This window comes from Wolffia australiana, chromosome 10, assembly GCF_029677425.1.
Source record: "Wolffia australiana isolate 7733 chromosome 10, ASM2967742v1".
NCBI lineage: Eukaryota > Viridiplantae > Streptophyta > Magnoliopsida > Alismatales > Araceae > Wolffia > Wolffia australiana.
This window is the reverse complement of record NC_135844.1, coordinates 6336337-6397604: the sequence shown is the minus strand read 5'-3', so window position 1 is coordinate 6397604 and position 61268 is coordinate 6336337. Positions and strand designations below refer to the sequence as shown.

Sequence of the window (61268 nt, the reverse complement as noted above, 5' to 3'; positions counted from 1 at the left end):
AGAAGGATTGTCTCATAGAAGCTGTAGATTAACTATGATCATGATAGTGGCATGACAAAATTATAATATTAATGGCCCATAGCTTATAATTATCACGGGTACATTTACTGTCTGATGAATCATACGGTTCATTGTACTTTTACTCTCATTATAGTAACTCCAATTAAAAATAGCTAACAATTAGAGAAGGCGGAGATTGATTGGCTTCAAAAATAAAGAGTTAGTATACACGAATGAAAGGTAATGTTGGCTGGCCATGTTCATGTGATAGAGATTAATATAGAATATTTACGGCCCATATTTTAAGATGATTACGGGGGGCAGTGAAACTAAAGAAACCTATCGTTCATTATAATTAAAATATCATTGCAATAACGACAATTCAGAAAAATTTGCAAAAGAACCACAACTAGATATGGCAGAGATCGATAAGATTCCAAAATTAAGCAGACAACAAAAATACCCACAGTGACCGAGTATGATTGAGTCAGAAGAATAAAAAAAATAGAATACCCATAGTGTACGATAATCAATGGGCAGAATTAAGACGGAAAAGGGAACATCAACAACTAATCAAACTGATGGTTCATTATAATTAAAATCTCATAACAATAAATCCAATCCAAAAAAGCTCACAATAGACCCAAGACTCCGATAAATTCCCCAAACGATGGAGCGCAAACCAGAAGAAACATAATATATCGATGATGGTGATGGTGATGGCGGATTACGAAGATGATGATGATGATGATGATGATGATGACGATGATGATGATGACGATGATGATGATGACGATGATGATGATGACGATCAAGGGGCGAGAGGATCAGAGAGGGAGAGGCCGGAGAGCTGGTCGGTGGGGGGGTGTTGGGCGGCGACGTTGCGGAGAACGTCCATCGCCTCGGCGACCTTCGCCTTGAGGGCGTCGGGAGACTCGAGAAGATGAAGTACCTCAGTCTGGTCCATCTCCAGTAGCATTCCGGTCACCTTCGCCGCCGCCTCCGGCTCCAGCTGCTCCACCAGCGGGTACAGCGACTCTCCCAGCATCTGCTCCACCATTAATCAAACATACCCCCATCAGCCATCTCTCTCTCTAGAATCATTACTAATCCACATAGTAAGTGCATGAAAACTTTGACAAAACCCATCTTATTCTACAACTCCCTCAAGCCATCACACAAACAAAAGGCATAAATCACTTGCACAATAACAAAGCAACCATCTTTCTCTCTCTACACTAAAATGTTGAGCTCTTCCCACATGGACGAGTCACATTCTCTCTCTAACTATCACATAAACCCCCACTTGTCCACTTGCACAATAACAAAGCAACCATCTTTCTCTCTCTACACTAATATGTTGAGCTCTTCCCACATGGACGAGTCTCATTCTCTCTCTAACTATCACATAAACCCCCACTTGACCACTTGCACAATAACAAAGCAACCATCTTTCTCTCTCTCTACACTAATCTGTTGAGCTCTTCCCACATGGACGAGTCTCATTCTCTCTCTAACTATCACATAAACCCCCACTTGATCACTTGCACAATAACAAGACAACCATCTTTCTCTCTCTACACTAATATGTTGAGCTATTCCCACATGGATGAGTCTCATTCTCTCTCCAACTATCACATAAACCCCCACTTGATCCCCAACATCGCTAACAAAACAAAAACCCCATTCAAAATTACAAAACAACCATATTCCCTCGCAATAAACATTAACCAACTAGGCGTTGTCGTTCTGTTCTCTGTGCGAATTGTTCGTTCAGTTTGGTTTTCCGAACAGAATAAAAACGAATTCGAACAGATCATCACACAGACACAGGTAAGGTTCTTTGGTTCGCTTTTGAGAAAAAAAAAACAAAAGAACAAAGAACAAGGCCCTTTGCAGTTCTTCTGTGCGAATTTTTTGTTCGTTTCAAACGAACAGAACAGAACAACCATATCTGTAAACAACCCGCCCCTACTCTCTCCAAACATCATGAGCAGTATATTTCAGTCAATCCATCAGACTCTCATAGGTATTACAATCTAATAATCAATAATAACAAATTCTAGAACCAGCCCTTTCTCCCAGGATTAAACAATTGATTTCTTTAACACTAACTAAACAATATAAATACTCATTAAGCAAAGGTAATCAGAGACGAGAGAGAAGAAGCACATACCGTCCTTTGCTGATCAGGAGAGGCGTTAGTAAGAGCAGACGCGAGAGCGCTGATGGGAATGGGCTGAGGAACCATGCCCCCGGCACCGGCTCCGCCCATGTCGTAGGGGGCAGAGATCATGCCACCTCCCTGCATGGGAGGCATCTCACCCATGTTTCGGCCCGGAGGGTATCGGTACATGCGTCCCCTCGGCAGCATCTGCTGCTGGAGAAGGGGCATAGGCTGGTGAGCCGATGGAGGCGGGATCGGCCCGCGGCGGCCTCCGCCTCGTTGCGGCTGATGCTGCTGGGCTGCCTGCTGGACTAGGGGAACGAAGAAGTTCGGCATGGGCCCGCCACCCGGCCTCATCCCGGGGAGCAGCTGCTGCTGGTAGCCGAAACCAGGCTGAAACGAGAGAGTGCTCAAGTTAGAAAAGTTTGAATTGTTGTTTAAATCACAGATAAATTTAGTATGTTGCTAACTAGTCCATTGCATCTTACCTGGGATGAAAATAGATGAAAAAAAAATTTGAAACAGAACAACATAGTTGAGAAAAATGGATCGTTTGTATTCATTCGTACCATTTATAAACGAATATATCTAAGCATATAAATTATTTAATGATGCATCATTATTGCAAACTAACCGATTGTGATTGTCATAGGATAAATACTAAACGTAAAATGAAAACCTTTTTCACTCTAACCTCTTGATAAATAAGCAAGAGATATCAATTTTGCCGAGGTAATTGTACACAATTCATTTACAAGAAAGAAAAATAACTGATGAAATAATGGCAGACAGAAAATAAAATATTTAATATGTACCTAAATAGTACACCAACTAATAGCAACTTTTGTCGTGATTACTTATTGATCGATTACTACTTTAAGATGGAAAAGCAAGTTAAATGCAAAATATGCATTTAGCCGAGGTAATTTTTCAAAAGCAAAATGCAAAATATGCATCAGCAGTTTATTGAAGAAAAGTTGACGATTAAAGATCGCGTCTTCTACCTGAGGTGGAATAAGGGCAGGAGGACCTTGGCCATAGAAGATTTGCTGGCCAAGTCCGGGCCCACCAGGAGGGAACATCGGAACTCTGGGGCCCACTGCAGGAGGCATAGCCATCGGACGCATCTGGGCAAACTGCGCCTAAAGAGAAATGATATTGATACTCAACAAACTTAGCCCAAGTTTCAAACTCAGGACAAGATAATTACGTCTATAACGTGTAGAACAGCGAATAAAACCATTGATGTAAAGACCATGAAAGGGGAAAACGAAGAAAAATTTTTGCAAAAAATTACTTTCAAAATTACCTGGAGTCTAGCCCTACGTTCTTCCTTGCGCTGGGCAAGAGCCACAAACAGAGGCTTGTTTCCTATTATCTTCCCGTTCATTGACGTCATCTATCATAATAACAGCAACAGACACGATTACGATGACGATTGAAACATACACTAATCTTGCACATGATCAAATGAAGTTAACACTCACCGCTCTATTTGCCTCCTCGGGAGTGGAGAAAGCCACAAACCCAGATCCCCTGCTGATCCCATTAGGATCTCTCATCACCTAACAAAATAAAAGAGAAAATTCGTGAAGAACACGGCATGGAGACATCAGCAAGCTTCATTAAGGGAAAAGGATTTAACCTTGTAGGAAGTGATCTTTCCGAACTCGGCGAACAGCTCCCTCAGCTTCTCATCATCAAGATTATCTTCCAAGTTCTTGATGTAAAGATTCAGACCCTGGTACTTATCAACAGTCTCCTTCATATTCTGCTCAAACTTAGTCTTGAGCTCCAACTCCCTCTCAGCCTTCTTCTGGGCCTTCCCAACATACCACTCCTTTTCATCGTACTTGTACCCGTTAAGCCCTTCGACAGCCTGCGCAGCGTCGTCGGCGTTCTCAAAGTTGACGAACCCGAAGCACTTCGACTTCCCATCGCCATCTCTCATGACAACACAGCTAGTAATCGGCCCAAACTTTCCAAAAGTACTCCTAACTTCTTCCTCGGTTGTGTTCTCGGACAGATTCTTCACAAAAACGTTGTAGAATTTGGTCCTGCTCGTGGAGCTCTCTCTGTCTTGTTTTCGGACAAAAGGCCCAACAAAAACCTGTTTATCGTTAAGAAGCATGCCATTAAGCTTGCTAATGGCGTTCTGTGCAGCTTCATCGGTGTCAAATTGAACAAATCCGTATCCCTTAGACTGCCCTGATCCATCCATGGCAACCTTGCAGGAGAGGATGTTGCCAAAGACAGAAAACGTGTCGTGGAGCGCCTTGTTATCAATGGCCTTGTCCAAGTTCTGTCGCATTAATCGAAGTGTAAGAACTTCAAGAACTTTAAATAGATCGAGAAAATAAGGAATTCAAAGTTTTCAGTGGATATAACCCATTACCTTGATAAAAATGTTGGCAGCTCCACTCTTACGGATAGTGGGGTCACGGTTAGAATACATGATTCGGATGGCCTTTCCATTCAAGGGGGTAAAATTCAGCATATCAAGAGCCCGCGCCGCTGTCATTACGGAAATCAATAAAGGCACATAAGTAATCTTGATTGCATCAAAATTGTAAATATAACTAACAGTTTCATAAGTTATTTTGATTATTAAGAAAAATGCCGAAGACCCATAATATGTAGAATGACAGAAAAACTAGACCTTCTGATGAATCATCAAATTCGGATAGCTAAATAGGTAATTTCTAAATCCTATGTATTTAATTGTATACGAAAAGATCCGATGAATATTGGCCTTTAACTATTTAAAACCCAAATTCGGAGGAAGTTTCCATATAGTCAAACGTTTCTTCCTCAAAGAAATCTGAATTGTAAAAATATCAAATTAAGTTGATTGGCATCATCATGTTACAATTCCCAGGAACAAATTAAAAAAAATCTTGGTAAAATTCTGACAAAAAGCTTTCAATTCGATCAGAAAACAACAAATATATAAAGGCGCGAGATTTCCGCGAAGAAAATATGGACTAACCATCGACGGGGTTGCTGAAGTTGACGTAAGCATAACCGAGGGAACGCCGGGTGGTGACATCCCTGCACACGCGCACCGACATCACCTGCCCCAACTGGCTGAAGAGATCATACAACTGGGAATCGGTGACGTTGAACTCAAGATCCCCAACATATAGCGACGTCGATTGGAGCTGACTAGCAGGGCTACCGGCCGGAGAAGGCCCCCCGTTGGACGCACTCACACCGGACGCCGGAGCCGTCGGCTGAACCTGAACCTGCGCCATAGCCCGATTCCTCCGATTCGAACAGATCCGCGAATCCTTCTACGATTTTTTTGGCGTTTTTACCTGCACCTCCGTTATTGAAATCGAACAAGAACAGCAGAAATTCTAAGACGGATAAGCCTCGAAGATACGATATTGACGACGAGTCTTCCCCTCCAGGAAAAAAAAGAGATTAGGGATCGAAAAATAGGGTAAATCCGGCGCCGGGAGAGGGATTTTGGGGGTTTTTAGGGCGCGGGAGGGATTTTCTAGGGTTTTTTCAGGGATTTGGTAGGTAGATTGGGCAAGAACAAGCGAGAAAGCGAGGATTGGCAGGTTTTTTGGGGGAGGAGGAAGAGGGTTTGTTTTTGGGGGAGGGCAGCCCTAAACTGAACCGCGCCGCGTATCGGGGGTGGACCGAGTGGTTTTATACCTGCCGGAATCTTCGAAACCCTAGGCCCCCGGTCATTTTTGACCGTCCGATCATGAATGCTCGGCTGATTCTCTCTCTCTTCTCTCTCTCTACCACTGCTTTCTCGTCTCTTCTCTCTACCTCTCCTCTCTAGTCTCTCTCTCTCTTCTCACTACCTCTTCCCTCTACCTCTCCTCTCTAGTCTTTCTCTCTTCTCTCTACCTCTTCTCTCTAAGTCTCTCTCTCTTCTCACTACCTCTTCTCTCTAGTGTCTCTCTCTCTTCTCTCTACCTCTCCCCTCTAGTCTCTCTCTCTCTTCTCACTACCTCTTCTCTCTTAGTCTCTCTCTCTCTTCTCACTACCTCTTCTCTCTAGTCTCTCTCTTCTCACTACCTCTTCTCTCTTAGTCTCTCTCTCTCTTCTCCCTCCCTCTTCTCTCTAGTCTCTCTCTTCTCTCTACCTCTCCTCTCTAGTCTCTCTCTCTTCTCTCTACCTCTTCTCTCTAGTCTCTCTCTCTTCTCTCTACCTCTTCTCTCTAAGTCTCTCTCTCTTCTCGCTACCTCTTCTCTCTAGTGTCTCTCTCTCTTCTCTCTACCTCTCCTCTCTAGTCTCTCTCTCTTCTCTACCTCTTCTCTCTAAGTGTCTCTCTCTTCTCTCTACCTCTCCTCTCTAGTGTCTCTCTCTCTTCTCTCTACCTATCCTCTCTTGTCTCTCTTCTCTCTCCCTCTCCTCTCTTGTCTCTCTTCTCTCTACCTCTCCTCTCTAATCTCTCTCTACCTCTCCTCTCTGGCGTCTCTCTCTCTTCTCTCTGCCTCTTCTCTCTAGTGTCAGTACCTCTTCTCTCTAGAGTCTCTCTCTTCTCTCTAGTGTCAGTACCTCTTCTCTCTAGTGTCTCTCTCTCTTCTATCTAGTGTCTCTCTCTTCTCTCTAGTGTGTCTCTCTCTTCTCTCTACCTCTTCTCTCTAGTGTCACTCTCTTCTCTCTAGTGTCTCTCGTTCTCTCTACCTCTTCTCTCTAGTGTCTCTCTCTTCTCTCTACCTCTTCTCTCTGGTGTCTCTCTCTTTCTCCCTCCCTCTTCTCTCTTGTTTCTCTCGTCTCTCTCCCTCTTCTCTCTAGTCTCCCTATCTTCTCTATACTTCTTCTCTCTAGTCTCTCTCTCTTCTCTCTACTTATCTCTTGTTTCTCTCTTCTCCATACATCTACTCTCTAATCTCTCTCTCTCTTCTCTCTACTTATCTCTTGTTTCTCTCTTCTCCATACATCTACTCTCTAGTCTCTCTCTCTTCTCTATATCTCTCTATTTCTCTCTTGTTTCTCTTCTCTATACCTCTTCTATCTGGTCTCTCTTTCCTCTTTTCTCTCTCTTTCTCTACATCTTCTCTCTATTCTTTCTTTCTCTTCTCTCTACCTCTTCTCTCTATTCTTTCTTTATCTTCTCTCTACCTCTTCTCTCTTGTCTCTCTTCTCTACCTCATCTCTCTCATCTCTCTCGTCTCTCTCTTCTCTCTTTCCCTCTCCATCTCTTTCCATCTCTATCTCTCCCTCTCCATTTCTCTCTCCATCTCTCTCTTTCTGTCCCTTTTTTTCTCCCTCTCTCTCTCTTCCTTTCTCCCTCTTTTTCTCTCAATCTCTCTCTCTTTCTTTTTCCCTCTCTATCTCTCTCCCTCTCAACTTCTCTCCATCTCTCTATTTCTCTCTCCATACATCTCTCTTTTTCTCTCTCCGTCAATCTCTTTTTTCTCTCTCTTCTCTTTTTTCTCTCTCTTCTCTTTTTCTCTCTCCCTCTATCTCTCTCATCTCTTTCTCTCCTCTCTCTCGTCTTTCTCTCTCCTCTCTCCTCTCTCCGTTCTCTCTCCTTTTCTCTCTCTCTCTTGTCTTTCTCTCTCCTCTCTCCACTATCTCTCCAGGCTCGTCTCTCTCTCTCCTCTCTCTGGTCATTCTCTCTCTTCTATCCTCTCTCTCTCTCCCTCTTTCTCTCTCTGTGTGCGTGTGCGCCGGTTGTTACGATTATTGTATTCCTCTTAAAAGAAGAAAACTTGTACCCGCAAGTAAATCAACGGTCTTCTTTTTCCATGCCGTGTTTTTATTAATGAAAAGCTAAAATATTGGTCTGACATTACAATAAAGAGTCAAAATCTGTCTAGCCCAAGTTTTATTTACATTTTTATTCTCATATCATTTCAACCATGGTTTTTTTTTCTTAGTCAAAGCCTTCTCTGAATTATAAATGTCCAAGTGTGTAGAAGAAATATTATATATAATATGTAAGAGTTCCCATGAGCCAGGTGTTCATGTCCTTCTGGAAGCAAGTAAATAAAAGGAAAATTGGAAGTTTTGTACTATATGCAGTCACAGGAGGTATTGAATAATAGGATGCATAAATCATTGCACATGGGATTAAGCAGGCAAGTCTGGTATGTTTAGCAAATAATGTGACATTCATGACATGTTTGACCCCGTCAAATTAGTGGGTTAGTGGTCAGGTCAAAATTGAGTTTGGTGGGGTTAATGGGCACCCATAAAACAAAACCTATTTGCTGACAAAAATACGTTGATAGGATAATGTTCCAATTTGGAACTTGAGATGATATGTGTCTTTATATGTGTTGGGCCCTGATTAGAAGTAGATATTTTTGATGTTATAATGTTCATATGGATGCCTATCGGTTTGGGTTGTCCCAACCGACTAGTGGGTAGAGTATCTCAAACCACTCCAAATGGCAGGTTGGGATTGGGGTTGACTTTGGTCTTGGTTGACCAAAGTAGGCCATCCAACCATTGACCAGGCTCATGCCTAATTGATATGGTATTTTTTGTGTGTTTAATAGTTTATTTCAAATTAACAATATTGATCCTCATTATTCTATTCTCATAGGTGTGATTAAAATGATTATCCACGTCCCATAGAAATCTAGTTGACCATGGGAGATGATGCTGGTACACTGTGCCAATCTTAAAACAAAATGAATATTATATATTTCTGATAGAAAATCTGGATGAAAGTTATCATACAGATGTGCATACAGAAATGTTGAAATATATTTTATGTTTTTAGAGTCTTAAGAATAACATAAATCTTTCAAAATTTTATATCCTGTTTATTAAGTTTTTATAAGATGTTTGTGCTCTTCACATGTGAAAAAAGGCACTCAGAGAACTTAACTGTGTTTTTATTTGTACATACAACCAAAAGATAAATCACGCCCTTTATGACTCATTTGCTTAAAGGGATATGTCTGTCCATGCATCCATCAGCATTTTTTTGAATTATAAATCACAGATATATTTATCTATGTTATATTTAAAGTATATCTGCGATTTATAATAGAAAAATACTGATAACAAGATCTAAATGAAATATGCGAACAAATATATGTTTTTTTGGAAGACCTCTTATTTCATAATTTTGGAAGTGAAGTTAATTAACCAGGAATCATTTGGTTTTACTTGTATTTCTATGTACACTCTAAAGGTAGAAAATCACTTTGTGCCTCCTATGATGACTCACATATCGCTTTTTCAATTTAATCAAATACTTATATATAGACTTCAAATATTTTTATGATATATTTTTCGTCATTACTGCAAATAATTACTGTTGAGCTCTCCGAGTTATGTTTAAATAAAATTTTCTTTTGGAGTGTTTAAGTTTTCCTATTTTCAAACTCAAATAGTAACTTAAAATAAATTTACAAAAATATCCTTGCATATTGCCATTTCCAACCATGCAAAAATGAATTAAAGTTAACTGCTTATTTTTTTCTGACACTTGTATGTGTTTTTGCCTTCACCATTTCAAAGCAAAACTACATATCATCATGTGATCTAAATCATTATCTCATTGAATATTTTACTTAACATTTCAATTGAAAGCCATTAAAACACACATTTTTTAATCAGAATGCTATGCAAGTTCAGAATTAATACTAGTTCTCATGAAACAAAAATTATCTTGTGTTAACCAATTTGAGCTTATAGGTGCACAATTGAGAATTTACATGATCAATAACGAGCAGAATATTTGATCACTAACAATGTCTGGATCATTATCGACCCAAGAGTAATGTATTCAAACTGGCCATCCGATAAATAATCTTCAATCGATTTGACTGCATGGGTTGCCTATGCAAGTATGCTTGCTTGATGGACTAGGTCGGATCATTCAATCAATCGATGTCATGTGAAAAGTGTTGGGTTCTAGAGCCCTAGACGTGGAAGAAGATTACAAAATGATCCGCAATGGAAGACTTAAGAGAAATCGCATGGCATCGATAAAACCATTGAATGAAATACATGTGCACGGATTGCATCGCTGATTTCTTGGATCTCGGAGCCAGAATAATCGAGCTGCTCAAGTGTGCAGCTTCTAGACATATCCATGCGGTCCTCAGCACATGGGATCTCCTCCTCTTTGGCGACCCCCGTTCATTCTCCGTCTTTGTCGTTACGCCGTCCCGGTCACATCGAGAGTGACAAGGAGGTTTGGGGAGAAGGGATAAGAAGGGAAAGGCCCTTGAAAATTTTTGGCCTGGTTGAATTTCACTCAAGGTCTTCCCCTATTTATACTAAGTGGGTATTTTTTCACAAAAAAACACCAAAACTTAAATATATCTTCCAAGTCCAAAAGACCATTTGCATGTGACCCTCTAGGCCCTTGTATCAGTCTAGTCAATGACTCGAGCGGCCCAATAACCTTTTATTGGCCTTTCAAATTAATTACTTATATCATCATGCATATTAATTAACGTTGGCTCGATTTAACCCAATCATAGATTAAGTCTCCAACATGTGGAGTGCCAAGCTTCACCTCGTGCTCTAGAAGATACAAAGGAGTGTATATCGATCGACTCACTCACTGAACCTGTTCGCCATCATTAACCATGTATTTATAGTCCCTCATCCACTTGACACTCATAGGATGACTTGGGGCATGGTCAATTGTCAATCCCTAATCGGTCATCTGAGTTAGTACTAATGCATTTGGAAATTATCGAATAACTCTTCCCAGATATTTCATTGCCTTGGCCAAGGACTTCATCGCATCCTCTTCCTTGAGCTGTCACCTCTTATACCGAGGGTGGACGATCCCATCTTGACCACTCAATTGTCTTCGTGAACTTCTTGATGCCCCAAACTAAGACTATTTGGAATCACATGATTTACAGTTCGGTATAATACCATTCAGGGATTCGTACGGATCAATTCAGCGAACTCTTTCCACTAAACTGCACCCACTATTTATCCTTAGCGTCTCCATACTAATGTCTACGTGACCAACCATACTCATCATATGAGTGAGGCTATATAGTGTTATTCTATCCGGATACTTTGATGTCCTTCTCGAGTATCCTTCGAATAGGAATATTTGGAACCCGTGCATAATGACTAGTAATCTCCATATTACGATCTCATCATAATTTATTAAGTCAGATCATGTATTCGTGGACTTCGTTATAAGCATCGCACGTGCATTATAATGAAAATGTTCTTTTAATGAATAGAACAAGATATTGAATGTGTGATTGGCTTGCTGGCCTCATATATTTCCATCAAAAAAGTCCCCCTAAAAACCCAAGGCATGGAATGGTTGTGGCGTTGTCATGGAGCCTCTGGCATAAAGCTATACTTGGCTCCTGTTGAGATACTGATAAACCATAATCTACAAGTTTGTGATGTTCCTCAACAAGTGATACATCAGTCGCATAGTCCACATCCCCTACACCTCCCTTTTGGCCTCTAGCATGGGAATAACTCTACATCCCTGGAGCCCATTTTTTGAGAACTATTAACTTTTTTAAGGTGAAGGCTTAGTGCAGTTTAGTGAAATGGCCAAAGGATGTGCTATGATGAATGTTCAAAGTGGATTAGGCCAACTCAACCCCAAACATTGACTTTGACACTATATACATTACATGATTAATCATATTGTGAATCATGGAAACATATAGCACTTACCTTGTAGAGTTCAAACTATGGAACTTGCACAAGCATTAGATGACTCGTTTCATGTATACGTAGGCGTTTGACATTTGACCATGTGGTCAACCAGTCAAAACAAGTTACAACACAATATTTGTATGAAGTTGTTAACCATGTTATATGACATAGGTTGAATTATGTTGATCGAACAAAATTTGACTCATGAAATGTGATGACTAACATTTCATGGAATCATCTACCTAGATAATATAAAAAATTTCCATGATAATGGATTATTTTACATATCTTAAATATAGATGGATAAACTTAAGTCTCTGTAATATTTTGACGAAAAAACATTCAAATATATCTCAAAGTTTTTAAAAAATGGAGTTAAATTCGTGGAGGGACTTCATTATTTGATTTACATATTACGGATCATGAAATGAATGGCAAAGTTGTAACTATGCCCATTCTAAGTTAACTTAGTTACCTTATATTATTTTTCTCGCTCTTATTAAATGCATTTGACAACATAATGTTTAAAAATTTGGACTTCCCCTTTTCACTTTCGAAATCCAATAAGACAAAGCCCTAATATTAGATTACATGTTATGACTCTATCTATCTCGGTGAAAAAGTGCACTACAAAGAACGAGCAAAAGAATTTGCGTTCTAAAGAAATATGTAGTATTTATTGGAGACAATTTTTTAAACGACACATTTATTGCTAACATCATCCCATATACATTGTGCCCTAGAATTCGTGCCATTATAGTATGTTCCCTAAAAACAATGACGTGGAGACATTTACTTATTTATTTTTATTGGTTATTGAAGTTAGTAACATATATACAAAACTATAGCATCTTGAATTGTGCTAATTGATGCATGATTGAAGAAGTTATATGCGACCAAAGAAGATCATTATGAAATTAAAGAGAGAATAAATAGTTGATATGGGGGATAATTGAAGGGAGACTTAATAATCTCAAAATTAGGGTTTTAATTTATCATTAATATTTTGATATTATCCAATAAAAATCTAAACATATACTCACTTGGTAATATTAGCTTGTTGAGTATGGATTGTCTCCACATGGAGCGATGATTAAGGAAATATTCTTAATATGGTGAATATTGATATGAGAAGAGAATATTGATGAAATCAAATGACGAGAAAACTGATAGAAATATATGTGGCCGGCAAGCCAATCACACATTCCACATCTCGTTCCATGTTCATTAATAGAACATATTCATTATAGTGCACGTGTGATGCCTATAATGAAGTCCATGAATACATGATCAAACGTAGTGAATTATGATGAGATCGTAATATGGAGATCACTAGTCTTTAAGCATGTGTTCTAAACATTCATATTCAAAGGATACGCGAGAAGGACATCGAAGTATCCGGATAGAATAGCACTATCTAGCCTCACTCATATGATGAGTAGGCAGGTCCCGTAGCCATTAGTGTGGCGACACTAAGGATAGATAGTGGGTGCTCTTTAGTGGAAATAGTTCACTGAATTGATCCATACGAATCCCTGAATGGTATTATACCGAACTGTCAATCAAGTTGATTCACGTCACAGTTGTGTAAGTGGTCCTTAGACCTGAGACACCAAAGACGTCTTGTGGAGGGGCGATTGTACTTTGACTATGGCCAACGAGTCTCTAATCATGGGATTCTAAACGGTCTTAGTTCGAGTGCATCAAGAAGTACACGAAGGCGATTAAGTGGTCAAGATGGGATCGTCCACCCTCGGTATAAGAGGTGACAGCTCAAGGAAGATGATGCGATGAAGTCCTTGGCCAAGGCAGTGAAATATCGGGGAAGAGTTCTCAGATGATTTCCGAATGCATCAGTACTAACTCGGATGACAAATTAGGGTTTGACAGTTGACCATACCCTAAGTCGTCCAAGGAGCGTCAAATAGATGAGGGATTATACATACACGGTAACCGATAATGAATAGGTTCCATGAGTGAGTCGATACACACTCCTTTGTATCTTCTAGGACACGAGGTGTAGCTTCTCACCCCACGTGTCGGAGTCTCGACCTATCGATTGGGTTAAATCGATCTGACATTAATTAATCTATATGATGATATAGTTAATTAATTTGGAAGGCCAATAAAGGTTATTGGGCCGCTGGAGTCATTAACTAGACTGATACATGGGCCTAGAGGGTCACACGCAAATGGTCTTTTGGACGTTGGAAGATATACTTAAGTTTTTGGGGGTTTTTATGAAAAATACCCACTTAGTATAAATAGGGGAAGGCCCTGAACGAAATTCACCCAGGCCAGAATTGTTCAGGGGCCTTTCCCCTTCTTCTCCACTCTCCCCACACCCCTTCTCCATCCCTGATGTGATCATGATGACGTAATGACGTCGATGGAGAAAGAACGGGGCTCGCCAACGAGAAGGAGGAGATCCGACGCACCGAGGACCGCATGGATACATCTAGAGGCTGCACACTTGAGCGGCTCGACTCGTCTCGCTCCGGGATTGAAGAAATCACGAATGCGATTCGTGCAAAGGTACTTCATTTTAATGGTTTTCGTCGATGCCGTTCGATTCGCAAAAAAACTTCCGTTGCGCATCATTTTGTATTGTTCATCCATCTCAAGGCCCCTAGAACCCAACAAAAACAAGAGGCAAGATAGTGATATTAATTTGTGGAGAGTTGTTAGTAGATCGTGATAATTCAGATTTTAGAACATCTAGTGACTGCGAGAATGAAATGATGAATGATGATGTGAGGCATGACAGGAATGGGGTAGAGAACGAGTCGAACATGATAATTGACTAGTAAGTTAACGATACAACGATGATTCTAAAGTGGTAAGTGTCAGCAAGGGACCTCGTCAAGACTATATATTTTCTTTATGTGCCTTTTATTTTATCTTATTTGTATTTCTTTTTAAGTACTTTCTATATATAAGTGTCTCAGGCCCAGTAAATGGGGCCCACTGTGTACCCATAAGACCATGGGGACGAATTAAGGAAGTGAGTCTTTTTTCTCTCCAAAAACCCTAGCCGACGAATCTTTGATGAGGAAGCTTGACCGTGAGCGATCTGGACATTGTTTCACACATGATATCAGAGCTCCATGCGTAGGATGCCCAGAGGAGAAATATCTCTTCTGCTTGTCTCCTAGTTCCCGCAACGGTGAGGGAGCTCTTCAGCGGGATCGTCTTCATCTGTGGTTGATCTTCCAACACAGGAGAAGAGACAAACTACGACATAAGTAAAAAATGAAGCTCTGTCGAGTACTTGTGGTGAAATATTCCACAGCTGAGTGGCAGAAAGCCATTCAAGGCTCCACCGGCAATACGTGCTTCTGATTTAAGAGGCTAACCACATAAATTCGGCTTGGCTCAAGAAGATCTTGTCAACACAGGCGACTGGGTCTCAAATATGGCTGAGGTAGCAAACTAGGAGGTTATCGTTCAGACTACTGAAGTTGGACGAGAGATCTCGGACTAAGTAATCTTTCCTACTGTGCAAGAGAGAGTCAAATTCAATGGCTTCAATCTACTTGATTGGAGCGAATATGTTGAGATGATTCTTGAGAGCAGGGAACTCGATGATCACCTTATGCATGAGGTCGACTCAAGTAACCCAAGATATAAAGCCTGGAAACGTGAAGATGCAAATGTACAACAGTGGTTGCTGAGCAGTATGACTGGAGATCGATTCTGGGAGATATCTATATCTGAAGACGACAAAGAAAATTTGGGATCATCTTCAGAAGAGTAATGTGAGAAAGATCCGCACCTGGAGAATATTTGAGCTGGTGTAGGGTGAGATGCAAGTTGCAGAATATGCAGAAGAACTTCCAACTCCGCCGCTAGCAATTGACCACTTCAGACCAATCAAAAATCCTGAGGAGTGGCAATCAACCCCACAAGATCGTATGTTCAGATTCCTGATGGGACTGAACAAAGAATATGAGAGTTTACATAGTCAGATTCTCAATCGTGAACATGTACCCAACTTGGAAGAAACAATTCAGATTGTACTTAATGAAGAAAGCTGCAACAAGTCAATTCCAAGTGGTGGGAAAGATGAAGTTGGAGCAGGATTCTTGGTAAAGATGAAGCAAGCAAAGGGAGCATCGTCTGGACGTGAAGGTGCAAGTGACAAATATGACAAGAAACCAGGGGAAGATACTCAAAGTCAGAAGGGTCAAGGTGGCAAATGTAAGTCCAACCTTCGTTGCTCATATTGTAAGAGGAAAAATCATACAAGGGAACACTGTTGGATTTTAAATCCACATCTCAGGCCTCTCCATGCTCATGCTACAAATGCTAAAGAAGCATATTCAAGTGCTGGGGAAGGACAAACAGACGGTGTCAGAACGGTTCAGATTGAAGAATATGATAAATTGAAGGAGGAATTTGACAAGCTGAAGGCTTTGATCAGCTCTACATCTATGGCTCGTGTGGGTGAGACAACTTCTTACTCTAATATTTCTTCCGACTGGATTATTGATACAGGTGCCACAGATCATATGACTCCCTACTATAGGAAGTTTCACAATTATGCTCCTTATGAAGGGAGTAGACGGGTGTTTACTGCGGGAGGAGAGATGTTGCCGGTTACTTGGATAGGCGATGTTAAAATTGCTAATCTGGGTATTATTAAGCAAGTCTTACATGTCCCAGGACTTCAGGCACAACTCATATCTCCTCATAAACTTGTTAAAGATTTACGTATTACTTTTATAATGACGTCTGATGGATGTTTTATTTATGACAAGGTTAAGAACCTGAGGACTTCATCTTTTAAGGATAAGAATGGGCCGGTGTACCTGAACGACCGTGTTGAGGAAGCCTATACATCCAACTGTAATGCTTAGGAGCTAGAGTGTAGCATTCAGTTGGAGTATATTACGCTGATGCACTATCGTCTTGGACATCTGTCATTTGAACATTTGAAACTCATATTTACAGTGTTCTTTAAGAAAATAAATTATTCTCGTGTCTTGTGCAATACATGTCAATATGCTAAACATAAGCGCGTGCCCTTTCCTCGGAAAGGAGAACGAAGTACATAACCTTTTTATCTCGTTCATTGTGATGTTTGGGGGCCATCCTCAACTACAACTTTGACGGGAGCAAGGTGGTATCTTATATTTGTAGAAGATTGTACCAAGCTAACATGGGTTTATTTATTGAAATACAAATCTGAGGTTGCTGAAGTAATTGGCAATTTCTTTCGTATGGTGAAGAATCAATTTGGTATCTCTATCAAGTGACTAAGATCAAATAATGCCAAAAACTTTTTCAACAAGACCAGGTCATCTCTATTTGCTCAGGAGGGTGTAGTACATGAATTGTCCTGTGTGTATACTCCACAACAGAACGGGGTAGCAGAAAGGAGGATAGGTCATGTAACTACAATGGCTCGGTCATTGCTCTTACATTATGAAGTGCCCAAGAGTTTCTGGGGGAAGCTGTCCTGACAGCCGTGCATATAATTAATAGATTACCACTCTATTCATGTATATAAATAGCCAGTACCTCCTAATTATCTACAAAGGGTGACATGCGATTAAAATATTTTCAATAAATATTATAATGTTTGTATGAATCGAAGCAGAGAAAGCATAAATGAGGAAATTGAAAGTGAGCGGTGTAGTTGAAATTGAATAATTTTAATAACACAAACGAGGAAAGGAAAGTTGTGGGGTATTCAGAAGAAACAAGTGACTGCAACGTTATCGTGAGCCAGGTGTTATGATCCTTAATGTTTTGAGTTCTAAGTGTCATTTTCAATTTTGTATCCCATTGCAGAATCAATTTCAGAGAGTTGATCAAAGCCACATGTGGGGTATTCAATTTTTTACAAAACGTATTACCAATTCTTTGAATTCTAATAGGGGAAGTCAAAGGTGCTTAAAGGGGATGATGACATCCTTTTTGTCAACAAGCTAAGTTAGTGTATTCATAAAGATTTTACATAGAGATTCAAAGGTGGTGAGTGTATTTGAGTTTGGAATGGCTGAAAGTTCATGGGATCCATTTAACATTTTATATAGAGATTCTACGCGTAGAGAGCATGATAAGCTCGTTGACTTTGAAGGGGTTAAGTTCATTTCATACATGGCCACAAGAATTAATCAAATTTTATTTTAGTGTTAGGTTGTCTTATCTTATTTTTCTTACTCTGAAAGAATGGGGAAACATCAGATTAGGGTATTACAATTACTTTAAACTTCACTGTATCATTGTTTCCAAGTATTCAAGCACAAGACCAAACTGTAGCCTTTAAGCAAATTAATAAAAGACTTGTGTTTATATGTCTTTTGTTCGCCTACATCTCCAATACTGTGCATTACTGATTCACTATGAGACTGCTTTCAGATGCTTTTCAAAAAACTTTGACTGAAAGCAAATATATTCCACCATGCTGTGGGTTCTCTTAAATTGGCAGTAAGTGGAATTTTGTTAGAGTCCTGGAGAATCAATAAAAAAAAAATTGAACTTTAGGGTTGATGAGGTATTTAGTCTCTGAGGAATGTCTAGTCCATCCGTGCATTGGTGATAAAGAGAGAAGACTTGATTTGCCATTTTAAGGGATTAAATCTTTTGAAACGATGAGAAAGTGCATGCCAATGTTTCATCATAGTGATAGACCATGAAGTATTGTACACAAAATTTTATCCTTATCTAAAATATAAAATTAGATACCTCTCCGTGCTCAGTTAGATAATCATAAAATCAATAATTGAAATAAGTTCCCTTTTAAGATGAATTGACTTAACCAATTGTGTACTTCTAGATTGTATTCGTCCAGTTATATTAAAACCAAATATTAGAATTATGCGAAGGTTTTACGGTTTGCATGTGGCTATGTGCCAGGATCCTATATTACCCAAGAAAATAAGAAATTGATAAACAGTGTGGATGGTATTTAACAGGACCAGTAAAAATCATCAGACCTTGCTGAATAAAGGTAACAGATTAAAGGTACAGAACAAGAATGGTCTACATAATGAAAAAAAATGATAGGATGCAAGAACGAATTGAGAGAATGTTTTATTTCACTTTGCAAACATGTTTTTAGGAGAGAAAAAATCAGGGGTAGTTCACAACTTGAAAGACTGAGGCGCGCTATTCCCATGAGAAACCTCATCAATCCATGACTTCCATGCGTCCATGTAGTGAGTGAAAAGCTCACTCAAGGCTAAGTAACAAGACAAAGATTTCTCAAAAATTTTACAACGAAAAAAGTATATGCATAATGTATGAAGGAGCACTAATATTTACCCTGTTTTTCTTAAGGACTGAGTTTTCATCCCAACCTACATGAAAGATACTAGAGCAGTATTATCTTTAATCTTGTTGGGTTATGATTGGATATGGGCTTAAATGTTTATTTTTTCAAAAGAAAAGAGTTTAAAGGTTTATTATAAGAGTTCATGCAGGCGATCAAGAAATAACCATGTTTACAAAATAGAGTCAATGTCAAGAAGGTGAGAAATAATCACATCCCCAGCAATCATATAATTCGGAAAACGAGGAGAGCAAAATTATAAAGGTAAGGCTTAAAAGCTAGACCTAAGAAATAATCACATCCCCAGCAATCATAAAATTCGGAAAACGAGGAAAGCAAAATTATGAAGGTAAGGCTTAAAAGCTAGAGCTAAGAATAGAACAATCATGCACATTATTAAGAAAATTTGATTAAAAATAAAAAAAAAACATTACTTGATACTTTAGAACAAAAATGATAAGACACGCAGAATGGCAAAGAATACTACCTTGGTTATGATAACGAGGGTGCAAGGACTCTGTCAATGTCTCCCAATCACAGGCCTTTTTTGTGGGCACGGCTTCGACAAACTTTTTATCCACTTGAGAAGGAAAAAATGGCCCAAAAACAATACCTGCGGAGTTCTGAAGTTGTCTTTGTGCAGTGAGATTGCACTCTTTTAAATCATCACTTTTGGTTTGGTGGATTGTTTGCCTCTTCCGTTTCTTCAGATCTACATTTGTAATATCTGAGCCGAATGCTCTCTTGCTTAACTTCTCTATGCCCTCATTCTCCACACTTAAAGAATTGGTCAGCTTTCCGTTCAAACCAAGCCATCTAAAAGCCGGTTTTCTGCTCTCAGAATTCTGAATCTGAAATCATGAGGAACAATAAACGAATTAAGTCATAGTTGGAGGATAAACATAAAGTTTCCATAAGGCCATAGCTTTACCTTATCTATCAGCGTTAACGAGGAGAGAACGTTGGCAATGTCATAAAGGCGACGAACCTTGGCCGCATTGTCTGGGAAAATAAGGAAAAATACTATTATTTCTGGAAAAATAATAGTATTATAATGACGCAAAGGGTTTAAATTTGGGTCATGGTGGTGATGCCCATTAGTGTTTGCCATCATCAATGACAATGCCACGAAGACGATGATGAGATATTGTCATCTCCATCATTTGTCCTGGCCAGCATGACGGTGACAAGACAAAATTGCCACCGTCGCTTGTCACCATCTCTCCACTACTTTTGCTTAGATGATGATGAAGTCGTCATCGTCATTGTTTTTTATTGAAAACAATCATCGTCATTGTTGTTGTCGTCATTGTCTGCAGCTTGAGAGATGGTGACCATTTTGATCATTATCAGCATCTGTCTGTGGGATGAAGAATAAGATGATGACAAAATCATCATTGTCAATCAAGCCGCAGACAATGACAGGTTATTGATGGCCATGATGATTTTCATCACTGTCTGAAAATATACTAATGCCCGTAACTGATAAACAATAAATACCAGGAGAAAGAAAGTTTTAATATAGGTTACAAAGTCAATTAAATATCAGATTCGGAAGAAGAATGAGTTATCAAATCAAAGTAAAGAAAAGTGTAGAAATCAAAGAAAAAAGGTATGGAAGGAGAAGTGTTACTCACTTTTAGAATGGCAAGAATACCCATGACCGAGCAAGGATTTAGCAGCGTCATCTAGAGAGATTGTTTTTTCCTTAAAAAATGTAAGATTAACGATATTAAAAATACTGCTGATATTGGATAAAATAATTCGAGAAAACATAGCTTCTGGATGGTGATACTTACACCAGTAATGAAAAACAACTTCAGAAAATTGCGCGTGAAGAGGCCCAATGATTTCTCTCTCCTGTACTCCAATCCTACATAATTCATCAAGAGGATCATTAAGAAGGGATTCAAATCAATAATAGACCACTAATAATTTCGTATCGTTGCTTCTAAACAAGAATTTCAAACGGGACGTTTTAGAGCATAATCCAGAATCATCATTCCAGCTTTTAGATGTAAAAATCTCAGCTACAACACAGCTGATAAAAAGGAATATCGAATTAGAAGAGTTATAACCATAATCTAGTATCATAATCCCGTCAATTAAAAGATAAAAAACTATGCATTTAGACACAGTGATACCGGACTACCTGGAATATACATGGAGAAGAGAAAAAAACAAAAAAGGGACTTCACACCGAGCTCCTCAGGCCCTGTGTGTCCTTCTCTCTCCCTGCTGATATCTTCTCATGGAACACTATAGTTAATGTCTCTCTCTGACTCTTGAATCTTCTGGTGTTTTCTTAGAATATTAATATTCTTGGAAATTCTTGAATTCAAGAAATGGATTCACATCATTTCATATTCTCTCGGCAACTGCAGCAATATCTCTCCCAAGAGAATCGTATCACTCAGCTGCTATTGAGGAATATCAATCCATAATCCAGTATCATAATCCTATGTTTTAGAGATAAAAAACTATGAAACGAGGCCCTGATGCTCAACAACCATTTCTAGCTCGCATTTATGAATGCATAATCCAGTATCATAATCCTGTCTTTAAGAGGTTAAATTACACGCTCAAGACTAATCTGCTAGTCAAGAATATTAAACCAGAAGTTAAAAATCATAATCCACCATCGTATTTCCATCTTTTAGTGATGGAAATACCAAAAGGAGAGTGAATTAAATCAATAAAAGGCTCACCCCGTTCGCCATTGCAGTATACACTTCCAACTGTGACGGACAAATTCAAGCAGTTTTTTTCTTCTCCACAATCACTTCTCGGATGAGGTTCATTACTCTCTGATTCATCGTCTGGGTACTAGAAGAAATAGACAAAATAATTCTGAGAAATTAAAGCCAAAGGAATTGCTGAAATTGGATTCAATTCTCACTCACTTCAACTAATGAAACCGGCTTCAGAGTTTCATCTCCTTCTACTTCCCTCAATGCCTCTTCCTACATCATTCGAACATTTGATTTAGAAGAGAAGTGGAAGGAAAATACAAGAAAGATCTTGTTTTTCCACCTTTTTTGAATAATTTCTACCTTTAGACTATTCAGTGCCTGAGGAATGCCTGATAGACCTATCCATGCATACCGATTCTTGCCTTTCCTGGTGAGAACCTGGCGAAAATTCAGCAGTAAGTTTATTGAAAAAGAAGAAACACACAATTAATGCCTAAATAAGTGAAATTAAAGGAATAACCCACTCCGACACTCTCCAAAACATTAACGATATCGTAGATCCGTCGTCTCTCGACGCCTAATTTGCCGGCAGCATCATCCAACCATACCAACTTGATGCCACTATCCTTGTATAGATTTAAGAAACTGCACATCATAAATTTCAGTCATGAAATCCCATAAATCGACAAAGAAATGGGTCATAATAAAAAAAGATGGCTTTACTTGGAACAAAGTAATCCTAGAGATTTCTCTTTCCTAGAATACTTGTAGCTTCTGCCTTCCTTTTCAACTTCTCCTACCATTCTTGCAAGATTTCCCAACAGGGTAATGAAGATGAAGAGAAGAACAAGGGAATGACACCGAGTTCTTGACTGATTGAATGAGGATCAAGACATGGGATTAAAGGGAGAGAAGAAACCCACAGAACTAAGTTATTGATAGATTGAAAGAGAAGCAAGGCACAAGATTTCCCCACAGAAAACTAAGTTCTTGATGGATTGAATGATAAGCAAAGCACGGAAGCGTCAGAAAGGGAGAGCAGAAACCCAAAAGATACTAAATTGATGAGAGATTCAATGCGAAACAAGGCAGAAGACAAACTTTACGAAAGATTGAATGAAAAACAAGGCACAAGATTACAGAAAGAAACAATGGGTAAGATCTGCAGCAAGATTGAAGGGGTGGAGAGGTCCGCCTTTTAGAGAGAGAGACGCGCAATGGAGAGCCATGAATGCAAGATAGAGAGTGAAAGAAGAATGTAGAGAGAGAAAGATGAGTTGGGCGGGAGTATGGAGGAAGAGCGCGCGTTTTGGCAGATGGGTTTTTCAAAAGACGCGAAATTTTCTGCAATTTATCGGGAAATTTTCGTCGTTATTGGTAACTGAAGCCAACATCTCCCGCCAAAGTTCAACAATTTATATACGTTCTAATAAAAAGATTAAACATGACAGATTAAGTTACTGTGAATGATGGTTTCCACACAGTAATACAATGTGAATTAACAATTAAGTTAAGATTGAATTCATCGAAGGAACAAGTATTATTTCTACGTAGGGTGATAAAGTGAATAATTGTGAAGTTAAGATAGAGTTAAACTAACTAGGGAACAAGTATTATTTCTACGTGGGATGATAACGTGAACAATGATTTAGTTAAGATTGAGTTCAGCTAACTAAGGAACAAGTATTATTTCTACATAGGATGATAATGTGAATAATGATTAAGTTAAGATTGAGTTCATCTAACTAAGGAACAAGCATTATTTCTACATAGGATGATAATGTGAGTAATGATCAAGTTAAGATTGAATCCACCTATCTAAGGAACAAGTATTATTTCCACATAGGATGATAATTCAAATAATGATTAAGTTAAGATTGAGTTCATCTAACTAAGGAACAAGCATTATTTCTACATAGGATGATAATGTGAACAATGATTAAGTTAAGATCGAGTTCATCTAACTAAGAAACATGTATTATTTCTACATAGGATGATAATGTGAGTAATGATCAAGTTAAGATTGAATCCACCTATCTGAGGAACAATTATTATTTCCACATAGGATGATAATTCAAATAATGATTAAGTTAAGATTGAGTTCATCTAACTAAGGGACAAGTATTATTTCTACATAGGATGATAATGTAATAATGATTAAATTAAGAATGTAAAGTTAGCTTTTGTTGATTTATAAGGTGTTTTTTAAACCAAGCCCCTCAAGTTAGAGTAATTTTTTTTGAAAACCCTATATCTGAGAAATAGCTGAAGGAAGTTATTAGGGTAAACATATGTTTAACGTTTTACTCACAAGGAAACAAAGCATCGTGGAACTTTGCCAAAAATATTGCTCCTCTCTAGATTTATAATATAAGGTGAAAAATAGCTTACTGGCTATATAAATAACTTTTGAGATACTTTGAGAAACTATACCATTTATCAATTCATTTTTAAAAATAAAGTAAAATTTTAAATTTTCTTCTTTCCTCTTAAGTTGTGAGAATATTGCTGAACTGTGAATGTACATTGAAGTTCTTTCCAAGGTCAAAATTGAGATTATTGTTGAAGGTACTAATCAAAAGGTTGATGAAATTTGTGGAATTTCTCATCAAATCTTGGATTACACACAAACATTTTAAAAACCAATAAGTGAACTAATATAATACAATACAATACCTTTCTCAGAAAAAATGATCCAGATAACTAACCCCATAAATATAATTGATAAGGTAAATATTTTAAATAATAAATCTCTCATTACCTATGAAATTCATTAAAATACACTGATTTTAAGCACAAATACTGACAGAAAATGATTTTACTCCTTGAATAAAATACATCTGCATTTGTTTGTCTTATTTTTGTTACAAATTTGTCCATGGACTGATACTAGATTTAAGTTTTATAAATCTCTCCAATTAATCTTTGTATTTAATATTTATTTTTCCACTGCGTACATAGTTTTAAATTTTATTAAACAACTGTGAACACATAACAGTGCATTTTCTTACTTACAATTGTAATTCTCTCAATCAACATATTTTTTACTGAAATACATATTAAGTTAAAACGATAGAACAAAGTGTGCATTTAGAAAATTCTCTTTTATTTTCCTTAGAGGTTGTCATTAAAATAATATATATTTTTTGCATAGTGCATGTCAGAGATACTCCACTCGTTAAACAGACTGACGAGGGGAGACAACTCTATCTCTATTTATTAGGTTCTTTAGAATACTTACAATCGTTGATAAAGTTCCTTATCGATGGTCATAAATTTAAAAAACAGTACATCAAAATATTAAAATGTATATTTCATTTCATTTAAATAAATTAACTTTTAAAAAAAGAATTTATGTTTTTTTATGTTTATTTTCACTCACATGATCAGAATATAAATGGACAATAAAAAGTTCTATGAACATAAAAGTCCATATTTTGATCCAAATGAGGGGATAAGAAAATGCACATTATTTAACTGAAAAAATGGGCAATAAAAAATTTCTACGAACATAAAAGTCCATATTTTGACCAAAACGAGGGGATAAGGGCCATTGCCAAGATGGATTAGGTTTCTATGGTTGAGTAAAATGATCCCATATCTCAACGATCTGAGTTGAACTTGCATGTGGGTCTTTTCTGTAGATCTGAGTGAATTTTGGACTTGTATTTGAAGAGCAGAATGATTCATACGGCTATCCATTATTAGGATATTAAGTCATTTTTTAATGTCCTGATAATACTTAAATATTTTATCTGTACGGATCATTGACTAATACTTTCCCAGTTTATACAAGCTGCTTTTTAATCATCAACCTGTCATTTGATCAGCAAATGAAACAATTGTTTTCATGGCCCTTTTTCACTCTTGTATATACCAAAGTGTGAAGGGAAAGACGGGGTTCTCAATTTATCTAGATTATACTGAGTTTCAGGACCACCCAACCTAGGATTGTCACTTATTAGGGTCTGTGAACCTCCATTTAATGATAAATTAAAGGTTAACCACATCCATTAGTATTTTAGAAGCATTATCCATAATCAAAACCACCCTTCCACCCATAACTGCCACTGAAAACTTATCCTCACCATTGTTAGGTCTTCTCTTTGTTGCTCTGGACTACTACCACTCTGTTCACCGCTCATGTGTCTACATAATTCTCTCATGCGCCTACTGATGTGCCAAGGGATTTTGCCACCACTGTCATGCCACGCCACAACAATACTTGTTTATACCATTGTTTCTGCCACTACTATTGTGGACGTTGCCACTGTTGCCCCTATTGTGCTCAATATTGCTGCGGTTGGCATTGTGCTGTTTGTTGCCACTACCAACACTCACACTTGTGCCTATCACTTGTATCACCACTACAACACTTACCTCTACTACCATTTTTCTCGCCATTATTACTAATGCCATCATATGCAATGCATTGACAACCACTAGAAGAATGTCAAGTGTCACCAAATGATGGCCAAACAACACCGCACACCACACACCATACTAAGGTCTAATTTTCACTTATTTTACTTATATCAAATATAAAATAAAAAATGAGGGAAAAAAATTCCACTTCTCTTTTTGGATAATTATGAAAAAACTATACACTCATGAACATAAGTTCTAATCATAACTAAGGGTTATTTTCTCCAATAATTATTTATTTGAAGATATTTTTTCCTTTTAAGATTTGATAATTTACCACATATTAATTATGTAAATTATAAACCATTACTATATTTAACCAAAAAACTCGAGTTATTTGGTCTTTTCGTAGAGGTTGTAGAATGCCTGATGTAAAATGATTCGACAGTTTGACGGATCTGATTACACCACAGAGAACAGACATATACGATGTTGTGGATGAAATTATGCATGTTTTAAAACAACAACAAAAGTAGTTCAATTGCTGCCGACTAGATTGATGGAACAATGGCGACACGAGAAGTCTAGGGTCCGGGAAGCTCCTGATGACCCAATAGATCTGCACGAACACCGACGAGGAGAGAAAAACAATCACTGCCCGAAAGTGTTCCAACCTTCGTCGATGACGAGTCTAATCTGACACCAAGAATGGATAAGCATTACTCTCAACAAACAAGGTGGCTAGTTCTAAATACTCTCTCCAGCAGGGGAATGTTGAAATTAGCACTGAAGCAGGTAATTATGCTAAAAGTATAGGGGAGGTCTAGAGGGTGTAACCTGAAGGAGTCGTCCGAAAGGGTTGACTCCACAAGAACACCTCGGGGTAGGTCAATTGAGTCAAAGTCCAAGTCCGCCGCCCGGAAGTTTGATCCAGCACGAGCGCTTTGGCAGTAGATCTCCCAAGTCAACATTGACAATTGCAGATGTCGGCCAAGACATAGGCGGTGGCAGAGAACTCAAGTGGGTTCAGCGTAATCACTGTAGGCTTCAAAGTTTGTAGTATTGATAGTCACCGACAATTGTCACACGGGCGTCTGAGCAATGTCCGACGGCCTAGACGAAGGCTTCAAACGAGCAATATCTATCGTCGGCTGATGAGATCCGAGATAATTCTTGATGTGGCAACCTCAGGCTTCCACAAGGCTGCATGGGCCCGGTCAAAACATGCAGAAAACAGTGGGGGTTGACTGCGCTATCGGGTCCACAGGAGATCAACCGTCATGCAACACGATCTTACTCAAAACATGGTGTTGATGAAGTCCGTCGAGGCTGCAGTGGCATTGTTGATGCATCTATCCATTAGGGAGATAACGGGACTCCGACGTGAACAAAAGTAGATCTTCATGTCAAACAAAAAAATAAGAAGTCCAACTCCATTAGGGTAGGCCACCCCCTTTAAGTAGGGTTTGATGGTCCGGTCCGATCCGGTTTTCTGGCATGGACCTAAACCGTACTTGAAGTTCGGTCCGGTTCCGGTCTGGCCTTGTTCGGTCCCGGTCTGGTCCGGTACCAGGGTAGCAGAGGAGCACAGGGGCGACGGAGGCATTGTGTGTGTGGAGCAGCGACGATGAGTGCTTGGGCCGGGTGATGGGAAGGGCAACATGGAGGGGGATGGGTAGTGCGCAGGACAGGACCCAGTCCGGTCCGGTTTTTTGGCATTGCCCTAAACCTTACCTGAAGTTTGGTCTAGTTCCAGTCCGGTCTTGTTCGGTCCCGGTTAAGACCGGTCCCCGGTCCAAAATGTCAAAGCCTACCTTTAAGTAGGTGTGGTTGCCCTAATGAGCCCATTAGGGGAATTGCCCAAAGATGGCCATTCCCTAATGGCCCTAATAAACAAACATACAAAACAATAGGATAACAGAGCCCAAATACCAGGGCCTATAACAGTTCATAATGACAAAAAGCAGAAATAAAAGAATAGTTGGAGCCAGTTGTCAAGCTTACTTGAGAGTCGGGTCCTTCACATCGGCTCGGGCTCCACGACGCGGCTGCTAGTGAGTCTGACCTGTGTCTTCTCGATGGTCCTCCATCGATGCCATTTTGGGTGAAAAATGATATGACACCACAATAAAAATCATATTCTATTAGTCACTTCCTTCTGTTTGCATGTTGTGTTTTTCACAACACAACTTTATAGTATAAAATTTAAAGTCTTTATCACTATTTCACTAGTTGAATTTAGTGAAACAATCCATGTTATCATTTACTATATAGTAATTATATGATTCTTGCATAAACATGTTTATTATTATTATGATTTTAGACAGATAAATTTAAAATATTATAAATAAAATGAATTTTGTAATTATTATGGAAATTTCCCTAAGCTGTTATTATTAAAATTGATCTTTACGAAGTGTACTATGATTTTATACATTTATTTTATGAGGAAATCAATTATTTAAATTGGAATTAATATAGTAAATGATGCATTTCTATCTATTTTGAGAAGTTGGCGTTTATTTTATCCAAATATTAAGTTTTAGAGAGGGAAATAGGGAACGGATCACGAGTCAGAGTGTCGCGGGAGGGTGAGAAAGAGGCAATTGTAGAGTGGTACATCATGTAGTGGGCTGTCACAGGTGGACCATGGGTTAGGGGGACATGAAGGGGGCTTAATGGGCTGGAGGGATCATTTCAAATGCATTAGTTAAGTTTGAAAGGATGACCTAAGAAGGGGGGTGTGTGAATTAGTTCCTTTAAAATTTATCCAGTTTAATAGATTCATCCTAATAAAACACGATTTACCTGTATTGGGACTGAGTTATAGGATAGCAAAGACTCGCTTAAATTTTTTATACAGCTTAGGTAACTCCTTAATGCTATCCACGGTAGCCAGTTAGAGGGGATGAAAAGCCCTAACCAATTTTGTGAATCCCCCAAGAAAAACACTTGGAAAGAAGGCTTAACAAGGATGCCAATAAAATAAAATGTTGGTGAAGCTCTGTCATCCTTGTCCCCCAAAGTTTTCCAAGGAGTGACAGTTTTTGACATCCTATGACTTGTCCCCCAAAGTCTTGTTTTCTTCAGCTCCCAAATCATTCACCTAGTTGACCGCCAAAGTCAACTGGGAATCACAAATCTTCATTTGAAATATTTCTGGAGTACTTCTGGATGTTTCCTCATCGTGCATGTAACTTTCAAAACAATGCACATAAATAAAGTATTCACAGAATAATGATAACCTTAACAATAGGTGGGAGCTTATTTTGTGATGATTATTTTGTATGAATCTTCCATAAATTGCCCCATAAGTGGGCTATTTCATTTTTCCAAATGGCAATTCTACATGATATGGATTTTTATTAAATTTAAAAATAAGTTTATATTAAATAAAGATTAATAATTATTTATAAAATTTCCAAATGATGATCATTAGATGAAGATCAATGACAGGGTGAGTCCAGGGCACAATATGAATATTGATGATATGTATTTATAACTTCATAAAAAGTTCATGAAATAGCATGATTATATATGATATTATTTTAATGAATGTTATAAATAATAATAAAAATGATTAGCAGACCACACAAATTTAAGAAAGTTAAGAAATATCCAAAAGATGATTTTCAGGCCAAGCTCGTTGATGGCACAAATTAGAAGGCATACTATTATTCTCCTTGTAACTTCTTCAAACCTGCACCAAAAAATCTTTCAACACCATGTTTGTTTCTATGGATATGGGAGAAAGCAAGAAACAAACATGGTGTTGAAAGTTTTTTTTTTAAAAACTGTAAATTTATGCCGAAGACCAACTCTGATGAATGGAGAGCTGAAGTATTAGGGCTTGATCTGCCTATACGGATTTACATATTGGAAGGGGAAAGCTGTAATTTTGACATACCTGGAAGTCAAATGAATTTAATATGAGAGAGAAAAATTAGTCACCATAACTGCTTCGATATTTGAATGGGCTGAATTACAACTTTTCCATTTATTTCATAAGACATGAATGGTAAATCCAATAGTTGCATTTCCTCCATTAATTTAACTTTAAAAAATTAGTATAAAATTATTTTAAATATCTGAAATCATATACTTCAAAATAGTAACAAATATTGAATTTCATTCATTGATATTTGGGCTCATATAAAACAATCCATCACTTTAGATATAAATATCTAAGGTTGGTTGAGAAGTCCATGTTGGACATCATGTTTCACTGGTCAAATGGCGTAAGATTCACAAAAATATTTTTGATCAATGACTAAGGACAGGATTATCAGCATGTCATAAATATCTCGGGGCCTACTCTTTTATTGACCAGATAGTTAAACATCACATATATTTATACGCGTGAAGGTAGACGTCCACTACATGCAGAAGTATTTGTTTGAACCAAATAAAGTCAGTTATCTTCATATGCACAATTCATGATATGATTAAACATATCTGAACTAATGTGAACACATTTAATGAGGGTGGAATTTTCATAATCCACTTTGATCATTAATCAAAACAAATACTTCTACGTTTTGATAAAATGCACTGAGCCTTAATATTCAATATCCCAGTTTTTGATGACTTTCAAAATGTCAATAATACCTACAATTATCTCCCTTTTTAAAAATTATCAACAAAATTATTATGCCTCCCCTTAAATAATAGCTCCCCATAAATGTGACCATCCAATGTTCATACGGGTAGTACTCATCAAAGAGACTCAAACAAGGAAAGATCCAATATATTAATGGGAATGCGGGAGATAGGTATCAGGAAGAATTTACACTAAAATATAAATAAATCATCCATTGACACCAGAGGAAGCAAGAATACAACAAGCATGGGCATAAGTCCTAGAATAAATTTTATCTGAACTAAAAAGAGTATAAATGAATGAGTTTTTAACTTTGAACTTTAAAATACAAATAATCAATTCAAAATTCTAGACTACACTTCTAAAATTTTCTGGTAATTAAAATATTATTCAAGCCATGCATTTTCTTCATTAGATAAAAATTAGAAATTTTATCTTTTTAATAAAAAGGAGTCATATTGATTTCAAATATTTTAATGGAAAATATAGGCTACATTGATAAAAAAAAATCTTAAAACATGAAGATACATATAATTTAATTTAATTTTTTTTGGAAAATTTTGATGTAATTTAACATTAAACTTCTATTATTCAACTATAGGTAAAGAAACAAAATTTCTCAATATCAATTGCAGTAATCTGAAGACAAACTAATTTTTCTTGGGTACCCAAGCTACTTGACTCAAGTATCTAGGCACACATAAATACAAAGGAATCAAAATCTTCATCAAGATTATTTAACCTTGTGTCTACGAGTGTAATGCATCATGGGTCGAGGAGTCCCATAAACACATCCTTGCGTGTGGTTCTCATCCAATGATTTCTTTCACCTCTGTATGGTTGTCCATACCTAGTATGACTCCCTTTAACATACTGATGCATGTAGTATGATCTATCCATGATTGGGAATTGCCTATTCTTGAAGTCTATTCCTTGTGTTCTAATTACAGGCGAATTTGTTCTTTCTAAATGAAACTTTGTTCCCAAAGATGACACATTTTTGAGATGTCCTTATTTCGTCAGAAGCTTTTTGATTCTCCTTGAACTACTTTTGGTTCAGACTTCTTCCTCTTGGCAGATGTATCACTTATTAAACTTTAATAAAGTAGGATCTGTGAGATCCCAACATCATGCTAAAGATCTTATAACTGATAGCACAGGTCACTAACTTCATGAAGTAGGATCTTTCAGTTTTCTTCATGCTATGGGAAGTCTCAAGTCCTAGTTCTTCATTGATCTCCTTACCAAGTGATCCTACTTTTGATTTTAATTTTTTGTTCTCCTCTTGTAGTATAGTATTTTTCAGATTTAGTTCATTAATTCTAAGGTTTAATTCCTTTTTACTACTTTCTACTCTAGGGGATAGACATTCATCAAATTATTCCTTTATCCTTGCATTTATTTCTCTATAACTTCTATTTCACTAGAAAATGATCGGCACGGCTGAATCAGCCTGATCTGAAATAACATAGATTTCTAGCATCCAACAAGCTATATGATTAGTTCACAAGAAATCTAGGTCTTATGGTTATGATTAGTTGGCTGGATAATTTGGTACTTCTTTGAATGCCTTATCATTGTTTTATCTTAACCTGACAATGGATTTTGACATATTCAAGCCGTATCAAACATATATTCTGAGTCATAGAATGTGTTTGTATACTATGGAAAGCTGACATCAAGATCTTTATTTTGTATGTAAATTCACTTGAATTAGCACTCTTAGGAGGGGGAACTTAAGCTTGAATTAAGGGATCTATCACAGAGTCAAATCCAGTGGAAGTGGGGATGCAACATTGATCCTTTGGGGTTTTAGCGGCATACAAGTTAGTTTTCAACTCTATTATCACCAATTTAGAAACATGATATTGATTAAAATCCATTTGAATAGTGAAATTAATCTGATGTTTTCTCTTTTCATCATTCTGCACTCATTCTTCCTAACAATTAAAAAAATCCTTTGAGCTCTAGTCTTTCTCTCAATCTGTTGTTTGATTCTCTTCTACACTCATCCATGCTCATTACCCCTAAAACTCATATAAAAAAATATTTGAAGAAAAATTCATTGGATGATTTAGGTAATCATGGATTGGGACAAAGACCATCGTTGATGAAAGAAAACAATCTCATGGATGGGGATGAAGATGGTTGTGGAAGAGGACGATGACTACTGTGCGCGGGGATGATGACCATCATTGATGAGTATGAAGTTTTACGGCTATATGTTGTTTGATTCTCTATTGACGATCAGGATGACAATGCTCATCTATATGGATGAGAACTGTTTATGATGGGAATCGATGTAATATGAGAGTACCGGGATCGACGGCTCGTATTAGAGCACAGTTAGAACGATGGGATACTAAATGACAGTTATGTATTTGTGCAAGTATTTGTAAGAAAAACCCTCAATGAGCAACAAAGTATATCGTCAGACTAAGTGAACAATCCACTAAATTCTTGAAGGAGGGAATGAATCAAGATATACTCTCAATGACCCTCGAGAGCACTAGAACACCTATAACGTAAGGAGCATTTTACGGCCCGTGGTTGTCCGCACTTTAATATCAGAAAATTCAATCTTCTATCACAACGATTATCCTACCTCTCGACAAGATGTGGCTATCTTATTCAATCAGATGTCGAGTAAAGGCAGAGGAACTGATAGGGGAAGACGCACTGCAAAAACATAATAATACTGGATAAAAAGGGAGAAGACGAGGGAAAGACCTGGCAGAAGGCAACTGTTGGGTCTGTGATGATCAATGACGAGAAGATCGAGCACTATGCACATATGGCTGGAAGGGATGGCGCGTGGTAGGACGCGGTCAGCAGCAGGAGATGCATGGGCAGACCAGGATGGCGTGCTAGACAGGGGCAGCGTGCGGAGGGGTGCGGCATACGGTAGACGCACGATGCATGGCGGGGCGTAGCACGCAGCGCGGTGCGGTGCGCAACACGCGGATGACACAGCTAATCGCAGGCGCGGCACAAGAATGGGTGATGCAGGACGGCATCAGGGACGTCGTCCGGTAGGCACCGAATATGATTGTTCGGTGCCGATAAAGGATGTAGTATCGGAGAACGGCGGTGTCGTCGTCCGACGGTACCCTAATGGGTATGTAACTACGTAGCAAGATGAGGGTCCTACGTGTCGTACGTGCAGGCTCCGACTTGAGGGAGGCGCCGAGCTCCTAGCTTGGACGGGTTGCCGAGTTACGGCGATAGAGGCCTCTTGAACCTCGTCGAAGTGACGAAGGCGTCTACGGCCAAACAGACTCAATCCGTTGGGCTCGCATGTAACAGACGTACTCGTCCGAACCGGTAAGACACTCAAATACGTAGTTTCTCTCCTTTAACCTCACTGACCTACCTAGCCTGAGCGCGATGGAGACAACGAAAATACACTGCAAGGAATAAATAAACTAGCGACGGGAGTACGACGTACCTCGACGGCATAGCTCGTAGTGCGGTGATTCGTCGACGGTCAGCTGTCAGAGTGGGTTTGATGACGGGCGCCGGAGAGGTCACGGGCGCTTGACGTGCAACGGATGGTGTCGGAGCGCTTCGTAAAGATTGGTCGTAGAGGACTCGGACGTAGGGGGGGTTCCATGCGGCGTGACGGTGTCGCATGCACACGCTGAGAACGTCTTCGCGCGGCAACGGTAGGCGACGGCGTACCTCGACTGCGTGCGTCGCGGGAGCAGGTGAAGTGGCTGCACAGGCAACGGCGAGTTCGGGTGGTTGACGCGCGGGCGAAGCGCGCGGAGCGGCACGGCTGGTCGCAGGTGGCGCGGGCGATGCACGCGGTACGGCGTGGACGAACACCGGAGGCGCGTGCGGCGCAGTGTGGCGCGGGTAAGGGTGCGTGGCGCAGGCGGTGCGGCGGCAGCGATCGCGCGGCGTGGCGTGGGCGACGCGGTCGGCGCGCGCAGCGGCAGCGCGGCGCGGCGGTGCGGATGCTGCAGCGGCGAGCTCGGATAAGCGCGGCGCGGTGCGCGAGCGGCGGCATTTGCCGTGATCGGCGATGGTGCGGCAGCGCAAGCGCGCGAACAGCGGTGGTCAGCAGCGCGGCGATTGGCGACCAGCGGCGGCGACGGGCAGCCCAACGGCGACAGCGGTGGCTTCTCCTCTTCCTATCCTTCTTCCTCTTCCCTTCTCCTTCTTCTCCTCTTCTTCCTTATCTGTTCTTCTCAAACGAGGAAGGAGACCTGTAATCTGCTCGATAAAATGCCTCAATGAAAAAACAGCTCTAAGAACATTAGGGCGCCCACCCTTTATCTTATGGGGGGGGGAGGATGGGCCCCTAATGGGCCAAACGGGGTCCTTTGGGGAACCTTTATAAATGGGCTCCCCTTTACAAAACAAGACGAGAATGATGGGGAATAAGGGGAAATAAAGAAGAAGATAGGGGGAAGAACAAGGGGAAGAGGAGGAATAGAGAGGGACCCATCCCCCCTGACGGTAAATCAACGAAAAGACAAACGTCGCGGGTGCGTCGAAACATGACGAAACGGAAAATGAGAACGGGATAAAAGCAAAACACGAAAGAAAGATAGACAAAAAGCGAGAAAGATAACCGGAGCAAAATCACCCGGTCCTCAACGTCGCGGGCGCGGGGCACGGATGACGACGATGACGATCCTCGATGGCGTGCGCCATCACCAGGTGAGGCGCGCGGAGGGGCGCAGCACGCACTGGGTGCGGAGCATGGCAAGGCACGACACACGGTGGGGCGGGGCGAGCGGTGGCACGTGACGCGCGGCGGGTTGCGGTGCACGGAGCTCGGCTGGTACAGTGTGTGGCAGGCGCGGTGCACAGCGGAGGCAACGGTGGCGGCAGAGGTGACGACTATGGACAAGGGTAGGACACAACGCGCGACGACGGCGGTGTCGACCTGAATCCCTTCAAGACTTAGCCCGAAGGTGGATTCTTTATGATTCTTGGGCGAGTTACTGATACAACTTCAGGTTTCTTGAATCGTGATTCTTCCAAGAAAGTTGGGGCGTGGAGGAGACCGATTGGCTGTGAGACGAACCACGGAGTGATCTCAACGTGGGGCGAGACGTCAACGGCGATCCACAATCTCCACTCGCTAGATATCTAACCACTATCTAAATTCTCTCTAAGACAACAAGAACAGAACTTTCAATCTTTCAATTTTCAAAATCCTACCTCGCTTGGGCATGACATCCCCTTATATAGGGAGGATGAGTATCAAGCATACAATCTTAAGGGTCCCCCATCAGGGATGGCCAATAGAGTGGATGGGGATGATGACCGTAAAAAGGGATAAGTGAAAATATTTTTGTCCAGGTCACTCTATCCTTCTCTCTCTGTCTTTTGTTTCTCTCGCACTCTTGCTCCTGCTCTCCCCCTCTCTTTCTTTTTGTCACTCTTTTTATCTCTATTTCTCTTTCTCTCTGTCTAATCCGCCCATTCCAGCCTCCTTCATTAGTCATCTGTTGCAATTTTTTGTCATAGATAAATGATGAAAAATAACTCTTGATTTAATTTTGACGATGATTTATTGGGAGCGATGATGTTCGAGACAATATGAACCTTAGATTTTGTGCGTGAAACCCTCTAGGCCTATCTGTCAGCCTAGTAAATAACTTTAATGACCCAACAACATTTAATGACCATATTTAACAATTAAATATATATTAGTTAAACCATAATAAATTTAAACCAATTTTTTGGTTGAGTTTCTGGTTCTTGGGGGAATCTCCATTATACTCGTGCTTTAGAAATTATAAAGTGGTAGATGAATCCTAATCCATCATTCAGGTTAAGATTGATGTGTAATGGAGATCATTGAAGAACATCTTGTACAATATCTCTACTACCCTGGCCAGAGATATTAATGCATCTTTTTACTCGACTGAATCTTTTCTCATACCAAGGGTAGATGATCCTATCTTGAACACTCTATCGACTTAATGTATTTCTCACTATATTTGAGCTAAGATTAGTTTGAATAACATGATCACGGACTTTCAAGTCATAATCAAAACATAATTGTCCATCCACAATATGTCTTTAATGTCTCAAGTCCTAGGACCACTCACACAATTCTGATATAAATCAACATTATTAATGTTTAGATATTATAAATTTCAGGGATTTCTACAGATTAATCCAGTGAACTCTTTCCCTAAATAGCACCCACTATCTATCATTAGTGTCTCTATACTAATGTCTACATCAGAAAAGTAGGATAAGACACTGCCTACCTTTCTTAATATTTCAATACCCTCCTTTTGTATCCTTCAAATAGGAATAATTAGAATAATTGTTTAAACTATATTATTGTATCATAACAATCTACTCAGTCATTCCATATATTCAACAACTTCATTATAAACATCACAGGGGAATAATAATGAATGAACATTTCTTTCGATGAACTTAAATGTGTCATAGAAGTGTTGTTGGCTTGAGAACCACATAAGGATTGTGTTAGTGGATTATCAAATATATGTACGTCCTAGAGGGTGGATGTAACTTATAGCTTATCATTAAAACAAAAGGGTGGTGCCTTTTTTCTTGCCAATTTTTTTAGTGAATGGCCTTATTTTAATGCTTATATTTCAAGCCACCCCCACATCTCACTGTCCCATCTTTAGGCCCAACTCCTCATGTCTCATTGGGTAGACAAATCGGGATATTTCCATCCAGGCCATCCTTGTCCCCATTGTAGATTAAAAAATGAGGTGTTTTAACTAATTTTTCCCAACTAGCGGCACATATTAATCATAATATTTCCATTATCATCCTCCATGTATGTCACCATTTTTATTTAATGAATCCTTATTGTTGTATAGTGTGTCCTCTGCATAGCTGTTTATAATAAATATATATTTATTTATTTATATCAAATTATTAGATATTATTCAGAAACATTAAAAATCCAAAAAAATTAAAATATTTCTATATTTGAGTTATTTATGTTCCTCTTTCGTTTTCTGATCATGGAAGGGTGACCCAGCGAAGATCCTACTATGGATTAGAAAACATGATTAGGAATCTAGGGTAATACATGAATGGTCAAAGGTCCTAAAGCTTCAGCCATCTGATGCAGGACGGACGGCTAGAACATTGTCCCGTCGTCACCGAGTATGATGGCTTGGCGACGATAAATGATGACGTATCGGGAGACGGCGGTGTCGTCGTCCGACAGGTAATCCTAACGGGTATGTAACTATTATGCGGGATGAGGTCCTACGTGCCGTACGTGCAGACTCCGACTCAAGGTAGGCGCCGAGCTCCTAGCTTGGACGGGTCACCAAGTGACGGCGACGGAGGCCTCTCGAACCTCATTGAAGTGATGAAGGCGTCTACGATCGAACGGACTCGGTCCGTAGGGCTCGCATGTAACGGACGTACTCGTCCGTACCGGTAAGACACTCAAAGACGTAGTTTTTCTCATGTTTAACCTCACTCACCTACCTAGCACGAGCGCGGTGGAGTCGGAACGAAAATACACTGCAAAGAGTAAATAAACGAGCATCGGAGAATATGGCGTACCTCGACGACAGGCTCGTAGTGCGGTGATTCGTCGACGGCCGGTGTCGGAGCGGGTTGGATGATGGGTGCCGGAGAGGTCACGACGGCTTGACGTGCAGCGTAGGTGCCAGAGCACTTTGTAAAGATAGGACGTGAAGGACTCGGTTGTAGGGGACGTTTCGAGCACTTTGCAACTGACAGAGTTACACGTGGGAGCGGCGAAAACTTCTTTGCGCGGCGACTGCAAGCGATGGCGGGCGTCTCAGATGCCCGAGCGGTGCAGTGATGTCGCAGGAGTGGAGGGGTTGGCAGCGCAGGCAGTGGCGACTTTGGGCGATTTGGCGGGCGGAGCGGCACGGCTGATTGCGAGGGACTGGTGTCTGCGGCGGCGGCGCGGGGACTGGTGCGCAGCGCGGGCAAGAGCGCGCTGTGCGGCGGCGCGGGTGATGGTGCGTGGTATGGCACAGCAGCGGTGGCGAGCGCGGGCGGTGCGGCGGCGGCGGCGGCGAGGGCGCAGCCGGACGTCAGCCATGAACCGCGGTGGCGCTGCGGCGGCAGCGCGGGCGGGCTGCGCGGCGGCGAGGCCCTGTAGACGCGGCGGTGCGGGCCGGGACGTGGTGGCACGGGTCTGGACATGCGGGCAAGGCGCCGCGGACGCGGCGGAGGTGCCGCGGTCGGCGGCAGAACGGTGGCCGCAAGAACGCGGCGGCAGTGGTCAGTCGGCCGGCGGTGTGGTCCAAGCGACGGCGGCAGCGGGCGATCCTTCTCTTCCCCTTTTCCTTCTTCCTCCCTTCTTCTTCTTCCTTCTCTTTCTGTTCTTCTCAAACGAGGAAGGAGACCAGTCCTCTGTTCGATAAAATGCCTCAATAAAAAAAAACTGGTCGAGGAACCCTAGGGCGCCCTCTCTTCCCTTATAACGGGGAGAAGAGTTGGGCCCTAAGTGGGCCATAACGGGTCCAGTTGGGGAGCCCTTATAAAAGGGCTCCCCTTTACAAACACAGATGAGAGTAAAAAGGGAAATAAGGGGAGAAATGAAGAAGAAGAAGGAGAAGAAACAAGGGGAAGAGGGGTGGATAGAGACCCATCCCCTCGATGGAAAAGCAACGAAAGACGACCGTCGCGGTTGCGACGAAACACGACAAAGTAGGCGAATGAGGGGGGATAAAAACAAAACATGAAAGAAAGATAAACGAAAAGCGAGGATGATAACCGGAGCAAGATCACCCGGTCTTCAATGTCACGGGCGCAGGGCGCAGATGACGTCGATGACGATCCTTGATGGCATGCGCCATCACTATCTCTCCTTAAGACCAAAACAGTTCTCTCACTACTACCTTATCAACATATAGACATTGTGACAGATCAGGTCAAAGACCAAACCAGTGCACCTCCATCGTCTTCTCCTACACCTTATTCAACTTGCACACTTCACGATGATGTCAGTTCAGGGTTATTCCATGAGTGAAGTGATACACACTCCTTTATATCTTCTAGAGCATAAGGTGTAGCTTGGCATCCCACGTGTTCGAGACTCAACCTATCGATTGGGTTAAATCAGTCGGACATTAATTAGTCTATATGATGATATGGTTAATTAATTTTGAAGGCCAATAAAGGTTATTTGGCCACTCAAGTCATTAACTAGACCGATACATGGGCCTAAAGGGCCACGCGGAAATGGTCTTTTGGATGTTAGAAGATCTACTTAAGTTTTGGGGGTTTGTGAAAAGCAACCACTCAGTATAAATAGCTGAAGGGCCTTGAATGAAATTCACCAGGCCAAACTTATTCAGGTGACTTCCCTTTCTTTTCCCTTCTCCCCGTAACTCCTCTCCATTCTCGATGCAATCGGGACGGCGTAACGACGGCAATAGAGATTGACAGGGCTCATCAAGAAGGAGGAAATCCAACGTGTCTAGGACCATGCGGATACTTCTAGAAGCTACACACATGAGCAGCTCCATTCAACTTGTTCGAGGATCAAATGAAGCATGGATTTGATCAGTGTCAATGTACTTTAATTCATGATTTTATCAATGTCATTCAATTCTGCTTATGTGTCTTCCGCTGCATGGAATTGTCGTCTTCATTCAGATCTAGGCCTCTAGAACCCAACACCACTTACCTTTAGTGGGTACTATGGCCTCAGGATACATAGACCATGTTTTAGAACCCATGATTTCAGATATACTGGGTACATCTATACAACATGAAGTTCTTTTGTGTGTACCTGAAGAATTTTACAGATTGTGAATCATCATCCAATGAGTCCATGATTATTATTGATATAAAACTTCTTCAAGGACTATTTGTTCGGCCTCTATCTTTGATATATAACCACATTTAAAATGTATCGGCCTCAATATTTTATTGCCATGTTTTCTATTACAAGAATCAGAAATGCAGGCATTATACCCATAAGGCATGTTTAGCGATTAGGATATGATTCAAAATTAAATGCACTCATTATGTGTCTTTTGCATTTTCCTTCATCATTGTTCCTAAGCTCTAAAAGATGAGCCTTGTTCACCGAGTTCTTACTCTTCCCAAGATCAATATAGACTTGGAGATTCAAGAAACATCAAACAACTTTTCAGATGCCTAAGCAATCAACTTACTTCTAAAATAAACAACTGTTTTTCTCAGCAATAAGGGAATATCCATGTCTGTTCAGGCTGAGTCAGGAGTCAACCGTTTTCATGGTTGTGGGAACAATTTTTTTCAATTTACCTTTTTGTTTATAATCCATCTTTTCTTCTTGGTGTTCTCTCATCCTCTCTATCTCCTTCTTGAAGTCTTGTATCATTCCCAACATTTGATCTTGCATTTGCTCCATCTTCTCTTGTGTTTCCTGCAAACTCCCGTATAGCTCTGCATAAGATGGGTTAGTGTTTGACTGGAAGGAGTTTTGTGGATACCATGGATAGAAACTCAGTCTCTTACTTTTGAAAGGACAAGGGTTTAGCTGGATAAGAAGTATGTTCCATGTTAGGCATACTGTATATATTATCTCTAGAATTCGAAGAATTTTGACCCATAGGCTTGTTCATCCTAGACTGATCAATGGTCGTAAGTTTCTCAGGTATAGGAAAATCTACCACAACATGATCAGCACTAGAGCAATGATGGCATAATGGGATATCTAATTGAGACGATCTAGGTCCATCAAGAGTCATCATCGTATCTAGCCCTGTAGTTAAATCAGAAACTGTTTCAACTAATTAGTCAATCCATAATTGGGTTCAACAGCTCCTACCTCTTCTAAATTTTGTGTTCTTCCGTAGACATTACAGATGACATAATAGGCGCCACTCTCTATCTACAAGGCTTTCTAAAATATCAATAGCCTCATCCAAGTACTTATGAGTAAACATACCTCCACTAGTGGCATCAATCCTCTTCTTCTCTTGGTTTCTTAACCATGCGTAAAATATTTGGAGAATCTTCCATTCTTGTAAACTATGGTGCAGACATTTTTGTATTGGTTCCCTTAATTTCTCCCATATTCCTCCTAAGGACTCATCGGGTCCCTGGCTGAAATATCCTATACCTCTCGTATATGCATTAGTATCCTCATTTATTTCCAATTATCAAAACTCACTGATAGAGAAGAAAACCAGCTCTGAGCTTTATCTCAAACACTAACAGGAAATTATCTCAGTTTAACAACTTACGTAAATGAAAAGTTACATTATGTAAATGAAAAGTTTGACTAATCAGAGTGAACTCTTCTAAATTCTTATGAAGTTCCTCTTGAGATAAAACATAAAAATTGGGAAGGAAATGAATCATGTAATGATCTGTCTTAAATTTCTATCCTTCAGAAATCAAATAATTAATTTTAATATGTGGTTCATACCCAAAAGGAGTCGAATACTCATTTAATCTTCTTATTATATTCATTGGCCCTGAATTTCCATTAATCACATAATCTTCAATGTCATTGTTAGTGTCTCTGTCATTTGAGGTTTCCCCTATTCAGCCCCATTTTCTAATTCATGGGGTCTAATTTGTCTTCTACCGACTATTTTACCTAAAAAATACGAACAAGGCTTGTTCTCCACATATAAATAAAGAACTCAAGTAGAAGATAAAACTTACCTCCTTCTCAAGTGTTAAAAAGATTTTATGAGCTGATTTAATCTCAAATGTTTTTAGTTAATTAAAAATATCACTAAATAAATAGATTGAAAATCCCTAATGGCAACCATTTTCCACACAAGGATGCAAATCGATTAACTCAAAATTAGGTGCAAAGATATGTTGTTGTTGGGTAAGAGTTTAATCAATTCAATTTATAAACCAATTTTCATGCAAATGTAAAATATAGTTGATGAGTATGGTTTGTCTTCATAGGGAATGGATCTTATGGAAATAACTTCTTTAGAGGGTGGAAAGGGTACATATAGTTTAAGAGGTAGCAATGGATGTTGATGGTGACGGTGGATAGTGATGATGAAATGGATATGACCTAGTTGACTAAATATGTTCAGTATGGAGCAATGTAAGACAAGGGACTAACTAATGCTGGACGTGGTTGGTGACGTTGTGCGGACATGTATAGAGACGATGTTCTGATACCAATTTGATGCCAGACGTAACTGGTGATGTCGTTCGGATGGGTATCAAGATGATGATTTGATACCAAGATGATGTCCGACATCGTCACGGACGTCATCCGGTCGGATAGTTCTCTAAGAGAATGTAACTACATGATGCAATGGATCCTAGGCGGAGGTACGTGCAGGCCCTGACTCGTGGGTCTTCGCCGAGCAATGAGCTCCGGGGTTGGCGACTGGTGATGGTGACCTTCTGACCCTCGTCAAAGCAACAATGGTGACCATGGTGCAAACAAAATAATTTTGATGACGCTCGCACGTAACGCACAGGCTCGATCCATACCTAATGATTCACTCATGGTGTAGTTTTCTCGATATAATCTCTCACCCATTCCAACCCGAGCATGGTGGATTGCAATTGAAAATATACTAAGAGATGTAACATAACTGAAGAGCAACGTGAATGATGTACCTCATCGGTGGCCACATTCATCGTCGATGCCTTCATCGCGCACAGGTCGGTGCAGACAGGTAGGTAGAGGCGGGCCGTTAACATGCACAACTTGGCTCAACTGGTGTCGGCGTCGCGACATAGGAGTGGTAGCTGGAGATCAGAGGCGAGGAGTGATGTAGATGGTTAGTTGTCAGGCAGCTTGAGCAGCCGACCGAGTCTGACGGGGAACCCTGAGGTGGGTCAGAACGAGTGGAGTCTCCTGTCAAAAACACGAGTGACCACAACAGCACAAGGGAAGGGGCATAGTCAGAAAGTGATAGATCACGCGGTTGTGCGCGAAGGCGGCTTGAGCGGCAGGCAGGCCTTGTGGCTACGTGACAGAGCTGGCCGAGAACAAAGGGATTAGCACCGCATGAGACTGCTGGATGTGCGATGCGGTGCGGGACAGCACCGAGTACCACTAGGATGGTTGGCAGGTTGTAGGGTTATGTCTTGCGTCGTAGTCGCAGCAATCCTTGGTGCTAGAATAGACCAGTTGGTGACCGTGAACCAGTGAGATAGCACAAAGCAATTAGTGAGCAGCAAGGACTGTTCGACCACATGCTAGTACATTGAGGTCATTGGGGAATGGCCGGATCATTGGCCATGCGTTGATCGGGCAGGACATGATTCCCCGTTTGGATGCTCCTAGTGGGCAGCTACTGCATCAGGCTAGCGGCTGTTGGACTAGCTGATGTGGCAGAATGACCAGTTTACCACAATATCTTGTCCACGGTGATGCATTCCCGAGCCGTTGGAGAGGCACCCGTGGCGGACGTAGCATGCGTCATCGTGTGCGTGAGTTGCACGAGTGGAGGGTGCAACGCACACCGGGTTTGGGCATCCGTGATGTCAACCTAGAGCGTAGTCCTTGTCGGCGGCTAGATACCCCTTTTGACCAAGGTTTCCAGACCACGGCGATGCGATTCTTGATCTATTGGAGTAGCGCATCGGGGCAGACGTGGCGAGCACTCATTGTGCGCGTGAGTCACACGGGTGGAGGTTTCAATGTGCACACGGTTGCGACGCCCATGGCGATGACCCAAGGTGCGGCCCTTAACGGCAGCTGCCTTCCCAAGGCAAGCGGGGTTGGAGAAGGTTGGCGACTCTCTTTTTCCTCTCTCTTAATGCTCCTTCTTCCTCTCCTTCTTCCTCTCTCTTTCTTCCTTGGTGAGACCACAAAATGAAGAAAAAGTCTATTCCAAATTCAGGTCTAACCAACCTAGGGCGCCCTCTTCTCCCTTATATAGGGGCTCAAGATCAGCGTGAATGGTCCATTAAGGGGGTCCATATCCATAGGACCCTTTTTAAAACCAAAGAAAAATATAAAAAATCTAAAAATTTGGCAGGACTACGATGACGATGATGGTGGCTCCGTAGGCATCTCCGATGAAGCATAATTGCGTGCTCCATCACTAACCTTAGATCCCTATATTCCTCCAGGATAAAGGCATTTTCCTAATGTAGATCAGCCTCCCCACTCTCTGTAATCCTTCTCCAAGTACTTAAGACATCAAGAACATCATTGATGAACCTTCAAAACCTCACTCTCCTTTAGTGTGCCCCTCTACGAACAAGTGAGTTTAAAGATATTTTAACAAAAATACACTTATGTAGATGGATGGAGGACGGAAAGACACAAGTACTCTTTGAATTTCAGCTTGATTAATAGTCAAATATCAAGCACTGAAGTTGGATAATTCCTAGCCGTTAATTTAATCCAAAGATGTCTCTATCCTTTCCTCGTCAGCATCTTCATGTCAATTTTAGGGTTTTGTCTTCATCATGGCATTATATGCAGACATTGGCTCCAATTTCTCCAAGTCATCCTCCATCAACAGCTCCCTGATGGCGCAACACCGCCGGATGCCATCGAGCCGTCACGCGAGGAGCCACCGTCGTCACCGAGCCCGCCAGTGACACGTGTCCAGCCGACACGACAAGCCGCCGCAGCGACGTGCGACCCAGAGTTCAGATACTCGGCGTGATACACGCGCCCCCTCATCATCGGGCTTATCCACTTTTACTTCTCTTTTGCTTTCCTTTACTAGTGTAGTGAGGGGAAGGCCCACATGAGGACATCTTCCCCTCCCACCCATGCTTAATGGGCCTGTTTTCCTTTTCCTTTTCTTTTCCCTTTGTTATTATGGGGGCCCATCTTGACCATCCTATATAAGGAGGGGTGGGCCCCCAAGACTACCACTCTTCAATTTGGAAGTTTTCATATTGGAAGTTGAAGAGTCATATCGTGAGAGGAAGGAAGAAGAAGAAAGAAGAAGACGAAGAGGAAGTAGAGGAAGAAGAAGAAGGGGAGAAGGAAAGCCGCCACCGTCCCGGCTGCCACCCGCCGTCGATCGCCGCCTACCACGCCGCCAATCCACCGTCGTTTCCTCGCTGTTGACCGCCGCCGGAACGCCGCTGTCGGTCTCTCGCCCACCGACGGCCTCCACCTCCTCCGACGGTCGGCCTCCTCGCCGGCGGCCGTCCACGTTTTCGGCAACCGTTTTGACGCCACTCCAACGTCTAACGCTCGGCGGGCCGGCCGCTCTACCGCCGTTCGCCGCCAACTCCTCCGCTCGCCTCTCTCTGCGCCCGTCGACGTCGTTCATCGCTGTTGACTTGCTATCTACCCGCATCCGCCGAACCGTGCGTCCCCACCCCCCTATCCCACCAGAGTACGTGTTGCTCTGGCTGGAGCTTAGCTCTCGATGGCGCCATTGAATTCGCCGCAAGCTGTGCCCACGCGCGCGCGCTGCCAGCGTTCTGCGTGCCCGTCGCGTGCTGCCCCCAAAGTGCCCCGCCAGACCGTGGTCACCCGCATTGTCAGCGCCCCGCGAGCCCGTCGCGTGCTCCCCGGAAGGTGCCTCGCCAGGCCATGGTCGCCCGCATTGCCAGCGCCCTGTGACCCCACTTCACGCCCCCCGCTGGGTACCCTGTCCGGCCGTGACCGCGTCCCATTGCGCACCGTGGTCGCCTGCGTGCTGTGCCCTGCCCAGCAGCGGGCGTGCCCACATCCGTCTCTGTGCCCGCCGCACACCGTTTCCACAGGCTCTCCGTTCCTTTCCATGCTCACCTCGGAGCAACACTTCGGCGCCGAGCCGGGGATCGCAACTGCCCACCAGAGAGCCCTTGCACCGGCCTATTCTGCCCCACTACCCTCGAGCATCGGCACCACCGACTCCCGCTATCTCAGGATTTCCTGCTGACTTGAGGACTCCGTCGCCAGCGCGACGAAGGTACCCCCCCTTGCGCTGCCCTTTACGTCTCTTACTTTCTTCAGTATACTTTCGTATTGCCTCCTCCGTGCTCGGGTTAGATAGGTGAGAGCGAGACAGGTTGAGAAGACGACGAAATTGCACGAGAGTCTTACCTGCCCGGTACGAGTCGGGTTCTCCCGACGCGTGTGAGCATTTCAGCGGGGCTTCCCCGTTCGGCAACGTACTCGCCCTCGACCCTCTCGGGCGAGGCTCAGGAGGTCCGTCTGACTTCATTCAAAGCGAACCGGTCAATTCTCTGGAACGGCATTCCCCGCTCGTCGGCGCACGCACGTACTACACATAGGATCTCATTAACTCACGTCATCATACCTACCTATCACTAGCATCCGTCGGACGTCGTCATTCGACGTAGTCCGACTAGACCCCGATTCGATACCGAGCCCATACCCTAGGTGATGACCGGTCGATGTCTTGACGACGTCCGGCATCCCTCCCCTTGTGCCACGTGTTACTGCAAGAAAAAGACAGTTTCATTATTGGTGTAATAATATTATATGAATCTATTAAACATACATGCATGTGTGATGTGGCAGCACATCAGTACACACCACGTCAACACTTTTGTTTTAAGAACTAATGAGAGTGTGGAGAGTATGCGCCACGTTTACATCTTGCACCACATGTCTACTGACATGTCATCTTTGCCGTAATATATGACTGGTCAAAGGATTAACAAATTTTGTAAACATTTCCAGCATTAGTCTACATGCACATTTATTGGGAAGAAAAAGGGCACCTTTTATGCATTGGCCATGCCATTTTGCAAATCAATAAATAAAGACAGAGACTTTGTTAGTCTTTAATGCAATTATGCCATCTCTAATAATAATGACATAATGATTTCACCTTTAATCTTTGGCTGACACCAATCATTCATGAACTTTAATGATTGGTTGTCATCAATTATTAACGATACTCAGTTTGACAAATCAAACGATGACAAGTGACAAAACAAAGATTAACTCCCACAAATATCTTATAACTCATAAAAACTTAATATAAACCTAGAAAATACTAATACATAACATTTTGTGTTAGAAAAAATCATATTTGTGGATAAAAGGGCAAAAATTTAGAAACAAATATATTCTAATTAAAAAAAGTGATTTCTTTCATAACGTGACATCAGAAGAGTCCCTAAAAATCATAGAATTCAAAAAAATATTCTAAAGAAGGATTAATCATTTTATGAGTTATAACACACATAAATAACAAATTTAGTCTGAAGAAAAATGTAATTATTTATAAATTTAACCTATTATTAATGCTTTTTAACTTCCAACTATTATAAATTATTGAGGACGCATCTCATGGGACTTGCAACATATCGCTGCATCTGATTGTACTTCGGCTCTCACCATAATGCAGTCTAGAATTTTCTCCACCAACCGATGAGTTTGGTCTGAGCAGTACCTTGATACTTCACGGGAATATTTATGTGTGGCCCTAGAGTGTGCTTTACCAAACTACATGATTCCTCTACCCAAGCCTTGTGTCATACTCTAGTTCTTAGACCCTCGTTGAAATAAGCAACCCTGGTGATTGCTCCTCTAATCCAACTTAAAGGAATTTTGAGCCTAATACTATAACAAAGCAGGAGCACAGGTGGGTTTGTAACCTTCGCTCTACATTTCAGAGTTTGAAAGAGGGCTGTCTTCATCATAAATATTATGAATCATAAAGATTATACCATACTATATGTTTATCATAAACACGTATCTTATACACATAACACAAGGTTTATGGATGCTAGTGTCATCTAGCCTTACAATAACCAATATTCGACCCATTGACGGAGGCAAAATATGTTGTAAAATTTTAGTTCGTTGTTGTAATTAATTTGCCTAAAATCAAATAAATTTGATAAAATGTAGAAATTTACTCAGGCGTATATATGAGTAAGGTCGTCTCCACAGGGACTGGCCTTTAGGTATATATTCAATAAATGATTTGTTAGTGAATAAATTATAGAAATAATACTAAAGATAAGACGAATAAGAAGAGATAAGTAATAAGAAAGTAAAGAGAATATTAGTTTAATAGGTAAGTATAGAAGATAAAATATCTGACATTATATTTATATGTACTACAGATACTAATAATAATAAAGAATGGAAGATGTTAGATATTATATTTAAGAAGGATAATAAGATAGGTAAGAATTTAATAAGAGAAAGTAGTTTAATAAGAATAAGTAGAAGAAGCTAGATAAATATATTAAGAGAGAATGAGAAGGTTAGAGTAGTATTTATATATATTAAGAAGATAGGTGAAGAAATAATATTAAGTTGTAAAGAGGGAGTAATCAAAATTAATAAGTACTTATAGTCATATTAAAATAATTCTAGGCATATAATACTCCATAGAATTAGTATATGTATTTTTAAAAGTTTTCTATATAGATTTTATGGGGTATTTCTGTCGAACAAATGTGAGGTGTTCGACAGAATGCCTGGCAGAAGTCGGGTAATAGGATGTGTTTATATTTTTTATATTTTTATAAGATTGATAGGGGTCGAACTAAGGAAAATCAAGATGTATTCATCAAACACATGAGGTGTTTGATGAAATGTCCTAATGAAATTGAGATACCAAACTTCGTTCAAAAGTCGGTAAATAGGTTTATTGAATGGGAAATTAAGATTCTAGAGCGATGGAAAACATGAAAAATAGCCAAAGATACACATAAAATAACTTGAATCGCCCTGATTTGAAAATAAGGGGTGGCAGCGCCGATCACCACTGCCGAGCTTTGATTTAGGGATCCCCTTTCTCTTCTCCTCCGTCCGGGTGCAAATCCAGTCTTCTTCAGAGCTTCTTCGGCTCCTCCCTTGCTATCCACAACCGCCGGCATTGTCATGACGCTGCAGCTTGCTTCCAAACATGGAAGGGATCTCCACCATCCTACGGACTTAAGGTCAAAAGATTCTCAAATTGGGGGCTCTCAGCCCCTTTTAACGGCATGGGAGAGATCCAATATGCCATCCGATGGAGGGGCATGGCCCTGGTGGTCTTCCCTAGCTGTTGGATAGTCGTTGGCCCCCCCTCGCCGGCCGAACAGCCCCTGCATCGGACGACATATTGGATCCCTCCCAGGCCGTTAAAGGGGGCTGAGAGCCCCCAATTTGAGCATCTTTCGACCTTAAGTCCGTAGGATGGTGGAGATATCCCTTCCAGTCGGCAACGTCAACGGCCAGGGGTGAAGTTGGATGGAAATGCCCCTGGCCGTCCGATCGTACTTATAAATGTCCAACGGCTGCGATTTAATGGCATCCGTGGACCCTCTTATGGTGTACCCCGTCGGCTGCCCACGTCAGCTCCTCGTTAGCCTTCCTCTTTTTCTGATTCGCCTGCCAAGGGGGCCGTGATCTGCGTCAGCATCCAAGACTTGTCACAACCTGAAAAATAAAATAAAACAAGTTAATAAAGATGGTTAGATCTCATCCGTCATATCTTCTTAAAGTCAATCAGACAGATGACATTATATCTGGCTCTTTAAATTGGCCCAAAATGATAGTGGCTTCGGGCCAAGTCTACTCGAAGCCCATTCATTAAGTCTTCCTAAAGCTAAAAGGATCGCAGAGCGTCAGGCTGCGATTAATTTTTTTATTTCGCAGCCCGACCCATCGATTCTAAAATATATATGGGATTCAAAAACCCATATGAAGGATTTCTAAAAGATGAAACACTATATAAATTTTGGCAGAAATCATATAACAAAATGGAAATGGTGCATCTCCTCTATACCGTGGGCATGATTCTCCTCTTTGGGCCTGACTAAGCCTCCCTTTGTACAAATGTGGCCAGCTTGGGCTTGGCTACCAGGCATGCTGCCCCTTCCCGGCCGTGGTAGGCTTGAGTGTTTTATGGGCTTGCCTACTATGCAGCTGGCTTGGGCGCTATGCGCCTAGTCGGCTCCTTAGCCGACCCATAAAAACCCTTTTTCACATACACACACACACACACACATATATATAATTTACTTCATTAACTTTATTTATTTCTTTATTCTCTTTTTTGTTTCTCAAACTTCATTTTCTTTCCTTAAATAGCATATATACATACTAAGTAGAGCATTAGAAAATTAAAAATGTCTTAAACATATTTTTGTTCAGAAATTCTTGAGTATGTTAAACATGTATAAAAAATGACATGAAAATGCTTTTTTCTAACATTTGGTTTATTAAGTGCATGAAATGCAATATTTCATAAATTTTGGGAAAATACACATGAAATTATCCAAAAAATGACATTATAACAAGTATAATTACATGACACATTTTGGGTTTATCACCCATCTCGGTTCTTCTAAATTTAAAGCCTAGTTTCCAACATTTCAAATTGAGGAGAATTTGATTCTCCAAAGGGGGAGTATTGATATGAATCTTCCTAAAATATACAAAAGAAGAAACAAATCGATACTGATTGTGAAAAATGATAGTTATGACAGTTATGGCAGCCACTCTCATAGATCATTAGAATCTCCCTGGGCATCAAGACAGCATACCCAACCAACTGAGGCATCTAAAGAGACACAATCAATTGAGGCATCTCTTGAAGAAGAATCCAGGGGAGGTGTCCAACATATACCACCCTTGGATATGTTCAAAGAGGACAACTGAAATAATAGTATGACTGCCCAAATTAGGATTGTATAAATAGCTGTAGATAAGTGTTGTATAGGGTAGGAAAAACACTCAAGGTGAAGTAGGAGTGATTCCTAAGGCTCTTAAGTTAATCCGTAAGTAATTTTCCAGTGGATCATCTAGTGGATCATCTAGTAATTAGTAGCCTAAATCCCAACGGTCGACTTTTTAGAGCTTCTCTCTCTTCTGAATTCAACAATTTCACCATAACTTTTGCTATAGAGCTCGGATCAAGATAAATTTTATTTTCTTGGATTTAGACGGCTTTAATCTATTGGAATCGACTACACAGTCATATCAAACCGAGCAGTATAGCTTCGAATCGAATGGGTTGAGGTTCCAAGAGCTCCTCTCTCCTCGTAATACGGCGATGTCACCATAACATTCGCTAAAAATCTCGGGTCAAGCTGATTTTTGTTTCATCGGATTTGGACAGCCTTAATCGATTGGAATCCACTACAAAATCACCTCAAACCGAGCAGTATAGCTTCGAATCAAAGGGATTGAGGTTCCAAAAGCTCCTCTCTCCTTTGAATACAGCGATTTCACCATACTTTTCACTACAGAGCTTGGGTCAAGCTGATTTTTGTTTCATCGGATTTGGACAGCCTTAATCCATTGGAATCCACTACAAAATCACCTCAAGCCGAGAAGTATAGCTTCGAATCGAAAGGGATTGAGGTTCCAAGAGCTTCTCTCTCCTCCGAATTTTGCAATTTTGCGATAATTTTTGCTATAGATCTTGGATCAAGCTGATTTTTTTTCACTGGATTTGGGCGGTCATAATCCATTGGAATTGATACAAAATCATCCCAAACCTAGCAGTATAGCTTCGTGTTGAAGGGATTAAAGTTCCGAGGTAAGTTTTCTATTTCGAAATTTAAATCTTTGATATCTATAGATTTACAAATAAAAAATATTCCAAATTGGGGATTCATTTGTTCATCTCGACAAGGTGAGTCTACTCATACTAATAGTTTCTACGTTTCCTTTTAAAATTCAGAAAGTTTTATGTTTTAAATTGTTCTTATCGTGAAAATTCTATGGCCCGCAATCTGATGCGGCCGAAGAAGCTGAGCGACCTCCCAACTGGCCGGCTAACAAGTCAAACACATCCGCAAGCCAATGAAGCATCAATCTGGACATGGTTGAATCAACACCTTGCCCATCTAATGTGGTGCCCACGTCAAGCAAGCATCACTCGGGCACGGCAGCCACAGGATTCGTCCAAGCCATCGAATCCAACAGCCTAGACAAATCAAACAACTCTCATTTGACAGAAAAATCAAAAAATAATAATAATCAAAAACCATAAACCCTCATCTGCTATGCTACCGACAGCATTAAATGATGTTGTGAGAGTAGCAATCAATGGTCCCATCATAACCATCACAATACCCACATGTCACGATCGCGACGATCCCAACGATTCGTGGACCCTTGCCCCAATGCATTGTCGAGAGTTCATGTTGCCATCCCTGCTGCTATTTTTGAGTTTTTGCCTTTTAATCCACCATTGTATGTGAAGAAACACATCCAAATGAACGGCTGTCAAAGGGCCACATTAGTGGCCAAGCCAACTGCATGCCTTGGCTTAGTCGACCAGGGCCGAGTTGACTCAACCGAGCCTGGCAAAGTTGACTCGGATGCTTTGGCCCGGGTCGATCAAGTAAACCTGACCGATTCTAGCTGGGTCGACCTGATCGAATCAATCGGGTTTAATACAATCGACCCGGTCGATCCACACCGGCTCGACCCGGTCGACTCGGCTGCGATCAAATCATTCCACTTGACCAAGTCTGACCATGTCAACCCAGTTGACTCTGACGGGACCGACCCAATCAACTCAATTGAGTCTGATTGGGTCGACCCAATCGACCTGGTCGAGTCAGACTACGTCAACTCGTTGTAGTTAGGCCAGATGACGCAAAACGACTACGGAGTGGACGACTACGGAGTGGACGACTAAGGAATGGACGACGAAGGGATGGACGACTGGGTTAACGGGGCAGACTACAGATAGGAGGACGACTAGGGATGGATTGGATACTGGAGGGATAAAACAACCACAGAAATCACACGGTCGGATTTGGACTTGAAAGCCGATGAAAATCTGGTGGTGCAGCTCCGACCCTTATCGAGGGCAGGAGTACTGTCTTCCCCCACCGCGACGATGCCTAAGCACCAAAATCAATATCCGAATTGATTTCACGAAGAAACACTCGAGAAAGAGAGAGAAGTAGAAAATCCAAACCAAATCTAATTCTGACGACGGTGGAAACTTCTCGAGAAAATACCGAACGAAGAACACTTCGACACCAAAGAGTTCAGGCGTACCTCGGCACCGTAGTGCGTGATGAGGATGCGAGAAATTCTTGGCGTTCCGGGAGTGTGGATGCGAGTGATTCCGACGGAGGGTGAGACGGACGGACCGGTACAGCCGACGTGAGCGAGTACAGATCTGACGGGGGCGACTTGGGTGGCTTTGGGTGGCCCTGTTTGGGCGGCCTAGGGCTGCTCGTGGGCGGCCTTGGCAGAGGCAGCCTGGGGCGACCTTGGGTAGCCCTGGCTGGGGCGGCCTGGGCAGTCTTGGGCGGCCCTGTTGGGGCAGCCTAGGGTTGCTCGTGGGCGGCCCTAGCAGGGGTAGCCTAGGCGGCCTTGGGCGGCCCTAGCTGGGCCGCCCTGGCTGGCCTTGGCAGACCCTGGCAGGGGCGGCCTTGGGCGTGGACTGGGCAGCCTGAGCGCGGTCTTGGGCGGCGCTATTGGGGTGGCCTATGGCTGCTCGTGGGCGGCCCTGGCTGGGGCGGCCTGGGCGGTCTTAGGCGGCCTTGGGAGGGGCGGCCTTGGGCGTGACTTGAGTGGCTTGTCTAGGGAAGCCTGGATAGCCTTGGGCGGCCCTGGTTGGGGTGGCCTGGGCAGCCTTGGGCAGTCCTGGTAGGGGCAACCTGGGGCGACCTTGGGCGGCGATGGCTGGGGCAGCCTGGGGCGGCCTTGGGCGGCCCTAGCTAGGGTAGCCTGGGTGACCTTGGGGTGGTAGGCCTTAGAGAGAGAGAGAGATAAGATGAGAAAGAGGAAGAGATGGTCGGCGACGAACACTACAGCGGCGGTGGCGGCAGCGGCGACGACAACGACTAGGGTTTAAGGGTAGAGGGAGGCTGGGCAGTCCTCCAAGAAGAGTTAAACGAAAAAACTCAATTCTTGAAATATGACTGCCTAATGTTTCTTGAAAATAATGGCCTATATATAGGCCTTGGAGGAAAGAGAAAATGATGAGAAATTAGAGACGAGAAATTAAAGACGTGCGTCGTGTCACGCTAAAGGACAGTTGTTGATCTGCCTCTAGCAACGTGTCATGACGCGCGTAGAGACGTGCGCGGGTGGAGACGTGCTTGATGACGGTTGCAGCGTGTCCGTGGCGGAGGTGTTGACTTTTGTTGACTGTGGCGTGTTGACTTTGGTTGACTTCGCCGTTGGGTCCATAGCAGGCGTGTTGAATTCGGTTGACCGTGGCGATACGTTTGATGCTGATGTGTTGGCGTCCTCACCATCGCCGAATTGACCTGGTCAACTCTAGCCAGGTCAACCCAATCAATCTAGGTGAGCCCGCCCAAGCTGATTTGGCAGAGTCAAGCCTAGTTTATCTTGTCCTCTCACCCGATCAAAACTAGGATGACTTAGTCGACTTGGCCGAGTCAGCCCAAGTTAACCTGGCTGAGTTTGGTAGAGTCAACTTGGTTGACTCGATTGACCTAGACATGCTGATTTGACAAACCCGAACAAATCAGTTGGGTCCGACCTCGTCGACCTAGCCAACCTCAACCGAGTTGACTTGGTCAAATCGAGTGACACAAATTGGGAAGCCCTGGTTGCATCGGGTGATCCCAAACCAGTTGAATCGGCCGATCACGACCGGACTGACCTAGCCAAAATGATCATACCCGACATGACTGAACCAGCCAACCTAGGTTGGGTCAACTCATCGGCACTGGCTGGGGACGACACTGTCAAATTGGCTTATAATGAATAGTTTGGCCCGCTAGACCCGGTCTGGCACTATGCGGCCATACGTGCCATTCCTGAGACCAGTTTAGATGCCCCCCTGCTGATTCGGTCAAACAAACAAGTGAACCAAGTCAGACTACAAGCGAATGGACTATGCACCCTACACCCACATGTGCTGGAATAGGGGGGACGAGCAGATAGACAGATTGACACCATCGATGACATGGGCGGTGAGGGTTGTTGAACCTACACAAATGACTCATACACAACCACTCCCAAAATATGTACTTCCCCCTCATTATGATGACATGACCTCGATGCGAGATTATACGGGACTTGAGGGAGTGTGCATTGTTGCTTTCACCAAAGAGGAGGTTACAAGAATGGCCGCACCATTCGCCTACACCCTGATAGGGAGATTCACTACCTAGCATCCCCTTATAGACGATAACTGAGATATATCTAGCACTAGGGCACTTTCTCAAACTAGTGGTCATCGTGGCACGCAACCATCGGCGTATCTTTATATGCTTCCAATTGGAAACTGATTTTAGAAAAGCTTGGAGCTGTACCTCATACAATATTTACGGCTCCATCATGCATACATACTGATGGACTGTAGAGCATCCAAGCACTTCACATGATCATCCCCCCCATTCTGTCCTGTGTGGATAGGCTTCCCAGGCCTACGACCTAATCTCTTCACGCCCACTGCCTTGGAGTCATTAGCCGATGTTGTAGGAACATTTATACGTCTTGACAAAGACGTACATCTGTACAATCGCCCAAGATATGCACAGGTTTGTGTGAAGATAGACCTATTAGCCCCTATCCAATGCATAATCCTTATTAGCAACGGGGATGAGATGATTCACCAAACCATAGTGTATGAGAACCTCCTGCAGTTTTGTACAAACTGCACAATTTTGGGACACACCATTCACACGAGTCACCAAAAGGTGACACAAGCCACTCCAGCCCCTCAGATGGACTACCTCCTCGATTGCCCTACGATGATCATATAGTAGAGGTGAAAGCCATTAACCAACGGAGTCATCCTAACCAGAGACTGTTGCCTATTGCACGGTCGACCCCCTCATTGTAGGGCATATTGAGTGGGTCGCCCTCCCTAGCCCGGGGCCCCGTGCTGACCAAACCTATTTTGGTTAGACCTTCTCTTACAATGGCACAGTGGGTGAAGAAGGGTGCTGATAAGCAGCCCAAACCTAGGGCACAAGATGCCCAAGATCCCTCTCGGCCTATATCTTTCCAGTCCTCCATACCACCCCCTACTCAGCAACCATCCCCCCGTCCCCTAACCGCATCTCCTATTACTGTTAGCCACTCCAGTCCTCCACTTTCTCCCCGACATGTCCTGACACCCTCCACCACATGTACCCCTTGTTGCCCATCTCCTATTCAACCTAAGCCTCCCTGCCAGTCCATCCCTTGCCATTCCCCACATACCCTCTCTATCTCTCCCCCACCCACTAGACCCACTGCCTGGTCCCCACCCATCCCGTATACCACTTGATACAGAGGAATGCTTGAATGATCGTCAAGCCTCTCTTCCTAGTGATGACACATGTGGAGACACTAGTGGACTCGCTTCCATAGGTGAGGAGGATTGATGGCGCAGCTCCAGCCGCAGCCCCGGAAATGTCTTCGAAGACGTCACCGTCGTCATCGACAGCCCCAGTCGTACGTGTTCAGCCCACTCGGCAAGCCAAGGCGACGGTATGCACGCCCGGATTCAAATATCCCGGGTGACAGACCCCTTATCATCATCATTATGTTCTTCATTTCGTTAGTCGTTTTGTTTTGGCTCTCATCGTTCGTCGTCTTCGATCTCGTCATGATCATGTGTAAGGAGGGAGGTTCGTCCTTATAAGGATCTCCCCCCCCCCCCCGTCGTCATGGTTTTCCCCGTTCTTCCTGGTTGTTTTCATGTCCTAAGGTCATAGATTTGCTTTAGGTCGTTGTTAGGGCCGTTTTGGTCTAAGGGCCCCCATACCCCCCCTATATAACGGAAGGATGGGTGCCCTAAATGATTACCCTTCGTTGAATTTGGAAAAAGCAAAGTTTTCTTCGTTGAAGAACTAGGTTACGACCAGGAGGAGGAAGAAGGGAGGAAGAGGAAGGAGGAAGGAGAGGAGAGAAGGAAGAAGGGAAGAGCACTAGGGAAGTCAACCACCCCCGCCTCCTACGCCGCCAGCCGCGCACGAGCCGCCGCCGCTACCTACGTCGCCGGGTTGCACCACCACTGCCACCGTCTCCTACGGCCGCCATCGCGCCCGATGGTTGCTCGCGACCCCACCGCCGAGTTGCACTGAGCCGACCGCCCATCGCGCCGCCAGTCGCCAACAACCCACCGCGAGTTGCACCCGAGCCGGCCGTGCGACCTGCCACGCTCGATGCCGGCGTCGCCCTCACATTCCCACCTCGCCTCATCGCGCCGTTGGCGTGCCTCGCCAGCACGCCACCCTCGCCGCTGCTCATTCGCGCCACGAGGGTCCTTGCTGTGTGCTCCATTCGATGCAACTGCGTCGGCTACTCCTTGATGACATCATCGCCGCCGCCGACGACGATTGCCAGCGTCAATGACTGCTCGCCGCTTGCATGGCCCTACCCCAGGCATCTCGGCGCACCGCGCCCCTCCCCCGGATACACACCCCGGATCACTCCCAGTTGTGCCCCTTCACAGCGCCGTAGGCCTCCCCCCCTGTAGTATCTCTCGTCTCTGAGCGCCAGCCACTACGCCGCGTTTCCAACGCCATGCCTCCACGCTGCGCCCTCTGCACCGCTGTAGTGCGCCCCACTCGTTGCCGACGTGCTGCCTGCAGCCGAGCAGATCACGACACTAGCCGCGCCGGTCCTCGCCCGCTCCTCCACACCGTGGAGTCGAGTGCCCAGCGCCCCCCCGCGCTCGTTGCCCGCCTACACCGTTCCGCGCCACGCCGCGCCGCACAGACCGCCGCCCCTCTCTTTTGCCGCTACCTTGATGCCGAGTAATCTTCCCCGAGCCCTCCGAGATTGAGAAGATGAAGGTCGGAACGACGTCTAGGTATGCCGCCCCGGCCCTGTCTTTTATTTCTTATAGTGCTCTTTCGGTTGCCTCCACCGCGCTCGGGTTAGACGTAGGTGAGTGTGTAAGGTTGAGCGAAGAATTATCCATCTTTCGGCGGGAATTTTCCCGTTCGGCGCTGTCACGTCCTCGTCCCACAAGACGAGGGTCGGATGGTCTACCCCCGTCCCTGGGCGACTCCGTCGATACTCCAGAGGTCGGCATCCTTTGCTTGTCGGCAATTGCACGTACTACACCCCTTGCCCGAGTACTTCATCGTAGGTCATCCACGTAGGAAACCCGTGTTGGACGACTACCACGGAGTAGCCCTTGGGCATTGACATACTCGACATCGAGTCCCATTCCTAGGTGAGAGCAGGACCTCATCCCCGACTTTGTCCTGCATCAAGGATGACAACGCCACCATATATGATGACTCAGATACGGACACTCTGCCACCTCCTAGACATCACTCCGATACACCTCACACCCGTCGCATATATAACACCCGATCGAGGGTGCGTCATGAAAGCCGATAGTACTATGATTTCTACTCTCATCTGGAATTATCGAGGGATTGGCAACCCTTGTACCAGTATCACCTTCTGCCCCATTATCAATAAGCACAAACTAGGAATAGCTGGGCTTATTGAACCGATCACTACACTAGATAGCACTCACTCCATTATGAGGAACCTCAGAAAGGATCACGTCTATTGCCACTCCTCGAATAAGGTCTGGTTGTTTTCGACGCAAAACTATTCTTTGGAGCTCCTTGGCGCAGGGACCCAGTATGTCAACTTTGTCATTTAGTCCTCTACGCCTTATACACTCATGGTAGTCTATGCCTCACATCGATACTTCGAGAGAGACTCCTTATGGGAGGAATTTATCAAGCATATACACACCCATCCGCGTCTTGTTGATCTCCGGTGGTTTATAGTGGGGGATTTCAACTCCGTACGAGCAGTCAGTGAACGCCTAGGAGGATGGCCCTAGGTAGAGATCCATGCAAGCGTTCAATGACTTTAATTATCAGGCTTCACTAGTGGAACCCCCCACCATAGGCGAGAGATGGACGTGGTTCAATGTGCGCCGAGCAGACACGCGTATGTACGAGCGACTCGATCGTTGCTTTACTAATAATACTGCATTGGTGCAGTGCACTATCACGATTGAGCTCTTACGAAGACATTACTTGGACCACTCATCGATCCTTATTCTCATGACTCAAATACTCGAGTCCATCATCCCCCATTCAGGTTGGAGCATAAAGACTTTCATAGTTTTGTGCACAGCCACTGGCATGGAACGATCTTCACATCGCCTATGGAGCACTTCAGTTATAGACTACAGAACCTTAAGGTCCACCTGAAATGGTGGAATCGACATGTATTCGGAGTTGTGCACGCACTAGTTGAAGCACTCAAAATGGAGCTAGATGCTATTGAGAGAGAGAGCTACAAGATGGTTGGACAGACAAGGAGGGCGAGCGACAGCTTAGGCTACGTGAAAAGCTTGAGGATGTGATGCGACGACATGAGATTTTCTACGTCCAAAAATTGCATATCTAATGGCTGAGAGAAGGTGATAGAAACACACGCTTGTTTCACTCTTCGATTCGTCACATAGCCCATCCTAACTATACAACCCTGTTAGGGATGTATGGTCAAGACCCCGCCCATCTAGCGACTGTTGGTGTTGAATATTATCACTCGCCCCTTGCCTCACAACCGACTGGTGTGAATGAGGACCTACTCGCCACCATCCCTCACTTGGTGACCAACAAGAAAACACATTACTCACATCACTTCCTACGCGAACAGATATTAGGGAGGTAGTCTTTTCCTTGGGTAAGAGCAAGGCTCTAGGATTGTATGGATTTCCATAAAACAGAATTCTATATCACACGTTGGGATATTGTAGGCACGGACTTCGTGCTTGCCATCAAGGAGATCTTTACACGCAAAGTCCTACATTGAAGTTGGAAATCCACTTTCTTGGCGCTAATCCTTAAATTGGGCAATCCAACTTCATTTAGAGACTTTCGCCCTATTAGTCTTTGTAATGTATGCTATAAAGTTGCATCCAAGATCATTAAAAATTGACTCGGGACTTTCCTTGATAGACTTATCTCCCCTGAACTGCGCAGTTTTGTTAAGGGTAGACAGATCCAAGAAACTATCATGCTCGTTCACAAGTTAGCCCAGTCACTAGACACTCATATTCGGGGCTCGAATGTCATCATCAAACTAGATATGGAGAAGGATTTTGATCGAGTCAACTGGACTTTTCTTACTAAAGTGTTGTGGATGCATGCATTAGAGAGAATCATTTCTCTCTTTTGGTGGACAGAAACTCCATAGGTTTTTTCACGGCCACGAGAGGTCTGCGGCAAGGTGATTGATGGCGAAGCCCTCAAATATCTAGTTTTTTTCCTAGGTTTGGTTAAATTTTCATGTTTTAGCTTAGGGTTTTTTTTCCTTTGATTACTCATGGGGCCTATATATAGGACCCCTAGGGTAAGGAGAACAACAAGTCTAGTTGAATTTTGGGAACAGAAAAAAGGTTTAGTGAGAGAGAGTTCAAGAAGCGGCGCCATCGCCGCTGGTCCCCTCCGGCCTCGCCGGTGCGTGCTCCAGCCAGGCCATACGCGCGCCCGGCGCCTTGCGCCGCACAGTCGCGCCACCGCGTCCCGCCTCATGCGCGCGTCGCCACGCCCCGCGCGTAGCCGTGCACGCCCGCTTGCTGCCGCGCCCCGCGCATCCAGCCTCACTCTGCCCACGCATCGCACGCGCGCACCTAGCCTCGCTGCGCCACTTGCTGCATCGCCACGCCCTGCGCCGCCTCACCGCGCCCTGTGCCCCCTCGTGGCACCCCGCGCCTTATCGCCATCACCCCAAGCTGCACCGCGCCCAGCCGCGCCCTGGCGCACTACGCCAGCCCACGCCGCATCACACTCGTCCGCGCCGCGACCAACAGTGCCCTGTCGCGCCCAACCGCCCAGTCCATTAGGCCGCTTCACCCATTG

The 61268-nt window shown here is 42.5% G+C and overlaps 2 protein-coding genes across 4 annotated transcripts; both read right to left on the bottom strand.

Moving 5' to 3' along the window:
• Positions 1 to 570: 570 nt before the first annotated feature.
• LOC144708517 (polyadenylate-binding protein 2-like) lies at positions 571 to 5818 on the bottom strand. Of its 2 annotated transcripts, none has more exons than XM_078581886.1 (8): positions 5157 to 5818; positions 4563 to 4681; positions 3813 to 4469; positions 3655 to 3732; positions 3477 to 3566; positions 3172 to 3309; positions 2177 to 2560; positions 571 to 1048 (listed from the first exon to the last, which is right to left on the bottom strand). In XM_078581886.1, the coding sequence occupies exons 1-8, from the start codon at positions 5419 to 5421 to the stop codon at positions 812 to 814; spliced, it is 1968 nt and encodes a 655-aa protein (XP_078438012.1). In that variant the 5' UTR covers positions 5422 to 5818; the 3' UTR covers positions 571 to 811. The 2 variants fall into 2 exon arrangements, with proteins under 2 accessions (XP_078438012.1, XP_078438013.1); XM_078581887.1 differs by having other exon boundaries at positions 3172 to 3303.
• Positions 5819 to 18664: 12846 nt separating this feature from the next.
• Positions 18665 to 23071, bottom strand: LOC144708495 (E2F transcription factor-like E2FE). Of its 2 annotated transcripts, XM_078581865.1 has the most exons (11): positions 22445 to 23071; positions 22246 to 22366; positions 22082 to 22159; positions 21932 to 21991; positions 21737 to 21854; positions 20828 to 20901; positions 20666 to 20735; positions 19960 to 20030; positions 19516 to 19879; positions 19022 to 19056; positions 18665 to 18938 (listed from the first exon to the last, which is right to left on the bottom strand). In XM_078581865.1, exons 1-11 carry the CDS (start codon positions 22522 to 22524, stop codon positions 18933 to 18935), a joined length of 1077 nt encoding a protein of 358 aa, XP_078437991.1. In that variant the 5' UTR covers positions 22525 to 23071; the 3' UTR covers positions 18665 to 18932. The 2 variants fall into 2 exon arrangements, with proteins under 2 accessions (XP_078437991.1, XP_078437989.1); XM_078581863.1 differs by lacking the exon at positions 19022 to 19056.
• Between the last annotated feature and the right edge of the window lie 38197 nt (positions 23072 to 61268).

Excerpts from the sequence above, each read along its gene's own strand:
- LOC144708517 (XM_078581886.1), bottom strand. The coding sequence starts at position 5,421 with ATGGCGCAGGTTCAGGTTCAGCCGACGGCTCCGGCGTCCGGTGTGAGT. Across the intron at positions 3,733-3,812 it reads GAAAGATCACTTCCTACAAG|GTGATGAGAGATCCTAATGG; the intron begins GTTAAATCCTTT and ends TTATTTTGTTAG. Across the intron at positions 2,561-3,171 it reads CTGCCCTTATTCCACCTCAG|CCTGGTTTCGGCTACCAGCA; the intron begins GTAGAAGACGCG and ends CTCTCGTTTCAG.
- LOC144708495 (XM_078581863.1), bottom strand. The coding sequence starts at position 22,524 with ATGGTAGGAGAAGTTGAAAAGGAAGGCAGAAGCTACAAGTATTCTAGG. Across the intron at positions 22,367-22,444 it reads CTAGGATTACTTTGTTCCAA|TTTCTTAAATCTATACAAGG; the intron begins GTAAAGCCATCT and ends TATGATGTGCAG. Across the intron at positions 20,736-20,827 it reads AGTTGTTTTTCATTACTGGT|GAAAAAACAATCTCTCTAGA; the intron begins GTAAGTATCACC and ends ACATTTTTTAAG.